We start from the raw sequence: 72,089 nt of genomic DNA, 5'->3' as shown, positions 1-72,089 counted from the left end.
ATCATCTACGTGCTTCATTAGTTCATTCGACAACATTTGTTGAGTTGCTACCTGGTCCCAGTCTTTTTAGTAAGTTCTGGGGAATCAAGGGTGAGTCCGACCACTCACTCAGGCTGCTCACTACCTTATGGGGAAACAGATTTGTCTTGCCAGCAGCGGATTATACAACTTTAAACAGGGGAGGGAGAATGGTTGCCACAGTGGGGGGAAAATCAGCTCTGGTATGAGAGTCAGGATAATTTCCTCAGAAAAGCTGACATATGTACTAGATCTTAAAGGGAGGAGTGCAAACTTCTTAAAGAGAAAGAGGAGAAAGAATCTTCTGGACAAAGGGGCACAGTGTATGTAAATGTGTAGAGGTGTGAAAGATATTCCATACCCAGGGAAAAAGAGAGGGTCTGAACCTATGGTACATAACTAGGAGTGTTTGGAAAGACTTTGAATGTCTTTGAAGGACGTTGTGTGCTAAGGAGTTTAGCACTCACCCTGAAGCCAACTGAGCAGAGTGGAGGTTTTTAAATAGGGGATGGAGTGGGGGCTTGTCCAGGTTTATTTTTAGATAAGCCTTTGTGAAAGCACTACAGAGAGCACACAGGAGAGAGCATTACACAAGTACCATCAACGTGAAGATGGCTGCAATACTGCGGGCCAGATAGTATTTTATAAAGAAAAAAAACACACTTAATCTGCCTGTAGGGAAAAAATAGTTTGTTTTTTAAAAAAAGAAAGTAGTGCTTCTTTTCAAAAGAAATTTGTTGAATGGAAAGAACATCTTGAAAATGGATGTTTTGAAATGTTTCCGTCACTGTGTAATTTTATTGCTGTGAATGTGTGTGTCACCTATAACAACTCTCTTTGGATACAGAATTTTTAAAAACATTTAAGGATCTTCCATTTGAACAGTCTCAATGGTTTTTTTTTTTTTTAAGATTTTATTTATTTATTTGACAGATAGAGATCGCAAGTAGGCAGAGAGGCAGGCAGAGAGAGAGAGGAAAGCAGGTTCCCCGCTGAGCAGAGAGCCCGATATGGGGCTCAATCCCAGGACCCCGGGATCATGACCTGAGCCGAAGGCAGAGGCTTTAACCCACTGAGCCACCCAGGCGCCCCATAAATCTTGTTTTAAAAAAGAATTGTACACATACAAAACACATGTCTCTGTCTCTCATGTTTATATACTTTCAGATCAGTCTGCACAGTAACTGATTCATATCAGAGGGCATAGATGAAGTTAGAAGGCAAGTACTGTACATAAAGTAGTAGGTAAGATAAAAAACCATTTTAAAAAACACCACAGTGATATAAGGCATCAGCAATGCATGACCTTCATTTTGATGAATTTGTATTCATGCAGTAATTTATTCAGCTATGACAGGGATTAAACCACATCATTAAATTCTAAAAAAAAAAAAAAATTGAAGACCTCAGTCCAATTAGGATGTAGCAAATCATATATCTTTGGCTTACGATAACAACAAAAAACTCAGAAAAATCAAATAATATTTCTCTATGGGGTGAACAAATAGCTCTAGGCACAGGTGATTCTGGATGAATGGAATCAAATAGTAAGCCAGAAAAAAAGCCCTTCATAGCAGTTTAAAGAGCTGAAGCAGCATCTTTACCTGAGGATGGCAGACACAGAAATAGGTCTGCCTTAGATAAAAAGATTTGGAGGGGACAAGGAGAAATCATGTAAGTCTTAAATGACAGTGTAGGCTGGAAGGACATTTTGGGATCTGGAAGAGTCCAAATGTAGAAACAAATCACTCAATCTAAAAATTCTCTCCCACCCTAAATTATGTCAAGAATATGGCAGTGGAGCATAGCTTTGAGGATTCTCATGTGGTGGCAATATGAGTTTCACTCAATCATGTGAGAGATCTTGGAAAATTCAAGTGTTAAAGGGAGATCCACAGATACCATAGTAGTAGCACAAGTCTACTCCTGGAATAAAGACCGTGTCAGAATTATAACAAAGTGTTCAAAATAAGCTTTGGAAAGATCAAGCAACTAAGCTTCCTACCAAATTACACTTCAGGATTTTTTAAAGGAAGGCAATCGTACCCATCAAATTAACATTAAAAATGTCCAGCATCCTATCAAAACTCTTATCAAAAATTTCCAGGCATGCCAAGAGGCAGGCAAATGTAATTCAAAACTAGAATAATAATTAAACAATAGAAACAAACCAAGAAACGTCATAAACAATGGAACTAGCTTTCAAATTTATATTATAAATATGTTCAACAATTTAAAGGAAAATAAATCGAATGGGGAAAGAAACGAAAGCTCTAACAAAGAACTAAATAGGTAATTTAGATGTGAAAAATACAATGCATGAAATTAAAAAAATAATCATTGAGTATACTGAACAATAAATTCAATATTGCAGAAGAAAAGATTAGTGAACTAGAAGACTCACAATAGAAATATTCAAATTGCACCTCAGAGGAAAAAGATGAAGTAATAAAAAAACAAAAACAGATCATGATTCCCTGTGGGACAAAGTGAAATAGTGCAACGTACATGTAATTAAGAGTTTAAGAAGGAGGGATAGCAGACAAAACATTTAAGAAAAAAATGCCCAAAATTTCCCCAAATTTCATAGAAATGATGTAACTACAGATCCACTCCAAAAAAAAAATCCCTGGCAGAAAAAATGCAAGTAAAACTATAATAATGCACATCAAAACCAAATTGGTGAAAATCACCGGTAAACAGAAAATCATAAATTGGTAAGGGTAAATGGCACATTACCAACAGGGGAACAAAGCTAAGCACAACTCTGGCATTCTCACAAAACCTAATAAGCCAGAAGGCAGTGGAATGGCTTCATTAAATTACTGAAAGAAAAAACAATGCTGACACAGATTTCTACATACAGCTTAAGTATCCTCCAAATTGAAGAGGAAAAATAGATATTGTACTGTAAAACAAAAGTTGAAAGAGTTGGTCTCCAGTAGACCTGTGCTTCAAAAAACATTAAAGTTCTTTAAGCAGAAAGAAAATGATATCAGGTGGAAATGAGAGTCCACACAAAGAAATGAAGATCACTGCAAATAATAAATATGTAGATAAATATGAGACTTTTTTTGTTTTAAATGTCTTTATTTTGTTTGTTTTATGCTTTTTAAAAATTTTTATTTTTTATTTCTTTTCAGTGTTCCAGAATTCATTGTTTATGCACCATATCCAGTGCTCCATGCAGTAAGTGCCCTCCAAAATACCCACTACCAGGGGCTCACCCAACCCCCCAGCTCCTTCCCCTCCAAAACCCTCAGTTTGTTTCTCAGAGTCTAAAGACTCTCATGGTTCGTCTACCCTTCCAATTTCCCCCAACTCCCTTCCCCTCTCCATCTCCCCATGTCCTCCATGTTATTTCTTATGCTCCACAAATAAGCAAAACCATATGATAATTGACTCTCTCTGCTTGACTTATTTCATGCAACATAATCTCTTCCAGTCCCATCCATGTTGATACAAAAGTTGGGTATTCACCCTTTCTTTTTTTTTTTTTTTTTTTTTTTTTTTTTTACAGCTTTATAAACATATATTTTTATCCCCAGGGGTACAGGTCTGCGAATCGCCAGGTTTACACACTTCACAACACTCACCATAGCACATACCCTCCCCGATATCCATAACACCACCCCCTCCCCCAACCCCCTCCCCCCATCAACCCTCAGTTTGTTTTGTGAGATTAAGAGTCACTTATGGTTTGTCTCCCTCCCAATCCCATCTTGTTTCATTTACTCTTCTCCTACCCCCTCGACCCCCCATGTTGCATCTCCTCTCCCTCATATCAGGGAGATCATATGATAGTTGTCTTTCTCCGATTGACTTATTTCGCTAAGCATGATACCCTCTAGTTCCATCCACGTTGTCACAAATGGCAAGATTTCATTTCTTTTGATGGCTGCATAGTATTCCATTGTGTATATATACCACATCTTCTTTATCCATTCGTCTGTAGATGGACATCTAGGTTCTTTCCATAGTTTGGCTATTGTAGACATTGCTGCTATAAACATTCGGGTGCACGTGCCCCTTCGGATCACTACGTTTGTATCTTTAGGGTAAATACCCAGCAGTGCAATTGCTGGGTCATAGGGTAGTTCTATTTTCAACATTTTGAGGAACCTCCATGCTGTTTTCCAGAGTGGTTGCACCAGCTTGCATTCCCACCAACAGTGTAGGAGGGTTCCCCTTTCTCCGCATCCTCGCCAGCATCTGTCATTTCCTGACTTGTTAATTTTAGCCATTCTGACTGGTGTGAGGTGATATCTCATGGTGGTTTTGATTTGTATTTCCCTGATGCCGAGTGATATGGAGCACTTTTTCATGTGTCTGTTGGCCATCTGGATGTCTTCTTTGCAGAAATGTCTGTTCATGTCCTCTGCCCATTTCTTGATTGGATTATTTGTTCTTTGGGTGTTGAGTTTGCTAAGTTCTTTATAGATTTTGGACACTAGCCCTTTATCTGATATGTCATTTGCAAATATCTTCTCCCATTCTGTCAGTTGTCTTTTGGTTTTGTTCACTGTTTCCTTTGCTGTGCAAAAGCTTTTGATCTTGATAAAATCCCAAAAGTTCATTTTTGCCCTTGCTTCCCTTGCCTTTGGTGATGTTCCTAGGAAGATGTTGCTGAGGCTGACATCGAAGAGGTTGCTGCCTGTGTTTTCCTCGAGGATTTTGATGGATTCCTTTCTCACATTGAGATCCTTCATCCATTTTGAGTCTATTTTCGTGTGTGGTGTAAGGAAATGATCCAATTTCATTTTTCTGCATGTGGCTGTCCAATTTTCCCAACACCATTTATTGAAGAGGCTGTCTTTGTTCCATTGGACATTCTTTCCTGCTTTGTCGAAGATGAGTTGACCATAGAGTTGAGGGTCCATTTCTGGGCTCTCTATTCTGTTCCATTGATCTATGTGTCTGTTTTTGTGCCAGTACCATGCTGTCTTGATGATGACAGCTTTGTAATAGAGCTTGAAGTCCGGAATTGTGATGCCACCAACTTTGGCTTTCTTTTTCAATATTCCTTTGGCTATTCGAGGTCTTTTCTGGTTCCATATAAATTTTAGGATTATTTGTTCCATTTCTTTGAAAAAAATGGATGGTACTTTGATAGGAATTGCATTAAATGTGTAGATTGCTTTAGGTAGCATAGACATTTTCACAATATTTATTCTTCCAATCCAGGAGCATGGAACATTTTTCCATTTCTTTGTGTCTTCCTCAATTTCTTTCATGAGTACTTTATAGTTTTCTGAGTATAGATTCTTAGTCTCTTTGGTTAGGTTTATTCCTAGGTATCTTATAGTTTTGGGTGCAATTGTAAATGGGATGGACTCCTTAATTTCTTTCTTCTGTTTTGTTGTTGGTGTAGAGAAATGCAACTGATTTCTGTGCATTGATTTTATATCCTGACACTTTACTGAATTCCTGTACAAGTTCTAGCAGTTTTGGAGTGGAGTCTTTTGGGTTTTCCACATAGAGTATCATATCATCTGCGAAGAGTGATAGTTTGACTTCTTCTTTGCCGATTTGGATGCCTTTAATTTCCTTTTGTTGTCTGATTGCTGAGGCTAGGACTTCTAGTACTATGTTGAATAGCAGTGGTGATAACGGACATCCCTGCCGTGTTCCTGACCTTAGCGGAAAAGCTTTCAGTTTTTCTCCATTGAGAATGATATTTGCAGTGGGTTTTTCATAGATGGCTTTGATAATATTGAGGTATGTGCCGTCTATCCCTACACTTTGAAGAGTTTTGATCAGGAAGGGATGCTGTACTTTGTCAAATGCTTTTTCAGCATCTATGGAGAGTATCATATGGTTCTTGTTCTTTTATTAATGTGTTGTATCACATTGATTGATTTGCGGATGTTGAACCAGCCTTGCAGCCCTGGAATAAATCCCACTTGGTCGTGGTGAATAATCCTTTTAACGTACTGTTGAATCCTATTGGCTAGTATTTTGGCGAGAATTTTTGCATCTGTGTTCATCAAGGATATTGGTCTGTAGTTCTCTTTTTTGTTGGGATCCTTGTCTGGTTTTGGGATCAAGGTGATGCTGGCCTCATAAAATGAGTTTGGAAGTTTTCCTTCCATTTCTATTTTTTGGAACAGTTTCAGGAGAATAGGAATTAGTTCTTCTTTAAATGTTTGGTAGAATTCCCCCCGGGAAGCCGTCTGGCCCTGGGCTTTTGTTTGTTTGGAGATTTTTTGATGACTGTTTCAATCTCCTTACTGGTTATGGGTCTGTTCAGGCTTTCTATTTCTTCCTGGTTCAGTTGTGGTAGTTTATATGTCTCTAGGAATGCATCCATTTCTTCCAGATTGTCAAATTTGTTGGCGTAGAGTTGCTCATAGTATGTTCTTATAATTGTCTGTATTTCTTTGGTGTTCGTTGTGATCTCTCCTCTTTCATTCATGATTTTATTTATTTGGGTCCTCTCTCTTTTCTTTTTGATAAGTCTGGCCAGGGGTTTATCAATCTTATTAATTCTTTCAAAGAACCAGCTCCTAGTTTCATTGATTTGTTCTATTGTTTTTTTGGTTTCTATTTCATTGATTTCTGCTCGGATCTTTATGATTTCTCTTCTCCTGCTGGGTTTAGGGTTTCTTTCTTGTTCTTTCTCCAGCTCCTTTAGGTGTAGGGTTAGGTTGTGTACCTGAGACCTTTCTTGTTTCTTGAGAAAGGCTTGTACCGCTATATATTTTCCTCTCAGGACTGCCTTTGTTGTGTCCCACAGATTCTGAACTGTTGTGTTTTCATTATCATTTGTTTCCATAATTTTTTTCAATTCTTTGATTTCCTGGTTGACCCATTCATTCTTTAGAAGGATGCTGTTTAGTCTCCATGTATTTGGGTTCTTTCCAAATTTCCTCTTGTGATTGAGTTCTAGCTTTAGAGCATTGTGGTCTGAAAATATGCAGGGAATGATCCCAATCTTTTGATACCGGTTGAGACTTGATTTAGGACCAAGAATGTGATCTATTCTGGAGAATGTTCCATGTGCACTAGAGAAGAATGTGTATTCTGTTGCTTTGGGATGAAATGTTCTGAATATATCTGTGATGTCCATCTGGTTCAGTGTGTCATTTAAGGCCTTGATTTCCTTGTTGATCTTTTGCTTGGATGATCTGTCCATTTCAGTGAGGGGAGTGTTAAAATCCCCTACTATGATTGTATTCTTGTCGATGTGTTTCTTTGATTTTGTTATTAATTGGTTTATATAGTTGGCTGCTCCCACGTTAGGGGCATAGATATTTAAAATTGTTAGATCTTCTTGTTGGACAGTTCCTTTGAGTATGATATAGTGTCCTTCCTCATCTCTTATTATAGTCTTTGGCTTAAAATCTAATTGATCTGATATAAGGATTGCCACTCCTGCTTTCTTCTGATGTCCATTAGCATGGTAAATTCTTTTCCACCCCCTCACTTTAAACCTGGAGGTGTCTTCGGGTGTAAGATGAGTTTCTTGTAGGCAACATATAGATGGGTTTTGTTTTTTTATCCATTCTGATACCCTGTGTCTTTTGATTGGGGCGTTTAGCCCATTAACATTCAGGGTAAGTATTGAGAGATATGAATTTAGTGCCATTGTATTGCCTGTAAGGTAACTGTTATTGTATATTGTCTCTGTTTCTTTCTGATCTACTACTTTGAGGGTCTCTCTTTGCTTAGAGGACCCCTTTCAATATTTCCTGTAGCGCTGGTTTGGTATTTGCAAATTCTTTCAGTTTTTGTTTGTCCTGGAAGCTTTTAATCTCTCCTTCTATTTTCAATGATAGCCTAGCTGGATATAGTATTCTTGGCTGCATGTTTTTCTCATTTAGTACTCTGAATATATCATGCCAGCTCTTTCTGGCCTGCCAGGTCTCTGTGGATAAGTCTGCTGCCAATCTAATATTTTTACCATTGTACGTTACAGACTTCTTTTCCCGGGCTGCTTTCAGGATCTTTTCTTTGTCACTAAGACTTGTCAATTTTACTATTAGGTGACGGGGTGTAGACCTATTCTTATTGATCTTGAGGGGGGTTCTCTGAACCTCCTGGATTTTGATGCTTGTTCCCTTTGCCATATTGGGGAAATTCTCTCCAATAATTCTCTCCAATATACCTTCTGCTCCCCTCTCTGTTTCCTCTTCTTCTGGAATCCCAATTATTCTAATGTTGTTTCGTCTTATGGTGTCACTTATCTCTCGAATTCTCCCCTCGTGGTCCAGTAGCTGTTTGTCCCTCTTTTGCTCAGCTTCTTTATTCTCTGTCATTTGGTCTTCTATATCGCTAATTCTTTCTTCTGCCTCATTTATCCTAGCAGTGAGAGCCTCCATTTTTGATTGCACCTCATTAATAGCTTTTTTGATTTCAACTTGGTTAGATTTTAGTTCTTTTATTTCTCCAGAAAGGGCTTTTATATCTCCCGAGAGGGTTGCTTTAATATCTTCCATGCCTTTTTCAAGCCCGGCTAGAACCTTGAGAATCATCATTCTGAACTCTATATCTGACATATTACCAATGTCTGTATTGATTAGGTCCCTAGCCTTTGGTACTGCCTCTTGTTCTTTTTTTTTGTTGTGAATTTTTCCACCTTGTCATTTTGTCCAGATAAGAGTTTATGAAGGAGCAAGTAAAATACTAAAAGGGTGGCAACAACCCCAGGAAAATATGCTTTAGCCAAATCAGAAGAGATCCTGAATTGTGAGGGGGGAGAAAGGGGATAAAAAGGGGCTCAGAAAGAAAAAAAAAAAAAACTGTTAAAAAAAAGAAAGCCGATAAAGAAATAAATATAAAAAGAGGAAAAAATATAAATATATTAGATAAACTATTTAAAAAACGTTAAAAAAAAGAAAATGGTAAAAGTTAAAAAAAATTTAGCAGAAGAAGAGAAAAAGAAAAAAAAAATTGAAAAAGAAAAAAAAATTAAATTAACTGCAAGGCTAAAAAATCATGGGGAGAAAGCCATGAGTTCCGTGCTTTGCTTTCTTCTCCTCTGGAATTCCGCCGTTCTCCTTGGTAGGTGAACTTGGTCCTGGCTGGGTTTCCCGTAGATCTTCTGGGGGAGGGGCCCGTTGTAGTGATTCTCAAGCGTCTTTGCCCCAGGCGGAGTTGCACCGCCCTTACCCGGGGCCGCGCTGAGTAATCCGCTCGGGTTTGCTTTCGGGAGCTTTTGTTCCCTGAGCGCTTTCCGTAGAGTCCGGAGGACGGGAATGAAGATGGCGGCCTCCTGGTCTCCGGCCCGGAGGAGCCGAGAGCCCGGGGCCCCACTCCTCAGTGCGCCCTCAGAGAACAGTGCCAAATGACTCTCGTCACCCTGGCCTCCCCCCGCGCTCCGAGCTGACCGAGCCTGCGACCGGTTCAAGGCAACCCTGAGCTGAGAGTCACTCCTCGGCTCTGTCTCTGCAGCCGGCTTCCCCGTTCTAATACCGGTAAGCTCTGCGACACTGAGACACCCCCGATCCTTCTGCGACCCTGCGGGACCTGAGGCCGCGCTTACCCCGCCTGGGCTTCACCCCAGTTAAGCCTCTGGAGCGATGTCCCTCAGCAGAACAGACTTTTAAAAGTCCTGATTTTGCTCCGTTGCTCCGCCGGGAGCCGGGAGCCGGCCCCTCCCCCTGCGGTCTATCTTCCCGTCGCTTTGGATTCACTTCTCCGCCAGTCCTACCTTGCAGAAAGTGGTTGATTTTCTGTTTCTGGAATTGCTGTTCTTCTTCTCTTCAATCTCCCGTTGGATTTGTAGGTGTTTGCAATCTTTAGATAAGCTATTTAGCTGATCTCCCGCTACCCGAAGTAGTCTCAGCCTGCTACTTCTCCGCCATCTTGACTCCTCCCCGGGTATTCACCCTTTCTGATGGAGGCATAATACTCCATTCTATATATGGACCATATCTTCTTTATCCATTCATCTGAAGGGCATCTTGGTTCTTTCCACAGTTTGGTGACTGTGGCCATTGCTGCTATGAACATTGGGGTACAGATGGCCCTTCTTTTCACTACATCTGTAACTTTGGGATAAATACCCAGTAGTGCAATTGCAGGGTCATAGGGTAGCTCTATTTTTAATTTCTTAAGGAATCTCCACACTGTTTTCCAAAGTGGTTGCACCAACTTGCATTCCCACCAACAGTGTAAGAGGGTTCCCATTTCTCCACATCCTCCTCGATACATGTTGTTTACTGTCTTGTTGATTTTGGTCATTCTGACTGGTGTAAGGTGGTATCTCAATGTGGTTTTGATTTGAATCTCCCTGATTGCTAGTGATGATGAGCATTTTTTCAAGTGTCTGTTAGCCATTTGTATGTCCTCTTTGGAGAAGTGTCTGTTCATGTCTTCTGCCCATTTTTTGATATGATTATCTGTATTGTGTGTGTTGAGTTTGGGTTCTTTATAGATCTTGGATATCAGCCCTTTGTCTGTACTGTCATTTGCAAATATCTTCTCCCATTACATGGGTTGCCTCTTCGTTTTGTTGACTGTTTCCTTTGCTGTGCAGAAGCTTTTGATCTTGATGAAGTCCCAAAAGTTCATTTTTGTTGTTTTTTTTTTTTTTTTCCTTTGCCTTTGGAGACATGTCTTGAAAGAAGCTGGTGTGGCTGTTGTCGAAGAGGTTACTGCCTATGTTCTCCTCTAGGATTTTGATAAATTCCTGCCTCATGTTGAGGTCTTTTATCCATTTTGAGTTTATCTTTGTGTATGGTGCAAGAGAATGGTAGAGATTCATTCTTCTACACATAGCTGTCCAATTTTCCCAGCACCATTTATTGAAGAGACTTTTTTCCACTGTATATGCTTTTTAAAATTTTTTAAACTTTATTTTATTTTTTCAGTGTTCCAAGATTTATTGTTATGTATCACACCCAGTGCTCCATGCAATATGTGCCCTCCTTAATATTTTATTATGTTAATTACCATACAGTACATCATTAGTTTTTGACATAGTGCTCCACAATTCATTGTTTGCATATAACACCCAGTGCTCCATGCAAAATGTGCCCTCCTTAATATCCATCATGAGGTTAACCCATCCCCATACTCTTGCCCCTCTGAAACCCTCAGTTTGTTTTCCAGAGTCCATAGTCTCTCATGGTTCATCTCCCCCTCTGATTTCCTCCCCTTCGTTTTTCCCTTCCTTCTCCTAATGTCCTCCATGCTATTCCTTATGTTCTACATATAAATAAAACCATAAGATAATTGTCTTTCTCTGCTTGACTTATTTCTCTTAGTTTAATCCCCTTCAATCCCATCCATGTCAATGGTATTCATCCTTTCTGATGGCTTAGTAATATTCCACTGTATATATGGACCACATCTTCTTTAACCATTCATCTGTTGAATGGAATCTTAACTCCTTCCAACTGTGGAAGCTCCTTCCAACTGTGGAAGGAGCCAAGATAACCTTAAATATCTTGGAAAGATAGATGAGTGATTAAGCCCAAATAAAACAATGTATTCTGGAGATTGTAAAATACATAGTAGTAAAATGTATGGCAAAAGGAATAGGAAGAAAGAAAGTGGTACACTGGCTGTGGAGTTCTTTCCTCATAGGTAGGTGGTAAGTTGCAATAGAGATAGACTATGAGAAGTTAAAGATGCATACCATTAATGCTACAGAAACTATGGAAAAAAAAGGGAAGCCACAGATGCAATAAATGAAACTGAAGAATACTCAGTGAATCCAAAAGGAAGCAGAAATCTAGAAAAAGAAAGGAACATAGGATAGGAAAATAGAAAATATAAGCAAGATTTAATGAAAGCATATTGATAATTATATTAAGTATACATGGCTTAACTTGTCAATGAAAAACCAGGAATATCAGACTGGATCCAGAGGCAGGACAGAAAGATATGCTATATAAAATGAAGTGGTTTTTTTTTTTTTTTTTTTTTGAGGGAGGGTTAGGGGAAGAGGAAAGGGAAAGAGAAACTTAAGCAGGGCACGTGTGCTCGGTGGGTTAAAACACCTGCCTTCAGCTCAGGTTGATCCCAGGGACCTGGGATCAAGCCCCACTTTGGGCTCTCTACTCAGCAGGGAGCCTACTTCCCTCCTCTCTCTCTGACTGCCTCTCTGCCTACTTGTGATCTCTGTCTGTCAAATAAATAAATAAAATCTTTAAAAAAAAAAGAGTCAGATGCTTAACCAACTAAGTCACCAAAGTACCCCAAAAGAAAGTAATTTTAAATATAAGTACATAGACACTGTAAACATAAAATGATGAAGAGTAGACTATATAAATTATAATCATAGGAAATATAAAGCAGATCTATAAATATCAGGAAAAGTAAATTTCAGAACAAGAACTATTTCTCAAGATAAAAAGGTTTATTTCATAAAGATAAAGGGTCAATTACTCAAGAGGGCATAAAAATTCTAAATATGTAATGTGCTAAGCTAATAAGAAATCTTCAAAATACTTGAAGCAGAAAAAAAAAAATACATGAAGCAAAAACTGATAGACCTGAAAGGAGAAATTGACAATTTCACAATTAATTGTTGCAGATTTAAACACTCCATTTCTGTTCCTGATGGAATAAGTAGGCTGAAATCAGCAAGGATATAGAAGGTATGAATAATACTACCAGTCATCTTGACCTGATTGCAATTTCATCACTAAAAGTGACAAAAGCAGAATACATATTCTTTTCAAATGTTCATGGAACATACATCAATATAAATAACATAGTGAGTCATATAAATTTTCAACACATTTATAAGGCTTGATATCCTCTACAGTATATTCCAGAATCATAACAGAATTAAGACAGAAGGCAGGACAAAAAACACATCTGGAAATCCTAAATATTTAGAATTTACACAAAATACTTCTTACCAGAACATGGGCCAGAGATGGAATTAGAAAATTTTTTGAACTGAATAAAAATGAAAACATAAGACCATCAAAATTTATGCACTGTCACTAAATCATTGCCTGGGAGGATAAATTTTGGTATGTGTACACAGTGGAATGCTTATTTTGGGGAGACAAACCAGGTCAGAGAGAACCAAAGCATTAGAAGCATAGTTTGTAAACTTTTAAAAAGGGACAGTATCTCTGCTTTTAAACAAAACCTTGTGTAGAAGTCCAATAATTACAACAAATAGAAAATGAAACCAGTACAAGAGGACCAGGTGTTCCCATGTCTTCATCCATACTCATGACTTGACCCTCTGCCTGACCCCACATGTCCTCCACCATTGTTCTTGAGTCATTAATTGGGGTTCTTGAGTTTTCAAACATGGTGAGAAAAGTTCTACATTAAAACCAGTTGTTTCCACTGGTCAAGCGGCTCAAAGCCCAAGCCCCTTTTAGAGCCGTTCAGAATGCCTCATCTGAACATGAAGGGCAGGGAATGACTGATCATTAATTTAGCTGGGAGAAAAGCCACATTTCCAAGAGGTACCTACAGCCTGAAAGCACTTCTTAAAATATATAAAATATGATACATTCAGAGATGACAGAATATTAAAACTATCACTTTTTGATGTCTTCCCATAAAACAAATTCAGATGAAAAACCTAGGCCTTACATCACATCCTAAAACTCACTTCCATATACCTGTGTGGTTTTGTGAGATGTACTCTTTTTATGCGTTATGAAAGAAATGCTCTTGGAGGAGCAAGATGGTGGAGGAGTAGGAGACCTAAATATCATTGGGTCACCGGAATTCCCCTAGATAGTTATCAAACCATCCTGAAGGCCTACAAACTCCACAGGAGATAGAAGAGAAGAAGAGCAGCAATTCTAGGGACATAAAATTGACCACTTTCTGGAAGGTAGGACATGCTGAGAAGTGAATTTGAGGTGATATATGGGAAGAGAGACCACAGGTCAGCTTCTGCAAGTGGTAGAGCAGCGGAGCACAAAATCAAAACTTTTAGAAGTCTGTTCCACTGAGGGATGTTGCTCCACAGGCTAAGCTGGGGGTGGAGCTTTCACGGGAACAGTATGATCTCAGGATCCGTGGGGTCTCAGAAAGACCAGGGGTGTCTGAGTGTGACAGGGCTTCCAGGTACTGGAGTGGGGAAGCTGGCTGCAGAGATGGAGCTGAGGGGCTCTTAGCTTGGGATTACCTTAAACCGTGATCCACGGCACAGTCAGACCATTACTATTTGAGCAGGGACCCCACAAGTGGCAGATCCAGGGGGACTCACCTGCCTCCTCCAGAAGGAGCAGTGTGGGAGCACACAGCAGGAATCTGCTGGGTTTGGAGACTCCAAATGGGGCCGTGTGCCAGAGATAGAAATGCTTGGTCACAGGCCAGGTGAGCTCAGAGTGTGGTGGGAGACCAGGGAGATGGGAGGGATCGATGGATTTTCTCTGAAGGTGCACTGAGTAGTGGGGCCCTGAGCTATTGGCTCCTCCAGCCAGAGATTGGGAGGCTGCCATATTCATTCCCATCCTCCAGAGCTGTACAGAAAGCGCTCAGGGAACAAAAGATCCTGAGAGTGAACCCGAGCAGATTGGTTAGCCTGGCCCCTGGCAAGGGCGGTGCAATTCTGCCTCAGGCAAAGATACTTGAGAATCACGGCAACAGACCCTCCCCCAGAAGATCAGCAAGAACATCCAGACAAGACCAAGTTCACTGATCAATGAGAACTGCAAAAGATCAGAACTACTGGAATACAGTAAATAGAATTCATACCTTTTTTTTCTCCATGATTCGTTAGTCTTTCAAAGTTAAATTTTTTTAATTTTTTTTTTTCTTATCCTATTTTTTGAAATTTTCCTCTTTCCTATTTTAATGTTTTTTTTAAACTATTTTATTTTATCTATACCTTTTAAAAAAATCTTTTTCAATTTTCATGGTATGGTTATATTCTATTCCTTCATTGTATTTAACTTTATTTTTTATACACATATAGGTTTTTCTTTCTTTAAAATTTTGGGATACAGTTTCTTCTAATAGATCAAAATATACCCTAAATCTAGTGCATGGCTTTGTTCTGGTCTCCAGCCTGATCACATTCTTTCCCTTTTTTTCCCCCTTCTTTCAACCAACTTCTTATCTTATCAATTCCTTTTTCATAATCTTTAAAAATTTTTATCTTTACAGCTATATTCCCTTCCTTCATCATCTTTACCCTTATTTTTGTATATATATAAGTTTTTCTTTCTTTAAAATTTTGCGAAGCAGTTTTCTTCTAACAGACCAAAATACACCCAAAATCAAGTGAGTGGCTCTGTCTATTCACCAGTCTAATATATATATTTATATTTTTCTCCTTTTTTGTCCCCCCAGTTTTGGATCTCTTTCTATTTGGTTAGTGGGTTAGTGTATATTTTTGCTATCCTTTTAGTAGTCTTTTCTCTCATTCATCTATTCTTATCTGGATAAAATGACAAGGCAGAAAAACTCACCTTGAAAAAAAGAATAAGAGGCAGTACCGATAGCTAGGGACCTAATCAATACGGACATTAGTAAGATGTCAAACCAGAGTTCAGAATGATTATCAAGGTGCTAGCTGGGCTCAATAAAAAACATGGAAGATACTAGAGAATCCCTTTCTGGAGAAATAAAATCTCTTTCTAGAGAAATAAAAGAACTAAACTCTAACCAAGTTGAAAACAAAACAAAACAAAACTATTAATGAGGTGCAATCAAAAATGGAGGCTCTTCAACAGACACATTAAAAAGTGCTCCACATCACTCGGCATCAGGGAAATACAAATCAAAACCACAATGAGATATCACCTCACACCAGTCAGAATGGCTAAAATTAACAAGTCAGGAAATGACAGATGCTGGCGAGGATGCGGAGAAAGGGGAACCCTCCTACACTGTTGGTGGGAATGCAAGCTGGTGCAACCACTCTGGAAAACAGCATGGAGGTTCCTCAAAATGTTGAAAATAGAACTACCCTATGACCCAGCAATTGCACTGCTGGGTATTTACCCTAAAGATACAAACGTAGTGATCCGAAGGGGCACGTGCACCCGAATGTTTATAGCAGCAATGTCTACAATAGCCAAACTATGGAAAGAACCTAGATGTCCATCAACAGACAAATGGATAAAGAAGAGGTGGTATATATACACAATGGAATACTATGCAGCCATCAAAAGAAATGAAATCTTGCCATTTGCGACAACGTGGATGGAACTAGAGGGTATCATGCTTAGCGAAATAAGTCAATCGGAGAAAGACAACTATCATATGATCTCCCTGATATGAGGGAGAGGAGATGCAACATGGGGGGTCGAGGGGGTAGGAGAAGAGTAAATGAAACAAGATGGGATTGGGAGGGAGACAAACCATAAGTGACTCTTAATCTCACAAAACAAACTGAGGGTTGATGGGGGGCGGGGGGTTGGGAGGTGGGTGGGATTATGGACACTGGGGAGGGTATGTGCTATGGTGAGTGCTGTGAAGTGTGTAAACCTGGTGATTCACAGACCTGTACCCCTGGGGATAAAAATATATTATATGTTTATAAAAAATAAAATTAATAAAAAAAAAGACATACAAAAATGGAGGCTCTTACTGCTAGGATAAATGAGGCATAAGAGAGAATTAGTGATATAGAAGACCAAATGATAGAGAATAAAGAAGCTGAGAAAAAGAGGCACAAATTCACTACTGGACCCCAAGGAGGAATTCAAGAGATAAGTGATACCATAAGATGAAACAATATTAGGCTAATTGGGACTCCAGAAGAAGAAGAAAGAGAGAGAGGGACAGACGGTATATTGGAGCAAATTATAGCAGAGAATTTCCCTAATTTGGCAAAGAGAAGAGGCATCAAAATCCAGGAGGTACAGAGAACCCCCTCACGATCAATAAAAATAGGTTCACACCTCATCATCTAATAGTAAAATTTGCAAGTCTCATTGGCAAAGAAAAAACCCTGAAAGCAGCTCAGGACAAGAGGTCAGTAACATACAATGGTAGAAATATTAGATTGGCAGCAGACCTATTCACAGAGACCTTGAAGGCCAGAAAGAACTGGCATGATATATTCAGAGCACTAAACAAGAAAAATATGCAGCTGCGAATACTATATCCAGCTAGGCTGTCATTGAAAATAGAAGGAGAGATAAAAACCTTCCAGGACAAACAAAAACCAAAAAAATTTGCAAACACCAAACTAGCCTTACAGGAAATATTAGAAGTGGTCCTCTAAGCAAAAAGAGACCCTAAAAGTAGTAGACCAGAAAGGAACTGAGACAATATACAGTAACAGTCACCTTACAGGCAATACAATGGCACTAAATTCATATCTTTCAATAGTTATCCTGAACGTAAATGGGCTAAATGTCCCCAATCAAAAGACACAGGGTATCAGAACGGATAAAAACACAAGACCCACTGATATGCTGTCTGTAAGAAACTCATTTTAGACCCAAAGACACCTCCAGATTTAAAGTGAGGGGGTGGAAAACAATTTGCCATGCTAATGGACATCAAAACAAAGCAGGGATGGCAATTCTTATATCCGATAAATTAGATTTGAAGCCAAAGACTATAATAGGAGATGAGGAAGGACACTATATCATTCTTAAAGAGTCTGTCCAACAAGAAAATCTAACAATTTTAAATATCTCTGCCCCTAACATGGGAGCAGCAAATTATATAAACCAATTAATAACAAAATCAAAGAAACATAGACAATAATACAATAATAGCAGGGGACTTTTAACACCCGCCCCCCCCCCCCCCCCCCGAAATGGACAGATCATCTAAGCAAAAGATCAACAAGGAAATAAAGGCTTTAAATGACACACTGGACCAGATGGACATCACAGATATATTCAGAACATTTCATCCCAAGGCAACAGAATACACATTCTTCTCTAGTGTCCATGGAACATTCTCCAGAATAGATCACATCCTGGGTCACAAATCAGGTCTCAACAGGTACCAAAAGATTGGGATCATTCCCTGCATATTTTCAGACCGCAATGCTTTGAAACTAGAACTCAACCACAAGAGGAAACTTGGAAAGAACTCAAATACATGGAGGCTAAAGAGCATCCTAGTAAAGAATGAATGGGTTGGGGTGCCTGGGTGGCTCAGTTGGTTAAGCAACTGTCTTTGGCTCAGGTCATGATCCTGGAGTCCCGGGATGGAGTCCCACATTGAGCTCCCTGCTCAGCGGGAAGTCTGCTTCTCCCTGTGACCTTCTCCCCTCTTATGCTCTCTCTTTCCCTCTCTCTGTCTCTCAAATAAATAAATAAAATATTTTTAAAAAGGAAGAATGAATGGGTCAATCAGGAAATTAAAGAAGAATTTTAAAAATTCATGGAAACAAATGAAAATTAAAAACAACTGTTCTAAATATCTGGGACACAACAAAGGCAGTCCTGAGAGGAAAGTATATAGCAATACAAGCCTTTCTCAAGAAACAAGAAAGGTCTCAAATACAACAAACTAACCCTACACCTAAAGGAGCTGGAGAAAGAACAGCAAATAAAACCTAAAATCCCAGCAGGAGAAGAGAAATAATAAAGATCAGAGCAGAAATCAATGAAATAAAAACCAAAAGAACAGTAGAAGAGATCAACAAAACTAGGGGCTGGTTCTTTGAAAGAGAACATATTATGAGCAATGATACATCAGCAAATTTGACAATCTGGAAGAAATGAATGCATTCCTGGAGACATATAAACTACCAAAACTGAACCAGGAAGAAATAGAAAACCTGAATAGATCCATAACCAGTAAAGAGATTGAAGCAGTCATCAAAAATCTCCCAATAATCAAGAGCCCAGGGCGAGATGGCTTCCCAGGGAAATTTGACCAAACATTTAAAGAAGAATTAATACCTATTCCGCAGAAATTGTTCCAAAAAATAGAAATGGAAGGAAAACTTCCAAACTCATTTTATGAGACCAGCATTACCTTGATCCCAAAACCAGACAAAGACCCCATCAGAATTACACCCCAATATGCTTGATGAACACAGATGCAAAAATTCTCACCAAAATACTAGCCAATAGGGTTCAACAGTACATTAAAAGGATGATTCACCACAACCAAGTAGGATTTATTCCAGGGCTGCAAGTTTGGTTCAACACCTGCAAATCAATCAATGTGATACAATACATTAATAAAAGAAAGAACAAGAACCATATGATACTCTCAATAGATGCTGAAAAGCATTTGACAATGTACAGCATCCTTTCTTGATCAAAACTCTTCACAGTGTAGGGGTAGAGGATACATGCCTCAATATAATAAAAGCCATCTATGAAAAGCCCACAGAGAATATCATTCTCAAAGGGGAAAAACTGAGAGCTTTTCTCCCAAGGTCAAGAACACAGCAGGTGTGTCCACTATGACCATTGCTATTCAACATAGGACTCTATAGAAGTCCTAGCCTCAGCAATCAAACAACAAAAAGAAATAAAAGACATCTGAATCAGCAAAAAAGAAGACAAACTCTCATTCTCTGCAGATGATATGATACTTTGTGTGGAAAACCCACTTTCTGTGGAAGACTCTGTTAGGGTCTGTGATCAAAGGAACGAGACTGACACAAAGCGAAAGTCAAGCAAAGCTTTATTTCATGCCGAGCATTGAAAATCAAACCGACCAGTTGGGGCCATCTCTTACAAAGAGGCGACGATGACCAGGACACCGACCCCAACTACTTCCCTTACCCGACGATACCCCCTACCCCACAACGACGCTCCTGGTGGTGTTGCTCCCTGGCGAGGCCGCTTCCTGATGACGACGCTCCAGGCAGCACTGCTCCCTGGTGAGGCCGCTCCCCAGCTGGCAAGGCCGCTCCCCGGCGACACTCATGACGCTCCGGCGAGGCCACTCCCCACGCTGCTGCTCCCCATGACCGGGATGCTATCACTACCGACGACCCTGACGCTATCACTACTCCTTCCCTGCCCCACAGACTAACCTTTATAGAGGTGGTTGAGCCCGGCCCATACACAGTGGCCAATGAAATTGCAACACACAGGGAGAACTGCACAGTCATGCTAGGTAGGCAATATGGGTGACCAACCAAATTTCAACTTACAATAGTAAATATATGCACACCCTACTGATTGGATGTCTCCATCCGGCCTGGCCCACCCTTATATCCGGGGTTTGCAGGTAAGTTCCTCTGGGAGGGGCGGGGTCAATCTAAGTTTATAACAAATTGGCTCCCTCTGGCCAATCAGTTCCCTACAGACTCCACTCCAAAACTGCTAGAACTCATACAGGAATTCGGTAAAGTGTCAGGATATAAAATCAATGTACAGAAATCACTAGCATTTCTATACAACAACAACAAGACAGAAAAAAGAGAAATTAAAAGAGTCAATCCCATTTATAATTGCACCCAAAACGATAAGATACCTAGGAATAAACCTAACCAAAGAGGCAAAGAATCTGTACTCAGAAAACTATAAAGTACTCATGAAAGAAATTGAGGAAGACACAAGGAAATGGAAAAATGTTTCATGCTCATGGATTGGAAGAACAAGTATTGTGATAATGTCTATGCTACCTAAAGCAACGTTTAATGCAATCCCTACCAAAATACCATAATTTTTTTCAAAGAAATGGAACAAATAATCCTAAAATTTATATGGAACTAGAAAAGACCCCGAATAGCCAGAGGAATGCTGAGACAGAAAGCCAAAGTTGGCGGCATCACAATTCCGGACTTCAAGCTCTATTACAAAGCTGTCATCATCAAGACAGCATGGTACTGGCACAAAAACAGACACATAGATCAGTGGAACAGAATAGAGAGCCCAGAAATGGACCCTCAACTCTATGGTCAACTCATCTTTGACAAAGCAGGAAAGAATGTCCAGTGGAAAAAAGACAGCCTCTTCAACAAACGGTGTTGGGAAAATTGGACAGCCACATGCAGAAGAAGGAAACTGGACCGTTTCCTTACACCACACACAAAAATAGACTCAGAATGGATGAAAGACTCCAATTGGAGACTGTAGTCTATCAAAATCCTTCAGGAGAACACAGACAGCAACCTCTTTGACCTCAGCCACAGCAACTTCTTTCTATAAAAATTGCCAAAGGCAAGGGAAGCAAGGGCAAAAATAGATTATTGAGACTTCATCAAGATCCAAAGCTTTTGCACAGCAAAGGAAACAGTCAACAAAACCAAAGGACAACCAATAGAATGGGAGAAGATATTTGCAAGCAACATATCAGATAAAGGGCTAGTATCCAAAATCTAGAAAGAACTTATCAAACTCAACACCCAAAGAACAAATAATCCAATCAAGAAATGGGCAGAAGACATGAAGAGACATTTCTGCAAAGAAGACATCCAGATGACCAACAGACACATGAAAAATGCTCAACATCACTCAGCATCAGAGAAATACAGATCAAAACCATAGTGAGATACCACCTCACACCAGTCAGAATGGCTAATAGTCATGAAATGACAGATGTTGGCAAGGATGTGGAGAAAGGGGAACCCTCCTACACTGTTGGTGGGAATGCAATCTGGGTGCAGCCCCTCTGGAAAAGAGTATCGAGGTTCTTCAAAAAGTTGAAAATACTAAATAAAATCTTTAAAAAAAAATTTTTTTTAAAGGGGTGCCTGGGTGGCTCAGTGGGTTAAAGCCTCTGCCTTTGGCTCAGGTCATGATCCCAGGGTCCTGGAATCGAGCCCCACATCGGGCTCTCTGCTCAGCGGGGAGCCTGCTTCCTCCTCTCTCTCTCTGCCTATCTCTCTGACTACTTGTGATCTCTGTCTGTCAAATAAATAACTAAATAAAATCTTTAAAAAAAATTTTAAAAAAAGTTGAAAATAGAATTACTATTTTAAAAAGTTGAAAATAGAATTATGACCCAGCAGTCATACTACTGAGTATTTACTCCAAAGATACAAATGTAGTGATCCAAAGGGGCACATGCGCTTGAATGTTTATAGCAGCAATGTACAAACTATGGAAAGAACCTAGATGTCCATCAACATCCATAAATGGATAAAGAAAATGTGGTATATATAGACAATGGAATACTATGCAGCCATCAAAATAATGAAATCTTACCATTTGCAATGATGTGGATGAAACTAGAGTGTATTATGCTAAGTGAAATAAGTCAGTCAGAAAAAGATAATTATCATATGATCTCTCTGATATGAGGAATTTGAGAGGCAGGGCGGGAATCTTGGGGGTTAGGGAGGGAAGAAATGAAACAAGATGGGTTAGGGGAGGGAAATAAACTGTAAGAGACTCTTAATCTCAGGAAACAAACTGAGGGGTACTGGAGGTGAGGGGGGAGGGATAGGGTGGTTGGGTTATGACACTGGGGATGGTATGTGCTATGGTGAGTGCTATGAATTGTGTAAGACTGATGATTTAGAGACCTGTACCCCTGGGGCAAATAATAGATTATATGTTAATTAAAAAAAGAGAAAGGCTCTTTATCATTATAAAGCACAAGAAACATCAACTACATTTTCTTTAAAAATCCATATTTTGGGCAACGCTAGAAGGTGGTCTAGCGGAGAGTATTAGAATTTGTGCTGCTTGTGACAGGCTGAGATCAGGACAAAGTCAATTATCACTGCCTCTTGTGAGCTACAGCTGCATCTCTCCAGTACTGAACTATGTCCCTTCTTAAAATCACTGACCCACAGAAGAAAACGTGGTGAAAAGTAGTGTCATAGGAGGTCATGTAGGGCTTTTCTTATGCTCGAGACTTAGGTCTCAAGCTACGACAAAGATGCCTCAATTTCCCTGCATTTCCAAGAGAGTTGTCAGCAGCAGGTCTCTGCATGCCGGCATAGGGCTTAATGAGAGACATGCCAATCCATTCTGCTACCCTCACTGAAACTCTTTCCTGTCACACTCCTCTGCCTTCAACATGAGCAGAAACCTCAGGGTGAGGGTGACGGGGGAGGATGGTGGCAGGAGAGAAAAGAGAGGCATCTGGGTCCTGAGTCCACTTGACACAGAAACCATAGAATGCTCACCACAGCCCCTGTGCCAGACCACACGGGGGCTGCTCTGGGACAGACGTCGGCAGGCTAACAGCTCGTGGGCTGAATGCAGCCTGTCATATGTTTTTGTAAATAAAGTTTAATTTGAACACAACCATGCTCCTTGGTTTCCATATTTTCTACAGCTGCTGGCTCCCTACAATTGCAGAATTGAGTAGTTAAAGCAGAAAGTACATGGTTCACAAAGCTGAAAATGTTTCCTATCTGGCTCTTCACAGAAAAAGTGTGCTGACCCCCACCTACTCTGGGAAAATCATTTACAGAGATGATGGGTGCTGGCAAAAGAGGGAGACAGGCCCCCGTTCTGGGGACCTGGACATCTGCTGGTGCCATTGGTATGTGTGCCTACCTAAACATAGGAAAAAAGAAGTCCAAGAAAATAGCAGAGCAGGGAGCCACATATGACCAAACATGTGTCTGACCACTTGCCAGCATGGAAGGGCTGCAAGGATTTCCACAGGCCAGGGGGAATGATGGGAGGTTGTGGAGCTTGGAGCCATCCTGGGAGTAGCCCAAGTTAAGATGTCGGTCATTTGGCAAGGGATAAAAACAGCAGCATGGATGGGGCATCAATGTACTATAGCGGATAATTGGAAGAGGGTGAACTGATATTAAGGTCTTGGATATTGGGAAGGTCCCTTTCATCCAACAGGACCCCTCAAAGAACTCACACATGCATGCCTTGAGAGCAAATTTTTGTGTATCTGTTACTCAGCTGGGCCAGCAGTTTAGCCCGTGAACCATGTAGGTGACATTAGTTTGAGTTTTGTTGAGTAATGTATTATCCACTTATAGTTTATTCTCCTTACTAGCTTTCTTGGTTTTCTTATTGGATTAAAAATAATTTGCTTTTATTTATAAATGAGAAATATTCTCTTAGCATTCCTAACTTAATCGTGAATTTTTAGTACTGAGTACCTGGTACCCAGTAGCATATGATACCAGAAATGAAATGGCTGAGCACAAATTCTTAGCTTCAATTTTAAAAGCTGGGATTTAAAAAAAGAAGAAGAAGGGAGAAAGAAAGAAAAAAAAAAAAAGCTAAGATTAAAGATGGGAATTCCTGCAAGATATTCAAACAGTAATAGTTGGTAACTAGGGTGTCACACCGAGGGCATCATTTGTCACCTAATGCAGTACAGAATACTACGTTATACTTGGCTCCCACCCAGGATTCATAGAATAAGCGTATAATGCATTAGACTTCTTTCTCATTAATAAGAGTCTAGGGGAGGTGGGCAACAGGCTTCAGGGAGTTTTTTATTTTTATTTTCTTTTTACTATTAAAGAAAGTTATTTAAGCCTTTAGAAGGTGGATGGAGTTCAGAGAAATTTACTATCTTCTTAGAAAATATGTTATTTAAAAGCCCTAATACAGAAAATCTCTTTGAGGAAGACCTATTTTGTGTTTAGTATCCTGAAAGGGATTTTTCAAACTATTAAGCAAGATAGAAGGTCACACTGACCCTTCGTTCCAGATCATCCATTCTATTCTGGACATGGCTTTTTAAGATTAAAGGTGGACACTTACAAAACAGAAGGAAGGCCATAGCATTTATAAGCTCGGTGGGTCCTGAACACAGGAGAGCAGCTTGATCCGCAGGGAGAATTAAGGCAGCAACATAAACACGTGTCACCTACAAAGGAAATTACATTTCACTCTTGACATTCCCCCAAAGCTAAGTGGAAAAAAAAAATCAAGTTTTTTCTTCTAACTTGAGATATTTTCCTAGAGTTACTTTCTTGTGTTATAAAAGTAGCCAGCTTCCAAAGCTGGAATTCTGTGATAGCCCCAGCATGTTATTATAATCACCTGCTTCATTATCTGGGTTTTTCAATAGAATGTCAAGCACATAACCAGGGATCGTGTCTGACTTGCTGCTTGTGTATTCCTAAAGCTTTTCCTCATGTCTGATACGTGGTTAAGTACTCTATCTGCTGAACAAGCAAGGGTTGATGAGAAGTATGGAGGGTAGGTACCACGCCTAGAGTTAGCTGGAATATTGTAAAAGTCACGATTTACCCCACACTGCTTAGGAATCAGTACAGACAAAACTATGGTCTAGTCATTTGACTATATATCTCTTCTGGTTGTCCTTTCAATAAGAAAGATCTCATACTTAAAATAGGCTATTTGAATTATCAGCATCTAGCTTTGTTTTCATGCTGAATGACTATCTTGTGGCATGCTCCACCCCCTGAAATAAAAGTACTCAAACCTCAAGATCACAACGCTAGAAATACATTCCGGGAAAAATTTTAAAGGAAATTTCCCAAGCCTAGTGCCAGGAAAATTCAGTCGAGGGAGAAAATTTTCCCCACCGGGCAGCACATTGTTATCAGAAACTGAAAAATAAACGAAGTGCATTTGAATGTAAAAAAAAAAAAAAAAAAATCACTCCTTTCAGTCATTCTAAATTTCAAAGGATGTACAGGAAGAAATTCAGACCTCATGGATTGATTTTTAGTGAGCCTAAGCAAAAACTGATTTGGGAAACCTACACTTCATTTAGCCTAGAATGAAACCTGGTGTGGCAGGAAAGGGGTACAGCTAATAGAAAACATTAAATTGATGCTTTAGTTAACCCAAGAAACAGAGAAATAAATTTGTCATCATCTTCCCTTTACATTGTGAAAAACTCTGAATACTGTCCAAAACATAAATTTGTTTCAAGAGTTAAATGGAAGTTTGTTCTCCTTACTATATATTGATAAAAAGAAAGCATGTGTGGTAGACCTGTGTTAAAAAAAAAACACACACACACACACACAACTCCAGTTATGTTCTCCCTGTGTCCACCACCCTGGGCAGCATGAGTCTGTAGCTCTTTGCATAAGTGGCAACATCTCTTTGCCCTCCCCCTGCTTGTATCTCAGGAGACCTTGTGACTTCCTTTGACCAATGAAATGAAGATGCAGCAACACTGTGGCAGCTCCAAGTCTAGTATCAAGAGGCTTTGCTTGATTCTGTTCCTTCTCTAGGAACCTTTGCCTCTAGGGTGTGAATCAGCTTGGGCTCTCCTGCCGAATGTTGGGAGCTCTGTAGAAGAAAGCCAAGGCACCCCAGCTGAGTAACAGTGCACCCCAGTAGCAATTCTGGAATGAGCTCAGCCAACACATCCAAGTCACGACCACCCCCACCTGACAGCTGGCATAATGAGCAATAGTGAATTGTTGTCCCAGACTCTTAGGTGTTTTTTTTTTGTTTGTTTGTTTGTTTTTTACAGAGCAATGAAAATGTGATAGTTCACCCATCTTAAAAAAAGTTTCCCCCCATAGCTATGAAAGGAGTTCAAGCTGAAACATCAAAGTATGCTCATTTATCACCTAGGAGATGGGTAAAACTAAACAAGAATTTTATACAGAGGATTTTTGCTTACCTGGAAGGCTGAATTGTACAACCTTTTTGAAAGGCAACTTGGAAATATGTATTAACTTTTCAACTATGCCAGCTATTACTCTTTTTGGATTTTATTCTTTTTAGGTAGGGGGCAGAGGGAGAGAATCTTAAGCAGGCACCAGGCCCAGTGCAGAGCCTGACGTGGGGCTTCATATCACCACCCTGAGATCCTGACCTGAGCCGAGATCAAGAGCCAAATGCTTAACTGACTGAACCACTCAGGCTACCCTTTGGATTTTATTCTTAAAAAATTAAGTAAATTTGATGATGTATCAACCTCCTTTATAATAAGTAGATAAAGTTAGGGAATTAAATAGAATTTTCTTTTTTACAAGGGAGGAGCTTTGAAAGATAGGGTGTATCTGCACAATGAATTATATGTATTGACATGGAAAGACTGTCATATCACTTATTGTTATTAAATTTAAAAAGCATACAGAGAATATAAATAGGATGGTTCCTTTTTCCTTAACAAAAAAATCCCTGTATATAGAAATTGTATAAAAAGATGTGTCAAAATATCAGTGATTATCTCTGGGAATGGGATTACATGTGATTTTCCTTTTCCATTGACACATCTGAATCACTTGACGCGAACCAAATTATTTATAACTTCTAAATTCTGAAAAATCAATTCCAGTTTTTAAGTAGTTTTAGACTTCATTATAAGCTACATTTTCAAACTAAATTGACCTATTTGATGACAAACATTGTTGGTGACAAAAAAACAAACACATTTTTAATTTTCCATAAAGAGCATTCTTCTGAATAAAGCAATACGTTCTAATTTTAAATGAGTATGAAACCTAGAGGTTTACTTTTTTTTTCCCCAAAAATATCAGATGGAAAGTTTTTCAGACATCATGAAAACATCATGAACTTAGTGATATATTAATAAATAATTTCTGTGTATTTCAAATAGAGATGATTGTCCAGGAAAAATTAAGGAACATTCATCATGGCAAAGATTTATTTTTCCATTATAATCAAATCGAGAGAAACTTTTTTAGGTTTTTGTAAGAGGTCTGGAAATGAAGACAGAACTGGTTAAAATTAATCAGAAACAATAATGAAGTGCCTACTGTGTACAAGAATTATTTTGGTTGGAATGGACAGAATAACCAATCCAAAAGTCTTTATTTGTATTACATTACATAAGCAAGTAATGTAAATTTAAAGTAAATTCACTTGCTTATGTAATGTAAGAGTCCAAAAATTAACTCTTTTCAGATGTATGACCCAGGAGTCAAACGTGACCAGGACCGAGTTTCCCTGTTTCCATTTCAGAGTGTTGGCCCCATATCCAGGCAGTCTCTCTCTAGTGGTTGCTTCCAAGATGGCTTCCAATATACTTCATCATTTAGACCTAGTGGGAAAACGAGGGAGTTTCTCCCAGAACAGTTTTAAAACATTTCCTGATGTGGAGTCATGTGCCCAACCAATTACTGTTGCCTGGGAGAGGAAATATGCTTGTTGTTTTAAACTAGCAGTGGGGTTAAGCTCATCAAATCACATTGCTCAAGAGCAGAGGTGGAAGGGCTTCCCCAGAGGAAAGTAAATATTGTATCCAAAGAAAAGTGAATGGATTCTGAGTAACAAGATTAATAGATGCTCACTATAGCCCTCTAGGAGATGATTTAGACAACACAAAGAGGCTTAAAACACATCCCTAGCCACAAAATTTATCACGTAAAGTGAGGAATAAACCACAAATACATATAAAAAGAGTTGCAATGGAAGATTAATAATCCTAAAGGGTAAATTAGTTGTACAAATAACAAATGCATTTCAGAGGAGGAAACGCTGGTGCTCTGTGTTTAGATAATTAGACAGACATCATTCCTTCATTTCATGGCTCTAGGAGTAGCATGATGGTTTAAAATATTCCTGCCCAACCCAGGATTCTTTGGACTCTCAAGTTTTTAACCACATTATTAAGTGATTAGGCTTAAGGACTTAGACCAAAGATTTGAAGCTTTGAAATAGTTTTCCTGTGATTGCAACAGAAGTAAGAGTTTGGTTACTATTTGAAATGCTTTTCCACTGGGTTTCATGTCTCTCTTTTTTTTAAGAACATATATAAGGGAAAACATCTTTGTAATTATACCCTGTGTTGAAACTTCAATCTCCATTTTGTAATTGAATTATACTCTGCAGCTAAGTGGCTTTTCTAGATCCTCAGCAGGCTAAGAACATCTAAATATTGATCATTCCTTAGGGCAGGGAGGAGAAGGTATGCATATGATGTCTTTCTCTCTCCTTCTCTCCTTCTCTTTTGAGAAGAAAATTATCTCCTCAGTTTCCAATGACATTTATTGTGAACCTCTTCAGAAAACACTACTTGGTGAATATTCTGACATCTATGCATTGAACAAATATTTATTGAATGCAATCATGTGCCAGAATATAAGGAATTGTATTTAAATCTGAGTATATAATGGTGAACAAAATAGTCATAAGTCTCTGTCATCAAAAAGTTTAGAAGTCAAAAGATAAATAAAATAAATAGAAAATAAAGCAAACCAAAAAGAAGAAAACTGCCAACATACATAATTGTATCTTATTATAAACTCTGAAGTAATCAACAGTGTATAATGATAGGACATAATGAAGTGTGGACAAGGTGGGATAGAGAAATCAATCTTGATAAGATTGTCATGGGGCCTCTCTGAGGAAGTGATATTTAAACCAAAACCTGAAGGATGAGAAGGCACATGTGAAGAGTGGAATAGTAAGTGTTCTATGTAGGGGATCAAGAGTTCCCTCTAAAGGGAAAAGTGTATGCAAGGGTCCTGAGGTATGAATGAGTCCACCATGTTTAAGGAACAACAGGGAGGACAGTGTGACTGGGGCAGTGAAGGGCAAGTTAGAGGGAGGTATGAGATGACCTTGGGGAGGTCAGTAGAGATCCCATTGTACAATGTTTGGGAGGTCTATGATAAAGAATTTGGATTTTATACAAACCCTAAGAGAACACCATTAATGAGTTTTAAGCAGTGAAGAAATATGATTTGAACTTTATTTTTAAAAAGGGCTTTCGTCTGCCCCACAGTGAGTAGACTGAAAGAGAGGCAAGAGAAAAATGGGAAGACCAGCAAAGTAGCCATGGCAAGGAGAGAAACGTGTAATTTCAAGATGTAAGTAGGAAGTAGCAGCAACAGGGTAGGATGAGGAGTTGGGTGTAGAAGATGACCAGAAGGGACTTTTTCTGTCTTGAGCAACCAGAGGTGATGGCAACGTCCTGCGGCTGGGAAGTCATATCAGTCAGAATCTTGGGGAAAAATAAGTGGTCCCCTCAAATACAGTAACTGAGAATCATTTAACAGAGGAACTCTGGTTGAATATGTAACAGAGTTTAGGGAGCTCATCAAGGGGCGGTGAAGGACCCCAGGACTCGTAATGCCAGGAGCCCTTACCATCCTTGGAACTCAGAACGTAGTCATCGCTATAGCTATAGAAGAGTGTCCCATGGAAACCATGACCTTCTTCCTATGCCAACCCTGCCCAAGGCTGGCAGAAAGGGACTCAGGGAACTCTCCAATCTCCTGCCAGCAGCTCTGCTGATAAACCTAAAACAGAAGCTGGACTTCACAGCTTGTCGGTGGCTATGCTCCACAATGGTGGCAGAGTGGGGTGGGGAAAGGTAGAGTCGAGAAGGTATAACCCAGAAAAGTACAACCCAGAAAACTATATGGGGACTGTTTTGTGGAGTGGGAACCAAAGTCACATTGTTGCCAAGTGTGGGTCATACTTGAGACTGGAGCTCAGAAGAGATATTTGTGCTGGAGATTCAAACAGGGGGTCATCACCAGCTGGGTGGGTTTGGAAGCAATTGGAGAGAGACATAATATAGACAGGAAGTTAAGGTGGGATTAAAAGGAAGGGCAGGGTGAGAGCGAGAGGGTCCAGTATGCAGATGCAGAGTAAAAGAAAAGAAAAGATTCGTTCTGAGAATCTAGAAAGGGAGGGGAAAACCAAAAGAATGTCATGTCAAGGAACCAAGAGAGGAGGAAAAGTAAGTGGGCAAACATGTTGTGTGCAACTGAGAAGACAGTAGGATGGACAAAAAAATCAGTCTCATTGGAGTCAGCGAGAGTAAAATATAACCCTCAACGCCTTTGTTACTTTTCAAAATTGTATGACAAGCTGTAGTCAGTTTTACACATTTTGTGGCAGTGGTATGCTATGTTTTTAAAACTTTAGGAAACAACAATCGATTTGGCATTTTTAATCACATCGAACTAGGTCCCCAACACAATCTAAGCAGCAAATACTACCATAAGGGAACAGCAGTCCCAGATAATTTTTCACAAAGGCCTTACCAACCCTTAAAGGTCAGACCACTCCTATCCCATCCAGATCAATCCAGAGAAGAGGAAGGAGAGGTTGTATGATGTATTTTTCAAGACTGCTATAACCTTGATATGAAATATAGACAGACAATACAAGAAAGGGTGATATGTAAGTAAAGTATAAACCAATGAAATACAGTAATATAGATAATAGAATACATCAAGACCAAGAAAGGAAAGCAAGGGTGATTCAACTTTGGAAAATCTCTTTCTTTAATTCACCACTAAATTGGAGAAGAAAAGCATATGATTAGCTCAATAGACACAGAAAAGTGTTCGATAAAATTCAAGACATATTTATGGCCTAAAAAAATCCCATAATAACAATTAAAGTACTAAAGGGAACCTCTTTCCAAAGTGTTTATCTATCAGGCACCTCAATGCTGGAATATTTCTTCTAAGGTTAGGAATAAGAGAAGGATGTCCATAATCACTGCTTCGTGTAACATTGAGGAATCCAGCTCTAGACCAAAATCTTAGGTGTGACTTCTCAGGCTCAACCACTGGAAATTACCAGGGCTTCATGTGGCAGGGTCATGAGGGAAGGTTGCCTCCTCACCACAGACTTGGAGCACAGTCAGCAAGGAGGGGCCTGCTGTCATGTACTCAGCACCAGGCCCATCCCCGTACTTTTTAAAATTTTTATTTATTTTCATTTTTTTATTATGTTATATTAGTCACCACAATGTACTTCATTAGTTTTTGATGTGTTCCATGATTCATTGTTTGCATATAACACCCAGTGCTCCATGCAATACGTGCCCTCCTTAATACCCACCACCAGGCCAACCCATCCCCCCACCCCCTCTCTTTTAAAACCCTCAGTTTGTTACTCGGAGTCCATAGTGTCTCATGGTTCATCTCCTCCTCTAATATCCTCCCCTTCTTTTTTCCCTTCCTTTTCCTAATGTCCTCCATGCTATTCCTTATGCTCCACAAGTAAGTGAAACCATATAATTGACTTTCTTTGCTTGACTTATTTCACTCACATGATCTCCTCCAGGCCCATCCATGTTGATGCAGATGGTGGGTATTCATCCTTTCTGATGGCTGTGTAATATTCTGTTGTATCTATGGAACACATCTTCTTTATTCATTCTTCTGTTGAAGGGCATCTCTGCCCTTCCACAGTTTGACTATTGTGGACGTTGCTGCTATGAACTTTGGGGTATGTATGGCCCTTCTTTTCACTACATCTGTATCTTTGGGGTAAACATACTGTAGAGCAATTGCTGGGTCATAGGGTAGCTCTATCCCAGTACTTTTATGCAGACCTGCATTCCTTCCCTAATGGCCTCCATTCAGAGGCCTCCTTACTGGGGGTTCCTCTGTCCAGGTCTTTCTCAGGTGATCTGCCAAGACCACCTTTGTGTAAGCGTGGTGACTGAAGCTACTTATGTCCACTCTGACTCAGTCTTCAGGACCATCCTAGCCTTGTCTTATCTCCCTCCCCTCACCATCATGGGTCCACAAATGGCAGGAGCCTGGTGTCATTTGGCAGGGAAAAATTAATCACCGGTGGAGCCAGTCTCCTTTCCTGTTTAGATTTTTGCTTCTACTATAAGTGTGACTGGATTGTTACTCTAACTTTGTCCTGTTTTAACTGCCCACTTTGACATCTGTAAATTCAGCTCAGCTCTTGACAAATGTACGGCAAGAAGAGGTCCTTGCCCAAACAAAATACTCCCTATCTTTCCCTGAGCCCCCCAAAAGGTATAAGAGCTTTAAAACCATGTTTTAGATCAGTGTGGTTGTCTGCATAAAAGAACCAAGAAAACGTATAGATAGGCCATTAAAAAGAAGAGGAGGGGGAGGAGGATGAGGAGGAGGAAGAAGAAGAAGAGCTTAGGAAGGTTGCTGGAATGAACACTAATGCACAAAAATCAATACCATTCCAATTACATACAAGCAACCAGCCAATTTGAAAATGTGTGTTTTTTAAAAAAATATATATTTCTTTTTCTTAAAGGATTGATTTACTTATTTGAGGGAGAGAAAGAAAGAGCATGAGGGGGGAAGGGGAAAGAGGGAGAGAGAGAGAATCTCAAGCAGACTCCCCACTGAGCGTGGACCCAGATGTGGGGCTTGATCCCATGACCCTGAGATCATGACCTGAGCTGAAATCAAGAGTCAGATACTTAATCAACCAAGCCACCCAGGTGCCCCCAAAATATGTGTAATTAATTTAATTAATTAAATCACAATGTACAAATCTAAGATAAGACAAAATGTTAAAGCATTATTGAAGGACACTGGAAAGGATTTAAAGCTATAGGATGATCTACAGTGTTTATGGATACCCAATATAATGAATGTATCAATTTTAGCAAATTAATCTCTAAATTCCATGCAACATAAATAACATTTTATGATATTTTGTGGAACCCCGTAAGCTGATCCTAAATTTCAAAAGTAAAAGGACCAAGTATAGTCTAGAAAAAGCATTTTTCACGTGTGAACAATTTGGGTGTTGGGGGTGGTCCATAAGGTCAAAACTATTTTCATAAAAATGCTGAAACATTATTTGCCTTTTTCATTCTCATTCTCTCACTAGTGTGCTGTGGAGTTTTCCAGAAGCTACATAGCAGTTAATTAATATCACAATAGGCTGAATGCAGAAGCAGATATGAGAATCTGTCTTCTATTAAACCAGACATTAAAGAAATTGCAAAAGTATAAAACAGTGCCATTCTTCTAAGCTTTTTGTTTTTGAAACTTATTTATTTTTCATTAAAAAATGTTATTCGTGTTCACATGCAGTAAGGTCTACTAATGTCACTTTTAAATGAATTCATCACTAAACATTTAAAAAACTTCTCACTTCCCATTTCTAGTAGAGTAAATATCGATGGAAATAATCCATGTAAACAAAAGTTCTTTGGAGTACTGAATAATTTCTAAGGGTGTGATGGGTTCTTGGGACAAAAAAAAGTTTGAGAACTGCTGGTTTAGACAATATAAAAGAAGAAGAAGGGGTAGACTTGCTTTTCTAGGTTTCAGTATTCACTGTAAAGCTAGAGTAGCTAAATATAGCAGGAAAAATGAAAACGTCTAGTATTTACCAAGTTTTGCAGTGGAATATGAGGAATTCTCATGCTGCTGGTAGCTCAGTAAGTAGTTCAACGACTCTGGAGAGAGAGTTGGCAGTGTGGAAGATGTGTATTATCGCTGAACTTGGCAATTCCAATTAGGTATAAAATCCTATGGAAATTCAAGCACAGAGGGACAAGAAAAATATTAACTGCAGCATTGTTAGTAATAAGAAAAATCTGGAAACAACCTATATGTCCCCCATCGGGAATGGGGAGGAAACACAATAACCCCAGAGTAATGTTTATCCCCTGGAAGGGAGAACAAAGAAATGGGGGAGGAAACAAGGGAGCTTTCTGTTGTATCTGCATGTTTTGTTCACCAGGGAGGGAGCATGACAGAGAGAGGGAGGGAGGGACTGTCAGAGAGGGAGAGACCATAAGACCAGCACTGGCTTAAATCTGGGCAATGTATACCCAGGACTTAGTTGTATTTTTTCTTCTTCTGAATGTTTAAAATATTACATGATAAAAACAAGTGAATGGGTCTGCCAATTTGAGATCAAACATACTCATTTACACTCCTGTTCTTTAAAATGTCCACAATGAAACTGGTTGCCTATAAAGGGAATGTTAAAAATTTAAATCCAGGTACAAAGTGGTCTAAATACACACCACAGTCTAGCTCTTCCTAACACCCTGAGAGTGTTAAAGGAAGTTTTATTTGTTGTGAGTTTTATAACCAAGCTATTTCAAGAAATGCAGTCGAAGCACAGAGATCAGAATATTTCAATCTTCTGGTGCTTCTTAGGAGATGCCATATGTTGAAGGAGCTGTCGGCCTGGAAAACATCCGCTGCAAAATTGCACGCAAGCTTCTGGGGAGTCAGCTTGCGTAACCGATCTCCAGAACAAACTTGGAGAACGGAGGTGACATCCAGAATGGGCAGAGGTTATCTTCCTGCTCTGTGTTCACCTCTATTCTTAACCCAGGTGGACCTAAAGATTATCAGCCAAAAGAATGAGTTGGAGGAATCTACCAAATAGTTTTGGTCTTGGTTTATTCCTTAGGACAGCAGGACACCAAGTGAGGGAGTTTCCTGGATCACCATTCCCAGTGCCCCAGCCCGCAAATTTCTGGATGGCAGGGTAACACGTAGCTAAGCAGCAAGGCAGACAAAGCATAGACTACCCTACTTTGTCAACTATGAATAGATACTGGCTTTAATTATTGCTTCTATTCAATTGTACAACATCTATCCAAAATGTACAATATCCACTATGGTAGGCTCCTTGCTGGGGATGAGGACGAGAGACAAGACTGAATAAGACAGTCTCAACACTCAACAGGAGAAGATGCCCAACACAAGAAAAGTTAATTTCAGTTATCTGGCACTGCCAACTACCTTTCTGCAATGGGACACAGAAGACTCCTTAGGGAAGTTCTTGGACTCTTGTCAAGAGGGAGATCCCTCTTAGTTTTGTAAATTTAAGTAGAACATACATCCATTTTTTTTTTAATTGGCCTGAAGGATGAGAACCTTCTTGTGACTTGATGGAGATGGAGAAGGTAAATAAATTTGGTGGGCATCAGATAGGCTCTAGGGAAGCCTAGGAAACCATGAGTCCTTCTCTTTAGACGTTTGAAATTATTAGGAATTCTGATGTTTTAGGATAATATATGTCCAAATTCTGTCATAGGAAAGGATCCTAAAGACCCCAAAGGAAATGAGAAAAATAAGGACTTGTCTTTGTGATCCTTGCTCTGTGGAACATCTAGATCATCAGGGAGAAGGGATTCCAGCCACCCTATGAATGTGAGCGTAGGAGTAAAAACCAAAATAACTGTACCTTCATGAACTGAGTTGGAGTCAGGACCAAGGAGAGACAAACTTCAGATGCAACACTGTTTTAGCAACAGGAACCAATGAAGCCAAACACCAAGGCCAACTCGTGGGCAAGTCCCATGGCCTGGCATCTGTAAGCAGGACAGGCCACTTAATTGAGACCAAGTAAGCTTCTCAGACCTGGACATTTGGGGTGGTACAGTTCTCAAAGTTTTATGCTGGACTTCCTGCTAACATGAGTATGTGGAGCGGGCACAATCTATTGAATATAGAAGAAGAATCGTCATATTTGCACCCTAAACTACGGAAGTGGGCCTTCCTGGTTATACATAATTATCCCCCAAATGTCTGCAAAACAAACCATTTTGAGGACATAGTACTGTAAAAGTCTGCGACTGGTTCTAAGGAAGCATTGTGGAAAGAGTTAGTCTTAAAAAAAATCCATAGGAATCATTGTAACTGACAAGAATAAATACAGTCCATAAATGGTTATGTATTGTTCAATAATTTTATGCTATGCACTGAAAATATTATATGCAGAATTATACTGATTCTACCTCCAAAGAGTTGCTGTAATTCTGTACAAAAGTTTCAGAAGCCAAATTTGTCACTAGTGTGAAATATAGGCATTTTAGTTCAGACTGTAAAATTAAAATTTAAAAGATAATGTTCAGATTCTGCAGAGGAAATGTGTAGCCTTTGGCACAGTATTCTCAAGTATGATACACACCAACCATGCCCAAAAAGGTTGTGCCAAATATTATGTACACTTAGATAATACAGAGGAGAGCCTGTAGGTAATTGGATTGCCTTTTACCAGCTTGGAGTAACAGCTAGGGCCAGTGGTAGAATTTGGGGAGGCTCCATGAAAAGTCAAAATGCATGACTCATTGTTCAAAATAGAGGGAAAAGTTCCTAAGTATAGAGCCTTTCCCTTTCTTCCACGGTCTCTCTTGATTTTTCATGGTGATTTTTCTTGACATTTTGTATTAATTTTCTATTGCTGCATAACTAATTGCCATAAACTTTGCAACTTAAAAGAACACCTGTGTATTATCCCATAGTATTTGTGGGTTAGACTCCAGGAATGCTAAGTTGGGTCCTCTGTCCAGGGTTTCATAGGCTTCAATCTCATTGTTGGGTGGGGCTGGGGTCTCATCTTTCAAGCTCACGCTGGTGTTGGCAGAACACATTTCTCTTAAGCTATAGAATTCAGGAATGCAGGTCACAGAGCTTCTCACTTGTAATTCTCTTGAAAGGGTTCACCTGATTAGGCATGGCTCACCTAGGATAATTTCCCTTTTTATTAATTTAAATTGAACTCATATGGGATTTTAATTTCATCTGCCAAACCCTTTCATGTCCACCATATTCTATTAGAAGCAGATTACAAAGGCCTAGGTCTCTGGGGATCATCTTAAAATTTGGCCATGAAGTGTTTTTCTAGGTAAAGAAAAATTAAGAATTTAAACGATTCACATAAATCTTACTGTTCATCCTTATATTATGCAATGTCAGTTTTAAATACTACTAAAACATTTACTTGTGTGTGGAATCATCAAAATGATACAATTGTTATTTTGTAATGTTTATGTGCACGTGGACAGTGGAAACCCTGCCCCAAACCAAACTAACTCAACTGTTTTATTCACTTCTTGATACTTGCACATTCTATCAATACCCTCTGCCATTGGCCTACTGATGAGTAAGGAATAACTGAGAAGATAAGGAACTTGGGGTTGCTAACAGCATGACTCCTAATACTAAAATACTAGAAATAATCCAAATGCTCATTAACTGTAGCATATATAATAAATTGGGATGTACGAGCACAATGAAAAATCAGAAAACAATGCAATATGATAAACTACAACTCTATGCCATGATATGGGTGAATCACAAACATAAGATTGAGCAAAAGAAACCAGGCACAGAAGTGTGCACATGGTATGGCCCTGTGGAACTATCTAGACATTGGAGTACAGGATTAGCATTTCCCTTTGTGATGGTTGGGTGAGGGGAGAGAACACTGGAAGGGAGCATGAGGAGGTTGACAGGGTTGTGTAATGTTTTATTCCTTGACCTGGATGCTGTTACACAAAAACGTTCCTTAAGGAAATTCACAGAACCACACTCATATTTTGCACACTTACATGTATGAATATTATACTTCAGTATCATTTTGCATAAGACACATATATAACACAAAATGTAAAGAGAGAGAGGGAGAGGAAGGAGAGGGAGAAGAAAAGCAGGAGAGGAAAGGAGGAAAAGAGAGAGACTAGAAACAAGCTAAAAAATTAAGAGATATCTGTATCCACAGTAATAAGTAGTTACTGAAAAAATTAAAGTTTATAACAGCTTTCTGGCAGTTAATGTAAACTTTTGGATGATACAAAATGTTCTTTAAGAAGACTTGCCCTGGTATTAAGATTCATTCTAAAGCTGTATATTCAAGAACATGGAAAAGTAAGCAATGGAAATGTATAGTGCTTCAGAGCATGGATGAGACAATTTTGGCTTGAGGAAAAATGTAAAGGTTGGTGTTACCAATAAGCTGACCTGTCTGGAAAAAGTCTGCATGTTACCAGATTTGGGGAAATAATGATGGCCAATATATCTTCATAAGTGTCAGGAGTTATGCTAATCATTGATATTTCCTCATTTAATCCTTATAATCTTATAAGTATTATTGATTTCTCCATTGTACAGATGTGAAAACTGAGTCCTTGAGGGACCTGCCTAAGGTTATAGCAGGTGAGTGGACTCTAACAGGTTGGCCTGCCCCTGGTCCTAAACATAATGCCTTTCCTGTGACGCAGAGGATGAAATTCCCACATCTCTGAATGAGTTAATTCTTTGGTTAGTGTTTTCAGTGTAAATGTTATAGATTCCAGACATACAATTTGGGTTTACTGTGTTTCCCATTTGACACATGAAGTAGCATTTTCGAATGGAAACAATCTTGTAGTGGGTAAGGGACCGGCAAACTCCATTTCTTGGGGCCATGTTCCTTTTCTGTAATATGAAGGAGCTGAATTAAATGATTTGTAAAATCTTTTCTAGTTCCAAATTTCTGTGAATTCGAGTTTTCTTTTCTGGCAATAACTGGCTAACACTCTCAGCTGCTTTTTAATACCACACCTGGATTCCTTTAGAGTATAATCATAGTCTCGGCATACGGATGAGTTCCTCCTTGTGGATGCAGAAAAGCATATATCTGCTTTAGTAAAAACAACTGAATTAGAAGATAAAAACAGAAGACACCAAAATAATAGGGAGGGCTGAAATACAGCACAGTTTTATAAAGTTCAAAATTAAACTTTATCTATTTATAGGTTCTTGCTATCCACTCTGACTCTGGAAATGATATAAATGAAGGAATATTAACTTCCTAATATTTATACGAAGAGCCTTTCAGTTTTTCTATGGCAATGAGAAAGGCTATGGATATGGAAAACAACCTCAGCTTCCTTGTCTATATTAATGCTTACTCATAGGATTCTTCTGAAGATGATGTCAGATACTGGAAGCCCTTCATCAGCTGTAAAGTGCTTATCAGAGTCAGGAAGTATTAGTGTTAATGACAATGGAGACCACATAACCAACATATTTTAAAAAAATTATTTCCAGTAAAAAGCTAGAACATGATTTTAGTAAAATCCTACCTCTAGCACTGGTTCTTAGAGATTGACAGGATAAGATGCTGTGATCAGTGATACAGCAAGAGAGCACCATGAAATCATATATTCCAGAAAAGGAGCATTGGAACCAAAGGAAGTTCCATCTGAAAATAGGTCTGTCCTCTTAAAATACTTGGCTTCTGGCTATTACAGAGAATATCCAGGATAGGGAGTACTTTGCTAATGAGAAGCCAATGTTCATATTTCAGACCTTCTTTTTGGAAGATTAGAAATATCTTTTCCCTCATGTTAACAAATGCAGTCCCAAAGTACTTGGAAATATTCTTAAGAATTTTGGATATGTAAGCAATCATTTTTAGGTCAAATCTTCTGACAATAGTTTTCTTCATAGCTAAAGCAATCCATTCATTGTTTTTTATATCATTCTGAGTCCAGAATTCAGTCCCAATTCAGTCTACAGGATTGACACTGAAATCACAAGCATGAAATACAGTACTCCACACAGTTGTTGGGTGTAAGCCCTGAAACTGAAGAGTTACCCTTAATAAATCAAAAAGAAAAACTCTTCAAGGTTTCCAGGAGAGAAGAGATAACTAAAGGAGAAATTTTTGGATAGAAAGGAGCAGCTGTCGAAGGGCCCCCATATCTTCTTTGTCTTTCAGTATGTAGACCCTGGGAGTATATGGCTCGTCTGTTAGGGTTTCAGCTCAGTTATGAGCACAACCCAATCCATTTCCTATTACTCTTGAGCTCAACTAAAAGATCCTTTAAAAAGAACTATATTAAAACCAAGAAGGAAACAAAAAAGGAAGAAAACATAATATTCTTAGTTGTCAAGTTTACAAGTATGGGTTTCTGATCCTACAATAACTTAGCTACTGACTCAGACCTGTTCCATTCCACATTCTTTCTTTACGATATATGACCCCAGCTGTTAACTTGTCTTAAACTTGGCTGATCTCCTATCCTGGTCTGTTCCTGAACAAACACAAATATTCTTTATTAAAACCTGAATCTTTTTGGGGCGCCTGGGTGGCTCAGTGGGCTAAAGCCTCTGCCTTCGGCTCAGGTCATGATCCCAGGGTCCTGGGATCGAGTCCCACATTGGGCTCTCTGCTCAACGGGGAGCCTGCTTCTCCTTCTTTCTCTGCCTGCCTCTCTGCCTGTTTGTGATCTCTCTCTGTCAAATAAATAAATAAAATCTTTAAAAAAAAAATAAAAACTGAATCTTTTGTTTCCTGTTGCCGTGGATTCCCCTATTCGGTTACAATATCTGTTCTGAAAGCTCTCTCATCTCTTCCCAACTCATTCTCAAAGTTTCTGGTTCTTTTATTATGACTGATTTTTCACAGCTCCTTCCCCACTCGCTGCATCACTTCCAAGGCGTATAAAGGGGCAAATATTTTTCTGCATCTACCATAGAAAGACTTGAAATATCCAGAAAGAAAAATTTAAAACAAATTTTAAAGACGTTTTTAAAGCAACCTCCTATAGTCCAAGCCACGTAAGTTTATTATTTTCAAAAAAATTTGTCCTTACTTATGCCCTGGCTCAGAGTTCCCTTTCTTAATGAATGGGAAGGAAATTTTGCACCCCCTTCTCCCTCCAAACCCTTCTCTCACCACTGCCTAATACTCTGCACAAAGCTAGAAGCCCCGCTGTTTAATATTCTGAGAAGGGCTCCTTCTTCTGTGTGGTTTTGTGGCTCTGCCCTCCGTCCTAAACAGTCTTCTTCCCTGGCCAGAAGTTCTGTCTTGCTTTATCTCCATGCTTTATCTGTTTGCCTTGTTATGCCATGGAAAATTTGTTCAAATCTTTTGGAGGGAAGAGTTGATTTCCTGAGATTTTAATTAAAAACATAGGGCCCCCTAGGGCAGAAATAGATACCATGGTATAGTCTCTGTAATTCTAAATTTACTCCTCAACACTCACATGCATATTCACTGTCTATTTGCTAGATAAATTTGGTTCAATCTTCAAACCAATCCTATAATGAAGAAATAATCTCCAAGAATTCATGTAACATGACCGAGGATGAAAATTACCATTCGTCCATCTCCAAAGGCCAGGATTACATCATTCTAATTTGCCACTAACAAATGTTAGTGGTCTCCCCAGTAAGACTGAAAAAGATGTCTTTTTTTTTTTTTAAGATTTTTTTTATTTATTTATTTGACAGAGAGAAATCACAAGTAAGCAGAGAGGCAGGCAGAGAGAGAGGAGGAAGCAGGCTCCCTGCTGAGCAGAAAGCCCGATGTGGGGCTCGAACCCAGGACCTGGGATCATGACCTGAGCCGAAGGCAGCGGCCCAACCCACTGAGCCACCCAGGCGCCCCTGAAAAAGATGTCTTAAAAACATTTTGGTGTCGGGGTGCCTGGGTGGCTCAGTGGGTTAAGCGTCTGCCTTTGGCTCAGGTCATGATCTCAGGGTGCTGGGATCGAGCCCCTCATCGGGTTCTCTGCTCAGCAGGGAGCCTGCTTCCCCCCCTCTCTCTGCCTGCCTCTCTGCCTACTTGTGATCTCTGTCAAATAAATAAATAAAATCTTTAAAAAAAATAAAAACAAAAATAAAAACATTTTGGTGTCAAAAGCAAAAATACTAGTTTTTCTCTTTGATCCCAACAACTTTTCTAGTAGATAAACCTTTAGCTGGGCTCCAGTTTCTCACATCCTCAGTTCTGTTCTGCCCCCAAGTTGCCCATAACCTGCTTCTATTCCCAAGTCGACTTTATTTGAAGTATATTTGAGGCTATTTAGAAAACAAACACTATCTTCTCATTTCTCCAGCAGCTCCCACACTGGATGATGCTGACGGGTAGATTTCTAACACATTTTTCATCAACCTAATTCCACCAGCTCTTTATCTTCCAGAAGTTCCTCAAACGGTCCTGTCTACCAGCAGCATCTGCCTTGTTCTCCAGGGCTACTAAGGGTTCATTCTTATTTTTACATCAGTGATTTCATTGGGGTTTTGGAAGGAAAGACCAAAACCTTCCCTTAATACACAATTTTGTAGCAAAGACTTCTACCTGAATTTTCTATTTTTTTTCTAGAGTTAATACACATTATTAGCATAACAGAGAAGTATTTGAAAAATAAGAAAGTAATTATATTCCTATGGCTAGGCACTCCAACCTAATGATGCTCTTCCTGAAATCTCTTATTTCCTAGCATGACAGATAAATTTCTGGAGAAAAATAGCAAAAATGCCTTGGTCCTTGACTAAACATGTTTTCCTTGCATTGTTTTAGGTTAAAAATGAGAAGGATCCAGCAAGTATTGGCACATAAATTATCATTCTGCACAATTCCAGATATCTTAATCTCAACAAAAGTATAAGTAGCCTAAGAGATGGCTATATCTCTAGGCCCAAGGACAGTTTATGATTAGACAAATGTAAATATTATTTATCTTGTTTATATGTTGCTTTGCTATGAAATTCCTTTGCCTTTCTAACCACGGTGTGGTAATTAAAAGTTTGTTTAATTTATGATCTTTAACTCTATGTTTACAGAAAATAAAAGCTTGGTTCCCAAATATAATTCCGTAACAAATGCACTGCTTTTATAGGCAGAACATAAAAATTAATTGAGATGGGAAGGGGTGGCTCTCTACAGAAAGCCAGAAGCCCAAGGCAGAAAGTTCAGTATCATTGTTCCTTGTATCTGAAGCTATGGGCAGCGTACATACGACCAAGGGAAAAACCAACATATTGTATGCATCCGCAGAGCCCTCTCGGAATCTGTGTACACGTCATAGCTCAAAGGACTTGTCACCGTTGACAGCTGCCTCCTAAGGCCCTAACATTCTGTGGTTCACAGCTTCTTAGATCCTCTCCCATCCAGTTTCGCCCACAACAGCTTAGCTACCGGTGCTATTCAGAAAAGCTGAATTGCAATAGCTTAGTTTTACAAACAACTAAATAACAGGTCTCCCTTATTTAAGAGCCTGAAATACTATTTCATGTTTCAATGATTTTAAGCAATTCAGGGGATAGAGAACATTTCAGGAATAGTATATTATGATATTCTTAAAAAACTAAGCTTCTAGGTTGTAGAATTAAAACAGGAAGTAGAATTTGAAGATAGGTTGCAAATAGGAAGTACTAAATGCATGAAAAGAAGTATTTTTCACTAGAATTAAGCTATTAATACTAACACCACAATTCTAGAAATAAATACCGATGGAGTGACTTGAAGAGAATCTTATTTAGCTACTTAGTTTTGTAATCTAAAGTACATTAATGCTTTAGTCTTTGTTGTACCCCAGACATACTGAATTAATAATTTTTCTCATCTATTCTCATCACAGGCGATGACTTACTCCTAATCAAATAAAAGTTTATTTTTAAGGAATTATTTCTCTAATGTTTCTGACATTATTGCTTATATTTTTCTCTTCCATAGTAGTGAAAAATTGCTAACAATTTACACACCAAGCTGATAGGTAGCTATAGCACCTAGCAGTAAACTACTTTGATTTTCCGAGATGATACGCTAGATGCTTTATATTAACTGAAAAATTAAGATCATAGCCATTAGCCATTAAGAAGCACTTCATATTTCAAAACGTTTACTGGTATAATTTCTGTGCCTTCAAGAAATTATTTCAATAATTTATAATATTCAAAATGCCATGACCACGTATTGGTGCTTAACTGTAAATTAAAATACTCTTTTGTTTCGATTGCTTAGGTCTTTATTATTATACTTGGGATTTGAAGCTCCCTACAATCGGGGACTTTTCTTACTCAACAAATATCCTTTCTACCACTCTACCATTCTAATCAAGATATTTTCTCAGTCCCATGAGTACATTATGCTCATTCCCATATTTCTTTTACACATATTGTTTCTCAAAATATAATATCCTCATCTCTTACCACCTTTCTAAATTTTACTATCATTCAAAAGATAATACCTGCATTGTTATTTGATTACTTACAAAGGAAGGAAAATTAGGGCTTCACTCCATACATCCAAAAAGATCAGATATATTAAAATTGTAAAAATTGAAATATAACACATAAAAAATTACATGTAAACAGTTGAACACAATAAGGTCTGAGTACAAAACCAATGGAAGAAATTATAAAGAAATGATCACTAGATAAAAACCAACTTTTCATACCTTAAAAATAACTATGGAACAACCTGAAATGACAACAATAAATTGAATTTCTATATAAGAAACTGGAAGACACCTTTCTTAGCTTCCCTCCCCAAATACTTCGTTGAACACCTGCAGGCTGTTTATAGACACCAAAACAAAAATATTGTAGTCAAATAACCATGTTTCCAATAAGGATTTTCTGCTGCTTCTTCTTAGGATTTCTGCTTGTTTGACTGCTGAATTCTATTGCCTCCCATCAGGTTATTTTAAATGCGTGGCCTTCATTAATTTGTTCAACACATGCTTTTATCACACCCCAACCAAGGCCAGACTGTGCTAGATACCAGGAACATACACTGGTGGGCAAAACAGAATATGGTCCCTTCCATTGCAAAACTTAAGAAGATAAACATTAATCAAGTAATCACACAAACTGCATAAAAAAAAAGTAGAGCACAATGATGACATATAAAAAGGACTTTATCTATTGGGGATATGGGATGTGTATGTATCAAAGATTTCCCTAAAGAATTCATATATATATAAAACAGTAAGCTCTACCTACAGGGGCTGTATGTTAAACATTTTTGTACCTTTCTGCATCTCACACAGTAAGTTCTTCGATATTTGTCAAATGATTTATTCCCATTAAAATCTGAGATTATCTTTATTAACTAGCCTTCTTTTTTAATGGTGTGCCTGAAGTCTGCTTTAGGATGACTGATTTTTTCAGAGAGTTTAGAAAGATACTTTTATTCTTCTAAGATTAAACAACTCAATCTTACCTAGATTATAAGGTGATTTCATGATTAATATTGTTCAACTTAATAAATACTATCTAGACATCAAAATAACATATTTCTTTAAAAATTACCCACATAATTTATGTACTAAAATAATGTAAAGAATTATTAAAAATTGTTTCACTAACGGTACACATAGGTTATACAAAAATAAATGTTTTTTTTTAAAAGCACGTATTTTCACACTGTATATCCTGGAAGTTTATTTATGACTAATTCGCAAATATCTTTGCATTGCTTGGAAATACTTAGTGAGGCAACTTCATCGTCTTCGTCAAAGTGATCTGGTGCACTGCTGTCCAGGACATGAAGTTCCAGGTCCGACAAATTAGATGGCAGATAAGAACTCACTTGAGATGTCCGAGGTGACTGGCTTTTTTCTGAAGACTTGCAACCAGTTCCTGTTTTAAGTTTAGTAGGGGTGTCCTGACCCCTCTTTAGAACTTTAGTATTATGCATACTGCTTCGATCTATCTGGTTTTCTTTCTCCTCAGTCCAATGTGATGAAGATAAATCACTGGTAGAGATACTAGACACTTCCTCCAAACTTTTATCTTTAATCTTTGAAATATGAGATCTTTTATATGAGTATACTGGCGACCCAGCTGAAAAAGGCGGGCTAAGAACAGAACTCTTTTCACTGCTGTTTTTTCTTGTGGACAGTATTGCTTCACTAGATTTACTTGTATATTGATTATGTTTTGGATTTTCCGACCCGGGACTGCTATCATGAGTTTGTAAAATTCTGCTAGTGTCGTCGGAGGTAGAGAAATCTTCAGAAGAGCAAGGGCTGGTGAAGTCATCGGAATACTTCAGTTCTGAGATGCTTTCAGAGCAACTATTTTTACATGGTTTATCTTCACCGATATCTTCAATAAGAATGTCATCATCTGTGGTTTTGACCTGTTTATCTTCCATTTCTTTATCTACTACAATTCTGTTAACAACTGCAACTTGTTGGAAAACACATGGACTTTGGACTTTCATTTCCACTTTTCCTTCCAAAATACTTGCGTGCATAAACCCTTGTGGGACGGTGGAATCTGCAGGTGTCACAATTTCTTCCAATAAACCATTATCTCTTCTATGTTCATCACAATCTACAGCTTTTTCAGTTGCACATTTCAGTTTAGTTTCTTTAGTTGTGCTAGGGTCATCAAAAACTCCACTGATTTGCTTTGAGGTATCACTGTTTTCAGCAAAAGACGCATCTAATCCCAAACACTCGTCATTTGGCAGTTGGTGTGGCTTCTGATGTTGTTCCGCAAAGCTTAATACTTTAACTTTGGATGATGGAATTCTGAGTTTTGCACCCAACATTTGTGCTTGCATTTTTCTATACTGCTCTCTTCTTTCATGTACTACCAACATATCAGGATTTGTCTGCTTTAAACGTAGTTTAAGTGTATTTGTTAAACCGTAAAGCAGCTTCCCCCTTGGGACTCTTCTGGGGGGGTGACCACTGTTCTTTTCAAAATGTTTACCTTTTTTGAGATTTTCGACTTGGTTCTTTTTATACTGAAGATTCATGAACTTTTCATTTCCCCCCACAGGAAGCTTATCCTTAGATTCAGATTTACATGTGCATTTGGCAGAAGATTCTGGTGACTTCTTATCCTCAGTTCTATATAACCAGGCTAAGTGAGGATGTATGTGAGTAGGGCTTGCCACAGGCTGGTTATATAACACGGACAACTCAACCAACAAGGCATTTAACAAAGGCAGCTGCCTTATTGTATTAATTCTATTTTGTTCAGTTTGAGCATGATCTGTAGTTTGGTCACGTGCTCCTGCATCCTGAACATGCGGAGGATTTATGGGCACTGGAGGATTTTCATGTGTCCCAGAATTAGTACGTTTCAGAGAATCAGTATGTTTTGGGGCAGTTGCACGGTTTTCCTCCAGACAAATACCATCTGGTTCCTCAGGTACATTTACCTGAGGCTTAATGGTGATTGTACCCTGTACAGGGGGCATCTTTTCTTGGGTCAAATGAGTGTAATACAGAGGAGGGGGGCAAAATGTGTTGGTTTCGATGTCTAACTCTGTGACTTCCTGATCTGGGGGGCTAAGGCTCCTCACACCACTAGAATTTGAACAAACAGAGCTGGTTTTGCCAGGCTTCACAGAAACAGTGTCACCAGAGTTGGTCTTACTATGGAAAGCTCCTTCCTCCAAACCTTTCTGTGCTTTTGGGATTTTTAAACCCACGAGAAAACTATCAGCATGTCTTGTTCTTGGCTCTGACCGTGGTTGCTGTTTTTCCTGCGGGGTCTGGTAACCGATCTCTCCGCGCTCCACCCCACCTCCCGTGGAAGCGACTGGCCTCTCAAGATGCCCCAACAAGCTGCTTCCCAAATCGGTTAAGCGGTAGCCCAGGGCAATGTCCCCAATCCGCTCCCCAACTTGGTTATGCAGAGGGAAACTCCCTCGATGGCCGTGGGAGCAGCCGGGGGCGGCCTGCCCCAGGACCTTGTGGGCGGTGGTAGCCAGAGAGATGCTGCAGGCACCGAGGAGCTGCGGGGTGGGCGTGGGACGCCCGGGGGGCAGCTGCAGCAGCAAGGTGTAAAGCGGGGTCCGAAGGAGCTGGCGGCACAGGGTGGCGGGGTGCAGGCGGAAGAGACAGGACTTGCCGCGACCGAAGCTGACCAGGCCAGGTCGGGGCTCCGGGGCCGGGGCGCCGGGGCCTTCCGGAGGGTAAACCAGCAGCGTGGGGAAGTCCAGCAGGCGGAAGGCCACGGCGGGGCATAAGTCGCGCGATGGCCGTGGCGGGGATGCCTCCTCCTCCTCCTCTTCGGCCTCCTCTTGCTCCTCCTCCACCGCGACCACGGGCGGCGGCGGCAGCAGCCCGACTTCTAGACGCACGCAGTCGACGAGCAGCTCCAGCGAGAAGAGCCGCTCGGACAAGGGCGCCGCCATTGCTGTTGCCCGGGAGACGCGGCCACACGCTCGGGGAGGGCGGAGCCGAAGTTTGGTTCTCGCGAGAGACGGGGAACCCACAACGCTCGTGCCTGCGTTCTCGCGAGACTTAATCCCTGTACCCTGCCCCCGCCCCGCGCCGGTTTAAACTGTGGACGCTCTGGGACTTTTCGCTGCTGGACGGACTTTTGCTTTCCAGGTTTCAGTGTTAACACAATTACGTGTAATACCGAGGCATGGTAATGTGGTGGCAAGAAATCGGACTTTTTTTTTCCTTTGTTTTGGACACGTTTTTACCCGTGCCGATCCCCTGCAGTTTGGAGGTCAGGTCCAGTCCGAGGACAACGGAAGGTCAATGCGGACTCCCCTTGAGGACCCGAGGGCGGCAGCGAGCAGTTAACTCTCGGGGGCTTCCTGGCTGCCGCCCACCCAAAAGACCGGGACGCTGCTTGGAAGCGGCGCGCAGCCTCTGTCCGGGTAAATTATGGGACACGGCGGCTGTGGTCCCACTTCCATTGAGCAGCCCCCGGTGTGGGATTAACGTTAACGACCCCGTGTAACGAAACGGGTACATATGCAAGTGCACACACAGCTGAGGGAGGGGGATCTGGGGGCGCTCTTGCAGGTGTTCCAGCACACACACACCGCTCTCCGAAAGTGGCCCGCGATTGGAACGAAGGCTGAGGACACGTGAGCTTTGAGCGACGTGTAAGGACTGTGTTCTGCATAAGCTGCTCCGACGGAGGACGTGTGCGCGTATCAGTGTTCAGACACGTAGTTACACAAATACAAAGGACGGATTCTTCTAAGAAGACACTGAATTCAGGGCACCCTCCTGGGAAGCGGTCCCAGGGGGGCAGATGAGAGAGGACGGTGGCTTGAACTTGGTCAGGGTCAGAGGAGAGGAGAAAGAGGTGACAGAAGAGGCATTTGTGAGAGGAGAATTTAGAATTTGGTGACTAGGAGTGGGAAGTTATGGGTAAAAAAATTTTTCTGCTCCTGAAGGAGAAAAAAAAAAATGAGGCATAGATTTGATTTTTTTTTAAGTTGCTTTGGATTTTTGGGATTGTAGAGTTTGAGGTTCCTGCCAGACATGATGTGAATATGTTTAATTTTAGACAGCTTTATAATTTATAGTTAAATTACATTACATCAAAGCTCAGAAGAACATTGTGAAGCTCGAGGGAAATTCAGAATTGGAGGGCTTTGATGCTTTAGTATGAAGACTGAGGGAGGTTTCATTGCAGCATATAAATAGAATATACTACTCTTGGCCTTAAGAATCGTACTAGCTGCTTGCAGAGGAAACGTTTATCAAGTGCCATGCTTCATGGATGGATGACACAGAGCAGTAGAAAGCAATATATTCACAAGTGGAAAGCAATGAGGTTGAGTCCATATGTGCATCCAGTAAATCATTTAGGTAGGGTTAATAATGTGGAATATTAGCACTTGTGTGTCTCCTGCTTATACATACAGGGAAACCTTCTTCTATAAGGACATTGCTTCTGGAATTTGTTAAGTGTCTACAGAGGGAATATATTCCTTGCCCAGATACTCTATATGATTTGTATTCCAGTATATGAATAATATAACTTTAAATAGTGCTAAAATTAACAAGTAAAAGTTTTGCTATGAAAATTAAAGTTTCAGTGTCCATAGGCCATACATGGAGAAATAGCAGATTGCCGTGGCCAAGGGCTCAAATTCTGTAGGCAAACGACCTGTCTCAAATCCTGGCTCTTTGACCATATACTAGTTTCTCAACAAATTGTGAATCATTTTCCTCATCCAAAAAAATGAGGTATTTATAGTATCTTACCTTATAAAAATAATATTAATATCATATAATATTAGTATTATAGTAATATACATAGTATACTATATTTATACTATGTAATGTAGTATACTATATATAGCCTGGCAACTTGCTAAAATAAATACCATTTTACTTATTACTTACCATATAGCAGACTTTAGTTTTTTTTTTTTTTTATTAAAGATTTTATTTATTTATTTGACAGAGAGATCACAAGCAGCAGAGAGGCAGGCAGAGAGAGAGGAGGAAGCAGGCTCCCTGCTGAGCAGAGAGCCCGATGCGGGGCTCGATCCCAGGACTCTGAGATCATGACCTGAGCTGAAGGCAGCGGCTTAACCCACTGAGCCACCCAGGCGCCCCCAGACTTTAGTTTTAAAGCACTAAGCTATGAGCTAGAGTAAATAGCTTATCTGACATGGGCCTATTGTTCTCAATCTGTAAAAGTTTATATGCACTGTACTTTACCTTTCATGTGTTAGCCAACTTTTTTTGTTACAGGAGAAGGCAGGATGAAGAAAGAAACTATGGATTAATGCACGTTAACACTTTAAGATAAAAATCTGCTATGCAATGTTAAGGAGTTTGAAGTTTACTGTGGGGGTGGCATGAATTAAGATGTTGGCAATGGCGTGAAGAGAAAACACAAGAAATAGGAGAGAGATTTAATGGGACTGGCTGATTGGGTGTGAGGTGTGCGGGAACAGAAGGTGAAACACAGGTTTCTACTTTAGGCAATTAGATTGATGGGTCAGACACAGAGAAGCAGGATTTTTTTGTAATTGCTGTTAAACAAGGAACTGGGAGAAGCCAGAAGAGAAAACTATGAATCTCATTGTCTGATATGTTGAGTGTGATGTACTTATTGTCCATCCAGGTGGGAGGTAGAAGTTAAATATATGGATCTGAAACCTTGAGAGATCTAGGCTGGAAATACAGGTGTACAAGACACCAAGATGGAGATGGTAACCTAATTTCTTCATAGAAGGCATAAATAATAAATAAATATGGCACTGAGACTTTTTTTCTTTTTTATGTGAGTTATCTCGGGACTCTGCAGACTGTAGGAATTTTGACTTGATTTCTAAGGAATTTGGATGAGATACGATGCTGACATCCTTTTCTGGGGCAATAACTTTAGGGTGAAAAGAGACAAAGTTGGAATCATTAACTAAGGGAAGGCATGATGAGACTAATAATTTTGAGAGGAGACAGTCCCTGGATTAATGAAACCGATTGAACTGTGAGTCTGGCTCTCCAAAGTACATTGTATCATAAGGGCTGTAGACCCAAGGGACGGATACCGCAGATGAGATGGTTTAGCAGGAATTGTAACAAAATAGCAGTAGTAGAATTAAGTAAGAGCAGCATCAAATTTGGGGTGGCTGGTCTACTTTGGCACAGAAATGGGAACATGTGGGAAAACGTCAGCTCCTGCAGGAGCATGGTGCGGCTGCAGAAAACCACTTCGATGTCATGGCTCCAACCTAGTTTACTCAGCTTTAGAAAATGGAAGTTAGCTAAGGTGCTAATGAAGGAAGTAAAACGGACATTGAATTTTATGGGCCAAACAAATCCCACTTAGGAGGAATCTGTAACTCAGGGACCATGAAAATGCCCAAGACTTACTCTAGAAATACCAAATACTAATTCCAAGCCCCATTAGTAAAGGCATTCTGCGGCCTGCAGACTTCTGGCTTAGTCCAGATTAGCTCAAAAATCAGATTTAACCACCTGTAATGGATGTGGGCTGAGAGGGATGAAGATGATTGCCAGAAGGAAGGTCTAAGGCTGAGTAATGAGAGAGCCTACATGGAGCTAACTAGGGGGAAATGAAATCCAATAGTCTTTGTTTAAGAATGACTTTACACAGTGCTTCTTTTCCCCCATTTAAAAGAATGCAATCTACAAAAGGCTTAGAACTAACCCTAGGCTTATGGTGAAAAAATTGAAGCTTTCCCACTAAGATCAGGAACAAAGCGAGGGTGTCCCCTTCTACCACTGCTTTTCAACATTGAACTGGAATTCCTAGCAATAAGACAATAAGAAAAGAAAGGGAAAGGAATATAAGGTATATCGATTGGCAAGGAAGAAATAAAATTGTCTTTGCTTGCAGATGACATGGTCATCTATGTAGAAAATCCAGAAGAACTGCCAAAGTCTTGGAGCTAATAAGTGATGATAGTAACATTGCAGGTTATCAAGTTAATATACTCAAGTCAATAACTTCTCCGTATACCAGCAATGGATTTGAAATTTGGAATTTGAAATAAAAAACGTAATACCATTTATTTTGGTACCTCCCCCGAATGAAATATTTAGGTACAAATTTAACAAATTATGTGTAAGATCTAAAATCTTGAGTGTCCCACAGGGCTAATAAGGTCCAAACTAGCAGAAAATTTAAAGCTTGTTTTTCCGAGGACTGTTTGTCCCTAATCAGCTATTGTATAGCCTCCAACCCCACTGACAAATCCACTAGCTATCTCTGCAGAAGCCTGGACTCAGTGTCAACTGATAAGGCCCCAGCTTATGAACAGGTAAGACCATTCATTCCTTACCTGAGCTAACAAGCCCAAGACTCCATCCAGCTTACACCAGTTCTCAGAGCATGACCCATCTTGTCCTAAGATAACTTCCTGACATCAGGGGCTGAATTTTGCCTTCTTCTGGTGTGAAGTCTCCACTCCAAAGTGAACTGGGGTGCATGTTCCATATATGTTCCATGCTCCATCTTTCTTCATGAAGAGTTATGTTTTCCCGCCCATTTCATCAATATGTATATAGTCTCAACCTTGTTCTCTCCGCCTACAGAGTGGTGAGTTTGAGACTCGTTTGGCTGCCTCTCTTTCCTTGCTGCCCACCCAATGTCTCAGTGATTGTATTTGCTGTTCTGTTATAGATCTATACTGAGGAAAACTGGAAAACTCTGACAAGATCGGAGAAAAACTAAATAAATGGAGAAATAGTCATGTCTATGTCATGAGAAAAAAGTCATGTCTATGGACAGGAAGACTCAATATTGTCAAGATGTCTGTTATTCCCGACTTGACTATAGAGTCAACGCAGAGCCAATCCAAATCCCAGCAAGTGACTTTTGTGGTTATCAACAAACTGGTTCAGAACTCTAGATTGAGAGGCGAAAGGCCCAAAATAGCCAACAGAGTACAGAGCAGAGTTGGAAAACTGACATTACCATCTTCAAGTCTTCCTATAAAGTAAATAAGACTTTATTTATCCTATGGTAAATAAGACAGTGTGGCATTTGTGAAAGCATGGACAAATCAATGGGACAGAAGAAAGCCCAGCAATAGACCCATGTAACTATCATCAGCTGATTTTTGACAAAGGAGCAAAGGTAATAGAAAAAAAGCAAAGGCAGTCTATTCAACAAATGCTGCTCGAGCAGCTGGACACCCACACTGAAAAAAAAATCACAACTTTCACAAAAATTAATTCAAAATGGATCACAGTCTTAAATGCAAGACATAAAACTCCTCGAAGATAACATAGGAGAAAATCTAGATGACCTTGGGTTTAATAATCACTTTTTAGATACAACTCCAAGTACATGATCTGTGAAAGAAACAATAAGCTAGATTTTGTTAAAATTAAAAATGTTTTGCTCTGTGAAAGACACTGCTAAGAGAATGAAAAGAAAAGCCAAACCCTGGGAGAAAATATTTTCAGAAGACATATTTGATGAAGACCTGTTCCTCAAAATACGTGAAGAATACTTAAAGTGCAACAATAAGAAAACAAGTGACCCAAATTTTGGCCCCCTAAAATGGGCCAAAGACCTGAAAAGACACCTCACCAAAGATGATATGTGAATGGAGAATAAGCATGTAAAAGGACGCTCCAGGGGCGCCTGGGTGGCTCAGTGGGTTAAAGCCTCTGCCTTTGGCTCAGGTCATGATCTCAGGGTCCTGGGATCGAGCCCTGCATCAGGCTCTCTGCTCAGCAGGGAGCCTGCTTCCTCCTCTCTCTCTCTCTGCCTGCCTCTCTGCCTACTTGTGATCTCTCTCTCTGTCAAATAAATAAAATCTTAAAATAATAAAAATTAAGAAAAAACTTTAAAAAGGATGTTCCAAAACCTATTATCATCAAGAAGATGCAAATGAAAGCAACAGAGTGATACCACACACGTCTATCAGAATGACCCAGATCCACAAAACTGACCAAATGCTGATGAGGGTGTGAGTAGTAGGACTCTCATTCATTTCAGTGGGGATGCAAAATGGTACCATCACTTGGGAAGACAGTTTATCAATATCTTAAAAAATGTAAACTTACTATACGATCCAGCAATCACTGTCCTTGGTATTTATTTACCCAAAAGAATTGAAAACGTAACAGCTACACAGAAGCCTGCTCATAGATGCTTATAGCAGATATTTCATCATTGCCCAGTGACAGTCAAGCAACCAAGATGTCTTTTGGTAGGTGAGCAGAAAATTAACTGTGGTACTTCCAAACAATAGTACGTTATTCAGTGCTAAAAATAAAAAAATAAAATAAAAGGTGGGCTATGAAATCGTGAAAAGACATGGAGGAAAATTACCTTGATATATTCTGTTAGTGGTCAAGATGACTTGGTTTTAATCCTCAGAATGTGTGCAAGGTTTGAATATGGATCTCTTTTTCTTTCTTTCTGGTCTTTTAATTCCCTCCCCCTCCTAAGTTTCTGGATAGGGGAATCGTAGCTTTTTCTATTATGCTGTCATTAAATCCAGGACAGGGTTAGGATCAGAACCATTGAATTCCACTTTGCATGTCGCAGACATGAAATAGCTGTTTGTAAATAGTGCAGATAATCTAAAGAAACTGAATTTGTCCCAAGGCTCTGCACTGCATCTTCAATTTTTATTTTAAACTTACAAGAACTTGATACTGGAAATCCCTTCACTTAAGCTGGCCAAAGAGAAAGACTGAGGGGTGGGTGGGAGGAAAGGCAGTGCATGGGGGTTGGAGTGTAAGTAAGCAAAGGTACTACTAGTGATTAAAGGGGAAGAGGGACCTAAAAGACCAATTGGATAAATCTCTTCCAGAAAGAAATTAAAGGAAATCACGCAGCATCTTAAGGCTTTGAAGACATGAGTTCATTAATAAGCTCAGTGTTGCAGAAGATTGATAGAGTGGTTTAGTGAGAGCTCTGTGACGGTCCTTGGCAGTTAGAAACTTGGCCTAGAGGAATCAACATAGGCTTTGAAGTCTAGGGGTCCTGATTCCGATAGCAGCTTCTTCATTTCATAGCTGTATAACTGTGGGACAAGTTCACCAACTCTGGGAAGTTTGCACCCAGAATTTCTCGTAGATTCTCAAACTGTGGCATGCATGTTCAAATGCAGATTCGGGCCCAGACAATTCTGATGCACGTGTGTCTGCGGAAGCATCTGAGCAATACAGTTCAATTCCTGTATCGTTCTTTCTTTCTACTGCACATAAACACGGCTAGTTCTTTTGGCCTCGACCACATTGTCAGGATGAAGGTAAGTAGCTGTTTCATTTAATGGAATTAATTTTATTTTTTTTAAAGATTTTATTTATTTATTTGACAGAGAGAGACAGTGAGAGAAGGAACACAAGTAGGGGGAGTGGGAGAGGGAGAAGCAGGCTCCCCGCTGAGCAGGGAGCCCGATGTGGGGCTCGATCCCAGGACCCCGGAATCATGACCTGAGCCGAAGGCAGACGCTTCATGACTGAGCCACCCAGACGCCCCTGGAATTAGGTTTTAAATTGAATTTTTTTTTTAAACGACAACACATATAATTTAGATTCTTACAAAAAAAAGCGCCAGCTGTTGTTTTTATAATTAGTAAGATGCCTATCTATTGAAATCTGGGAAATAAACCAAATCTTGGTAACTTCATCAAGCAAACCAGTCCCTCAGGAGGCTCTGACCATAGTTGGAGCTAGGTGCGCACCCAAGTAACCCCTTGGGTAATTCCAGTTCTGTAGTGCCTTATCTTTGCTTGCCACTGGTCCTTTATAAATTCTCTTTCTGTGGGGGCACCTGGGTGGTTCAGTGGGTTAAAACCTCTGCCTTCAGGGACGCCTGGGTGGCTCAGTTGGTTAAGCAGCTGCCTTCGGCTCAGGTCATGATCCCAGCGTCCTGGGATCGAGTCCCACATCGGGCTCCTTGCTCATCAGGGAGCCTGCTTCTCCCTCTGCCTCTGCCTGCCATTCTGTCTGCCTGTGCTTGCTCTCTCTCCCTCTCTCTCTGACAAATAAATAAAATCTTAAAACAAAACAAAACAAAACAAAAAAAACCTCTGCCTTCAGCTCAGGTTTGATCTCAGGGTCCTGGGATCGAGCCCCACATCGGGCTCTCTGCTCAGCGAGGAGCCTGCTTCCTCCTCTCTCTCTCTCTGCCTGCCTCTCTGCCTACTTGTGATCTCTGTCTGTCAAATAAAAAAAAAATTCTCTTTCTGTGGTCCTCAGAGCAACCCCATGAAATTATCAATATGCTTATAATGAAACCAACTTGGAGAAGTTGAAAAAAGGCAGACACATAGGAATTTACACAGCCACTAAGTGACAAAGCTGGCATTAAAATTAAAATTCAGTTCTGTCTGGTTAAAAAAAAATACCCAACTTATGTTTATCCCAATAAATTCCCTTAGCTTTCTTGTCTATGCCAAGGAGAGTATTAATATGTAGGAAATGGACACTATCCAACTTAAAAATGTATTTTGGGGTAGAGAGGAACAGAAATAAGAGGCAAATGTAGAATGTCGTATGTTTCATGAGAAAACTGGCCCTGTTTGAATAAGTCAAGGACGCGGAGAAAGGGGCGGGGGATATGGGGCTGCTCCAATTAAGAGTCTTAAGAGACTTAACCACCAAATGTCAAGTGTGGGCCTTCTTTGGCTTCTTAAATAAACCATCTAAAACCAAGGCCTGTTGGAGACTAGATATAATGTGATTATAAACTGGCACTAGGTGATACAAAAGAATTATTGTTAATGTTAAGTGTGTTAATTTCATTAAGATTATTTAAGAAAATGTTTGCACTTGTAAGAGATTCCAAATGAGGGTCTAGTATTGCTGGGTGAACAGAGGAGACCCCTGGGCTCCGAGGTGGCCACACAGCCTATCCATGGGATGTCACTGGTGGCTCCTGGTCTCAAGGACGGACCAGACACTGGGTTAAGCAGAGCAAGTAGGAAAGTTTATTAAAGTGAGAGTACACTCTCCAGATGTGAGAGCAGGTGAGCTCCAGGAGAGCTGCATGCCCCATGGTTTGGGTCTCTATCTCTTATTGATAGCGATTAACTGGGGGTGGGGGGTGATATTTCTTACTTGGGGAAGTGATTTCTTTGGGAGCAGGGTTTCATGTCTTTTCTCCATTACTTGGTCAGGATCTCTGGCCTTATTTGTCTTGGCCCCGTCTGGTTTGATCCGGCATCTTGGGGCTTTGTCTTTGGACTGCTACCAGGACAGGTGTCTAGCTTTCCAGGTAGCTAGCTGTGATGCCCCCTTTGCTGGCCTCCAGCCATCCTGTTAAAGCCTCACTAGCTGCCCATTCTAACAGTAGGGATGGAATGGCATTGCTTAGTATGCTTATAAACGCCGCCTCCCAATTAACAAATTTTTGGAGTAGGTAAAGCAAATGTGGTGAAATCTTGATAATTATTGAATCTGTGTGATAGGTACAGGCAAATTCACTATGTTTTCTTCTATTCTTTTGTATGTTTGGACCTTTTTGCAATAAAAAAGATTAGAGGGTTTTGCTTCACAAGTTTCTTACCGGATCAGCTGCCAAAGACAATGAACTTCTAACAGTCTATTCCCAGGAATATCAGTACTGTGGAAACTAACCATGATGTATAATGTTTTCTGGGGAAAATTTCCTTTCTTTGCTTGAGTTGTGAGTCTCTGGACTACCCAGAATTAAGTTTCGATGGCTGTCCCAGCTAGCCACTTAAAATAAAGGGTATTTTAAGTAGGTTATGTATAAATAGCATTGCCTTCTATTTATAAAGCTTAAAGGCCAAGCATATTTGGAATTCCTTCTGACCTTGCCTGTTTCTCAATGCCAGCTGCTTAAAGAGGTGGAGAGGTGGGCCTCAGCTACAAGAACCTCGCTTTGCCCCTCTCCTTTTGTGTGTATGTATATATATATATATATATATATATATATATATATATATATATAAATATATATATATATATTGTTTCACTTTATTTCCCTAAGTTCCCACTTAGGGAACAGGCTAATTCTAGGGTATTATTATATTGTTACTCTAGGGTAACAGGCACAATATACATCTAAACGTTTATTTTTCCCTCAGTATGCATGTGATTATCGTGTCTCAAACTGGAATTTCAAAAGGGAAATTTGGCTCCTATAGGCACCATCTATATCCTATCATGTCAAGTACACAATGACATTTACAAATTTTAGGTAACAATGAATAACATGAAATAATTCACTCCTTAGCAGCACAGGAACCTTTGAGACCAGATCCCAAGCACCTTTTTCACCTTTCTTTTCTGGCATCAAACTGTTTTCTTCTATACATAGTTCCCTATTCTCAGTGCCAGATCTACGGGGTGCTTAGTTCTCTGCCTAGAATAATCTTCCTCCACTTCTCCACTGGCCTCAGACTTGATCTCTAAAGCCTAACTTAAACACTGCACCCTTTTTTGAAATTCTTTCTGGAAATCCTGCCCAGAAGTGGTCTTTCTTTGCCCACAGCACTAAATCTCTCTTGCACACAGTTTTTCTGTCTTGTATTATCATTCTTACACAAATGCATCGTTGTCCCTAGTTCTCATAAGCTCCTTGACAGTGCTATTTCTTCAGGTAATGCCGTACCTTGTTTCTAAATACAGGATTTGTATGTATTTGACATATTAATAAATGAAGAATGTAATCCTTTATGTGATGATTGCGTAGAACACAAAGCTTGCAAAACAGCCTGAGCTAAAAATTTGCAAAGCAAATCGTTAAAGGAAAGCTCTGACCCCTCCCAATTTCTAGTGTTTTTCTCTGTGTGGAATGGTGTTTTATAGAAACCAAGGAGAACCTCATAATGTGCTGGCCTTTTCAAAGAGACCCTCCTGGGTTCAATTTGCCTTGGGTTTTGAAGTTATGGTTGACTAAATCCAAGGCCTTAGGTAGTTAGATTAAAGAAAACAGGATTAAGTGCTCTTTTCTGCACACCAATTTGATGATATTCCGGCTTCTCTGCAGTCCGCCTTTCTGTGGAGGCACTGGGCGTGAACATTCTCTGAATACTGCTCAGGGTCCAGCAGTAGGCGGGAGGGCCAGGAACCCTGCTGAAGCCACAGCTGAGCCTGTAAATGATACCATGTAATTGTGAGCTGTGCCTTCTTTTAAACGATTATTCTTAATGTATGCAACCTCCGAAGGCAACTGTAATCCAGCCCAGCTAAAAATAGACTGTTCGTTTAGCATGGATTCTCTTAAATCATTCCCTCTGCCCGTTGAAATGTCGCTCTGCTCTTTTGTTTCTCAAGTTCCCACCTGCCAAGCCTGGCACGCCGCGGCAAGACGACTTGCCATAAATAGAATCCAGCATATAGGGTGGCTACTCAACTCACATTTCCCTGGGCCCCACATTCAGGGGGCATGGTCACTCTTAACACACATTAGGATGGCTGCTGTCAAGGAAAGAAAAATAACCCATGTTGACCAGGATATGGAGAAATTGGAATCTTGTACCCAGTGGGTGGGAATATAAAATGGGACCGTTGCTATGGCAAAGTGTATGGCGGTGTTAGGGACTGAACTGTGTCCCCCCTCAACTTCCCCCAAAGTGATTGCTTGGAGATGGGGCTTCAAGGAGGTAATTCAGGGGTGTTAAGTGAGGTTATTAGAGTAGTGCCCAAATCCAATCAGACCGGTGCCCTTATAAGAAGAAAATTAGACACCAGGAGTGCGCGTGCACAGAGAAAAGGCCATATGAGGACACTGTGAGAAGGCAGCTATCTGTGAGCCAGAGAACTCTCACAGAAACCAGACCTGCCTTCCTGGACTTCCAGCCTCCCAAACTGTGAGAAAATAAATTTCTGTTGTTCAAGCTGCCCAGACCATGGTATATTGTCATGGCAACGTGAGTTGACTAATACAGGTGATGCCTCCAAAAAATGAAAAATAGAGCTACCTTCATGATTTTGCTATCCCACTCCTGGGCATATATCCAAAAGAATTGAAAGCTGGGTCTGGAAAAGATATTTGCACACCCGTGTTCATAGGAGCACTAATTACAGGAGCCAAGAGGTAGAAGCAGCCCAAGTGTCCAGCAACACATGAGTGGATAAACAGAATGTGGCATAGCTAATGGAGTATTACTCAGCCTTAAAAAGGAATGGAATTCTGGCTTGTCTGCAACATGGATGGACCTTGAAGACCTTAGGCTAACTGAAATAAGCCAGTCACAAAAGAACAAATACTGTAGGAGTCAACCGATATGAGATATCTAAAGTAGTCAAGTTCATGGGGGAAAAAAACCCCAGTGTGGTGGCTGCCCAGTGCAAGGGGAGGGGAAACAGAGAATTGTTGTTTAAAGCATGTAGAGTTTCCATTTTGAAAGATAAAAACATTCTGGAGATTTGTTTCATGACAATGTGAAAATACTTAACACCACTGAACCGCACACTACAAAAATGGCTGATGGTCAAGGAATGTATTTTTTCCAATAAAATAAGGTAATTTTAAAAAATTACACTAAAAACATCTTAAAGAGGTGGGGTATGGTCAGAGGAAGGGAAGATGAATAGTGGAAGAGTCTAGCAGTGTGGGCTGTGGTGAAGCTTCTACGTCCCAGAACAAATCTGATTAGTCATGTAAGAGGCTTTCAAACACATCCAGTGTCTCTCACCAGCATCCCAGCTGGAAACAGAGTTGTAACTGGTTGGCTGGTGATTCCTTGGTACTTATTCCGTGAAACATGTCACAACGCAAGTCACACGAGCCCTCCTCTCCCATCCCCTGTGTCCTCATATAGCATGCAGAGGCCTATTATGAGCCGTATCTGCCGGGACAACACTCCACCTGCACCCACCTTCCTGCTGCCTCCATTTCCCCCCTTCACTTGGCCCACCAAGCCCCATAGATTTTTTCAAGTTAACTAACAATTGTTGGGCCTTTACGAATGATGACTTGCCATCTCTCACATGACAAGCAAAATATACTACTTTAAAAATGGCTTCCATCTTGGTTTTGGCTCAGGTCAGGATCTCAGGGTCTCGAGATCAAGAACAATAGTTCTTTTCTTCTTTCTTCTTTGTACACAGGCAGGTTGGACCCTGAGTAACAGAACACTTGGATCGAAGGGTACTTGTGTGTTAAGTTCTGACGCATCCTCTAAAATTCTTATCCAGAAGGATCCTAACAGTTTTTGCAAGTGTTGTAAATAAAAAAATCATATCTCATTTGTTTTACATTTGTGTTTTTCTGATTACTAGTGAAACTCACGTCTTGTGGTATAAAATTATTGTCTTTTGGTATCTTTGACTATCTTTCTATAAATTGTTTTCTTTTCTCTATTAATTTATGGGAGTTTTTATAAATATATATTTTTATGTGTATATATATGTATAAACATGTTTGTCATATGTCTAGTTTGGATTCTACTTTAACTTACTTTGTAGTAAACATTTATGGACAGCTGTTCTTAATAATAATATAGTCACATTAATCATTTTTATATATAATTAGTGATTTTTGTGTCTTGTATGATAAATCTCTCCTCTAAGGTCATAGACATCTTGTTTTATATTTTATTTTAAAATGTTTTAAGTTTTGCCTTTTACATATTTCTCATATGTCTAAAAGTGGTTTTTTTTGTTTTATGTTAGATATGGATCCAATTTTATTATTTCCTCATAAACAGTTGTTCTAGTGCTTTTTTTTTTAAGACTTTATTTATTTATTTGACAGAGAGAGAGAGATCACAAGTAGGCAGAGAGAGAGGCAGAGAGAGAGGAAGGGAAGCAGGCTCCCCGCCTAGCAGAGAGCCCGATGTGGGGCTCGATCCCAGGACCCTGGGATCATGACCTGAGCTGAAGGCAGAGGCTTTAACCCACTGAGCCACCCAGGTGCCCTCTCTAGTGCTTTTTATTTAAAAGTCCATCCTTCCCCCAGTAAGCTGCACTGCTGTCTCCATCATAGATCATCTTAATGTACACAAAGTTCTGTTTATGAATTTTTACTGTTTCGTTTTTTGTCTCTCCTTGGTCTTAATTATTATAACTTCCTAAAAAACTTGTTTGCATGAGTAAAAATTCCTGTTTCATTCTCCTTGTTAACAATGGCTTCTCTAATCTTGGGCTTTTCCTCTTGAATACATAGTGTTGAATTGGTTTAAATTTCTGAAAAAACATTATTGAGATTTTTATTGGAATCTCTCCATCAATTTGGAAAGAAATAATGACATCTCAATATATCATCTGTCCATTTATTTAGGCTTTCTTTAGTGTCTCAATAATTCTCTAAAAACATCTTACACAGATTTTTAGATTTATATCTAAGTACCCTATTTATTTGCTTTGTTGTAAATGATACCTTTTAATAAGCTTTTGTAGAGAAGTACAATTGATTTTATATCCAACCACCTTGCTAAACTCTCTTAATTCTTTTTTCTCTCACTCTTATGAATTCTAATATTTATTTTTACTTGTTATGTATAAAATAATAGCATCTATGAAAACTGATACTTTTTTCTTCCTTTCCAAACCCTACACTTTTTACTTTTTCTTATCTTACTACACTCATTAGGACCTCCAATGAAATGTTGGATAAGTGGGTAATTATAGGTATATAATAACACTTCTTAAGAGATCATAGTCTTTTTAAGAAGCTGAAGATAATTCCATCCTGTTTCTTCACTGTAAGAAGAATAGTATTACAATTCCACAAATGCACGTGGGATTCCTCCTTCTATCACCTCTCAGTTCTCTTAACCTAGAATATTATTTTTCCAAAGGCTGTAAGTTACAGAATCCTTTAGGGGACAAGTAGACTTGTCCTGCCTGGGGCTTGAGGTACATGCAACAGATTTCCTGAAATCATAGGAGAGCCAAACAGATATTACGTTTTCTTAACTTCCCTATAGAATTTTTTTTTTTTTTGAGAAGTAAAAATAAAGATAAGTGTTTTACCATAGAAAGCTAGGACAAATAATCCTCCAGGCATGGAAAATTGTTTGGCAGAGTAATGTTTAAGAGTCGAAGGTTGTAATTTCTACTTGAGGGTCTGTCCCAGGTTTGCCTGGAGGCCATCCTGACTCTTGAATCCTCAGCTTTTTGGAATATACACTGGACATAATTTACAAGATCATTTTGCTTCTCAAAGACAGTATGAAAACCAATGACCTAAAATTCAGAAAGGATTTAAATTCCCTGAGAAGGTGACTATGGGAATAACATTAGTGGTTACTAGTGATTATTATGATGACAGTTATAATGTTATATAATTCTGTGAATGCAATGCCATAGTCTCATGGGTACTTACTAAATATTAACTGAATGAATTAATGAACAAATAAAAGATTCATAGTTAAAAATAATCTTAAAAATCACCTTATTGTTTTTGAGATACAGAATGGTTACATTTTTACTATTTTTAAAGTGGATATTCCTTCACACAATCTATTTAGCAAAATTTCTAAAATACTGTGCAAAATTGTGTTGTACATCTTTGGGCCCTACCATCAGCTGTGCTAATAATGACCATTCTCCCATTTTTAGAAGTCTAATTTATGGTACCTAAGTAATAGGCAATACCCCAAGAAAACAATACTGGGTTTTGTAATCAGAGTTCCTTGGCCACCCATTGGCAACAGAGAGAGGTCCAGCACCAGGAAAGGGAGAAATGCGTGACATTGGAGAAGCCATGGCAAGATTAGCTAGCTAGTATTCCCCAAGCATATTATATTTGGAAACTGTTATTTATCATGTGAGAAAATGTAATGCATCCCCATGTGATAGCAGTTGTTTTCTTTTTTTGCTTGAGAGGCCCTATCATGTAACACAGTGAATAGCAAAATGTGGTCCCCAGAACAGCGGCACTAACATCACCTGCAAATGCACTGGAAATGCAAATATGGCCCCACCTCAGATCTACTGCATCAGAAATCCTTGGCGTGGAGGCCGGAATTTGTTTTAATAAGTCCTCCACATGACTCTGGTACACGCCGAAGATGGAGAACCCCTTGGTGCTGTGGTTTGTATCATGGGCTCTGAAGTAAGATTGCCTAAATTCAAGCTCTGGGTCTACAGTTCACCACTGGGTGACTTTCTATGCCTCGCTGTCCTCACCCAAACAATTGGAGTAACAATAGTATCAACAACAGAGCTGCGATGAATTAATTCAGATGAAGTGCCTAACACAGCGCCCGCCACATAGCCAGCATTCAGTAAACGTAAGGAAGTATATGGATTTTCCAGGATGAAAATAATGCTTGTAAGTCTACCAATTCGCTTTTGGCGATCTCTGTTTCCCTAGGATCGGCAGTTGAGAATCCCCAGACTGAGTATAACTGAGTACAACTAGTTACAAAGGAAGGAGCAGGACTGCCCCAAAAGTGGGACCTGGTCAGCACCCAGTGGGGCAGCTGGTAAAGCCTAGTCAGCCAGGAGCAGTTGGGCTCGCATTTAGGGTCTCCCAGAGCAGATGCGAGTGGAGTTAGGGGTACAAGATGCTTATTCTAGATCAAACCTGGGGGAGGAAAGGGGAATGTATTCATCTGTTCCAGTTGCTATAACAAAGTAGCATAGACTGGGTGGCTTATAAACAGCAGACATTTATTGGATTCTGAAAGCTGGGAGCTCCAAACCAAGGCAGAGTCCTTATCTGAGAAGAGCCCTTTTCCTGGTGCATGGACGGCTCTCTTCTCTCTGTGTGCTCACATGATAGGAGAGGTGAGGGAGCTCTCTGGAGTGTCTTCTAAGAACACTAATCCCATTTGTGAGGGCTTCACTTTCATAACCTAGTCACCTCCCAAAGACCCACCTATAGATACCATCACCCTGGGATCTGGTTTCAACATACAACTTTTGAGGGGATTCATACACTCTGCCCATAACAAGGAGGAAGCAGGTCTGGACAGAGGAAGACAATGAACTTTGATATAGACCCAGTGAGTTTTTGGCTGACTTGGCAGGGATCTGAGACACAGAGTGCCCACCAGTGTGGGTGGCCAAATGGCCATGGGGTACAGGTTGTTCCAGGAAGACCATGAGCCTTGGGCCAGATAGGCTCTCTGACAGGTCAGGCCCTACAGAAACTGACAGTTGGGCAGCAAACCCATCCTTGGAAGAAGATCTGGGTCACTCCTCATCTACACAGTCAGTATCAGGAAATTCAAAGTAAAGGGGGGGATGTAATTGAGAACCAGATATGCTATTAACCAAGGTGCTTCTGCCTGCGTGTTAGCAACTAGACCATACAGAGACCAGTGTACTTAGTTCTGGGGGTTGTACTTTAGGAGGTTGGCATTTAAAAGTCATGACTTCTGCCCTGCTTTCCAACAAGGTGCCCTTGAGGCACATCAGATATTCCATTGCTGAAGTGTATTATGATGGTAGTGGTTAGTGGTCCTCAACAGTGGAGAACACACCATCATGAAGGCCATTTCAGAATGGTGGGGACACCTGTGTGTTTGACATAGCCCCTCCAATGACTCCCTTATGCCTCCCAAAGATGACCACTCTCCATTCGGGAATTCCTAACCCTAAAGGAACCCAAAACTTATCTCAGAGAAAGCAAGATGGAAGGAATTCTGAGGTTTGGTCTGAAAAAGAAAAGAGAGTGGTTCTCAGACAAAATGGATATGTTAGCAAGTCTTCTTAGAATTGAGTCATGTATGGCTGTCTCATAAAGGAAGATATTCCTAGTAGCGCTTGAAATTATTTTTATTCCAGTAAGAAAAAATCACATTAATTTAATGTGGTGGCTGCTAGAGTTTTAATCGGGACTACGTCACCTCTAGCTCTATGAATAGAGTACTGATGCTATGAAGCCATTGTTTATCGAAGTTGGCCTTGGTAGCATGTGCCGTGAGATCACCATTTTGCCACCACTTCTTTCTATTCAAACTACTGCAAAACCTTTAATTATATATCATGCTGCAATGCCATCTGGCATTCACTTAACTCAAAAGCATCACTTCTGAATTAAGCCTGCTCTGTTCTCTTCTCCTTTATCTATGTATAGAACATCCATTGATTTTTTTTTTTTTACTTCCTAATACCCACCCACCCCCCCTTTTTAGATAACTGTCCTTCCCCAGCTCATGCATGGTGATGAGCAGCAAAGAATAGTAACTCACCCCCTAAAGGAGTGCCCATGTAGTCTAGACTTGGTAATCACGATACCTATTCTCTCTGGCCCCATGGATGGGCCAGTGATCCAGGCAGAGTACATCTGAGCCCTGCCCCATTATTATATGTATGGAAGCTGAAAGAACAAAGCTCTTTCTTCCGAGCTTGCTGTGGTAAGCCTACTGCTCTTGTGCGGGCCACACCCCGCCCTCGACCTGCCCCCACCTCTGATGGAGAAAGCCTGTTCGAGGTGTGGCTCCCACACAGCAAAGCAACAGAACTGAAGGGCAGACAGTCTCTGTGACATGGATTAGGTCACTGAAGTGAGCTCCACCCCTGGCCTCCCAAGTTAATGGAGACAATAAATTACATTTAGCCCGAGCGAGTGAGAACAGACAAATCCAAGTAGACATGAAGGTTCTTTTCTTACGACTTTTTGGTAACATCAGAGAGCTGGCTTTGGAGGTCTGAGGAGGCTGAATGGAAGAACAGGCAGACACACAGGCTTCTGGGCTCTAATAATGCCAACTTATCAAGCAGGAAGCTTCCCTTGTTACATAGCCACATAGATGGGCCCTATCTCTCCCAGCGATGCAGAGCATTACAGGAATGGGGTTCCTCCCTAGTGGGACTCATGCTTCCAGAAGTCTGGCACTGACTGACCCAGATACATCTTTTGGTGGGGTGATGGCTTTGGGAATTCTATGTATTCTGTGACCTCTGGCCTGAAAGGTTTTCCACAGTTAACCATACAGACCTAGGACTTGTGGTATAGGGGTCCATGGTGTTCATGTCTCTTTTGCAAGGCAGCTAGTTTGGAACAGTTTTTATCATGGGCAATGGAGTCATGACTAATTCAGCCCACAATAATCAAAGCAGCCCTACTTAGCAGTGCTGCAATCATAAGCCCGAATGCAAATCCAAGAACTGAAATTGCATGACTTCAGTTTAAGATGACCGTTGAGATCATCCAGAATAGCTCACAAATATAGCTCAGATTGTCATCCTATGAAAACGTGTGCATACACCCACGTACATGCATACACACACACACACACACACACACACACACACACACCACACAAACTCCTTAATGAGAGCTCAGAGCCCAAAGACTGTAACTCTAAGCCTGGTTTGAGAAGCCTTGGTGTGGATGAAACAGAACATTCTGTGCCTGGGGTTCTAATGAAGATACGAGTCACACTGATCCAAATGTCAAGATAATAATTGTCCATGAACCTTGTAGCTTTTTTGTTTTTCTTAGATCTTTCTAAAGTACAGAAGCTCCAGTTTTAGAACATTTAGTTTAGGAGAATCCTGATCACATTGAGCTAGATGTATTTCAGAAGTTGAAGTTATGGGATTGTAAAGTTACCTGCACCAGGGGGAGATTTGGATTAGGAAAACACAACCTCTTTTATTTCTCCCCTCCCCCAAAACAAGAAGACAAAGTCGTGTTTCTATAAAAAGTCTTTGTGTTATGATGTTTGGAGCTTTAAAGTTGTTTCAGTGCCTTCTCCTTGGGGCAAGGGATGCTTTCTAAGAATATACCACAGATTTAGAGGGTCATGCAAGACTGGCAGGAAGTTAATAATTTGGAACTTTCCCTCTGATGTGACCTTAAAGTCAATTTGGGGGATTCTAAGTTAGCAAAAGTGTGCCTTTAATACCAGCCTTCCACCTAAAGTTCAGTTATTTGCGGTAATGAGATATTTCAAAGTATAGAGTTTAGAGGAGTAGAAACCATTAACTCATTCGACCTTGGCCCCATTCTCACTTGAGGATATTTCTGGAAGGAAACTGGTCAATGTAGTAGCAGTAAATGCAACTAGGAATTAAAAGACCACAATTCTAGGTCTGTTCTATTACTCACATGACCATGGACCAGTCAGTTAAACACTGTAAGTTGGTTACTTTTAAGTGGGGGTGCATATGTCCTTGGGATGACCCACGGGGTGAGGCAAGGCAATATCAAAATCTCTACTTGTATCGGTTTTCATCGTATCATTTAAAAACTATAATATGTGTATTGTGTTTTACAAAGTATATTAAACTTTAATAAATAGCACATGAATATGATTAGGATTTATATGTATAAGCATTTTTATTAAGATGATGAAATAAAAAATATTCAGACTATAGTCCTAGCCTCAGTTTCTTTCTCTGTAAATTGATGGTGTTGTTTTGGGGTTTAGAAGAAATAAATACACACAAACACAAACACATATATCCATATATATATTTATAAAACACATTGATATAGTCTACTCTTTTAAGTTAACAAGAGAATTATTGTACCTTCCCAAGGATCCTGAGATCATAAGAAAATAACTCCACATAGCTGAGATTACTTTATGGTTCACCCCCAACATGGTTCTGTCTAGTGAAAGCTGATTTTAGTTCATGATTTTATAGCAGACAAGAAATGTGGTGACTTTTAGATGAAGCTGTTGATATTAAAATTAAAACACAAAAGGAACATCATTGCATTTGATAAATGTTTTCTCACTTGAGATGCTAGCCTGCAGTACTTCTTTCTTTATTGGTCTAACCTTCCCAGGTTTCATGTATTTTGGGAAAATGGTATCCCAATAATAAGAAAAAAAATATTTACCCTGTGGTTTTAGCTAAGCCCCGGCTTGAGGAAACAGTTTTTTTCTGGTTTTTGATAAATTCTGGCCATTGATGTAATTCGATGACCTCCTGCACTTGCAAAATTTTAAAACTTGATTTGAAAACACTAGTGGCTCGGATTTGCATACCTACACCTGTCTACCTGGCCAAAGGTCCTTGTACAACAGCCTACTAAAAAAATAAATTTGGCTTATGCCAAACACCCCATAAACTCTAGAGAGATCAAAGACTTAAATGAGGCCATAACAGTACTAGTATTTGACGATGTGAGAATTTCGCACATTCTTCAGAAATGTTCTGACAAGTCTAATACAAAAATGGGCAAAGTACAAAACAAAGCATTTTTCAAAGAAGCAATAATGAGCAGCATTTTATGAAATATGAAAATTTTCAATCTCATTAGTATTGTAGGAATAAAATTAAAACAAGGTGCCATATTTGCCTATAGAAGTGGTCAATTAAAAAAACCCAAAAAACTGGGCTCCTGGGTGGCTCAGTTGGTTAAGCAACTGCCTTCAGCTCAGGTCATGATCTCGGAGTCCTGGGATTGAGTCCCGCATCAGGCTCCCAGCTCCACAGGGAGTCTGCTTCTCCCTCGACCTTCTCTCCTCTCATGCTTTCTCTCACTGTCTCTCTCTCAAATAAATAAATAAAATCTTTAAAAAACAAAAACAACAACAAAAAAACCCAACAACCCAAAAAACTACATTATCCAAAGCTGGTAAAGAATGGGAGTGAAAACCATCTCATATACCTTAGGCAAAAGGGTCTTTGCACTTTGTTAGTATCCTCTGGTGAAAGCTTAGTGAAATGTATCAAAAATTTTATGAATATACCTTTGATTCGGACATTTCACCTCTACGATTTCACCTTAACCAAAACATCGTAAGTGCACACAAAAATTTATCTACGAATAAGTACGTGCCAACATTTCAAATAAAATTAGCTACCACTCATCCAGTGCTTACCATGTGCCAAGTGTTAAACGCTAAAACTTTTGTATAGGTCATCTTACTTCAGTCTGTAAAAACTTCACGAGGCACCCTCATTTCCATTTAACAAGGGAGAACTTTAGGCTTAGGGGTTGGGTGAGTGAGCCAAGAATGCACAAGTAGTAAGTGTGCAAACCTGAGTCCTTAGTCTCCAGGGCCTCCTATAACAACATAAAGGAAGGAAAAATAACAACCAAAAGGTGGGTAAATAAATTGTGGCATGTCACATAATGGATGACTATGAAGGCGTTTCCAAATGGTAATGCAAACAAGTAATTGAGAACTTTGGGAAAATGTCCACAATGTAATATGAAGTGAAAAAAAAGGTGATACAAAAGAATATATACTTTGTAATCTTAGTGTTGATAAAATATACAATAAAGTGCTAATAGGGTCTGCCTCCAGATGTGGATTTATACAAGATTTTTGCTTCTTTTCTGTCCACTCCTTTACATTTCACATTTTCTACAATTATGTGTCTGGCTTTTATAATTAGATGCAGTGTTACTAAAAATAAAAGGAATGAATTAGTAATTAAAAGGAAAGAAGCATTTATGTCCCTAGACATGCTCCCGGGATCCATTCTAGAGTGGCACAAAGTAACGTAAAATGTGGAATCTTGAATTTTAGCGTCTTTATAGCCAGTCTTTTCTCCTTATTACATCTGTGCCTCTTTGACTAAAATTCAGATCTTTCTTCATGTCCTGTAAATGTAATAAAATCTTTGTTCATTATTTAGGAAGAAACAAATACACATGCTAATATAAAAAATTAGACAGAACGGTGCAAAGTAAGAGTTCATACTGTCTCTTTGAGCTCACACCAGCACCTCCTGCCCTCAGAGGCAATCACTCCTGATCCATCCCATTCTCAGTCCTCCTGGAGGTGACCAGCGCAACCCAAATAATTTGCTCACGTCTCTTTCAAACAATGTACCACTTTCAGAGAGGTGGTGATTCTTTCAATCCTCCAGTGTGACAGATGAAGGAAATGGCTGATCTAAAATAAAATATGCTTGCAGTGCCTGGGTAGGCTCGGCTGGTTAGGTGCGGGCTCTTGATTTCGGCTCAGGTCATGACCTCAGGGTCGTGGGATCGAGCCCCGCATGGGGCTCCAAGCTCAGCAGGGAGTCTGTTTGGGTTTCTCTCTCTCCCTCCCTCTGTCCTTCTTCTCTCTCTCAAATAAGCAAATGAATCTTTAAATTAATTAACTAATTAATTAAGATAACATGTTTGTAATCCTAGTTTTTATAAAATAGTTGAACTTTAATAAGGGCACTCTCTGGACGTGGAATTACAGGGAAGTTTTACTTTTTCTTGATATACTTCTCTGTATTTCTATTTTTTTTCCTCCACTCGTTGGGCCCAAACAGTTTTATAGGTGGATTTCCAAACTCAAAAATACAGTTAGTAATGAAGACACTATTGAAAATGACATGAGCTGAATTATAAAAACAAAAGTCAACAGAAATTTTTCTCTATATCTGGAATCAAAACTGCTATAAATTAAAATAGAAGTAGAAACACAATTACTATGAAAGAATTCCTTGTATCAATGGCATCAAGTAGATTTTTTAAAAAATAAGACATTGAATGCTCTAACGTATTAATAGGATGTTAATTCCATACATGTGGGGTAAGAGCCAAAGTACTGAGTGACTGATGGATACTGGCTGATGAGGACAGAAACCGATCTAATCAGAAGGACGCCAGCCAGGACATCTGCACCCACTGGACCTATCAGAGTTCTGCTTTGAGTTTGGTCTTTGGTCTAGTTCAGAACAGAACAGAAAACGTGATGAGAAATATTGATCCTTTCCTCACAACACACATGATACACACTCACACACACACACATCAAATAAATATAAACATAAATATAAAAGTATATTTAAGTATAAATATAAATTGTGTGTGTGTGTGTGTGTGTGTGTGTGTGTGTGCGTGTATGTATGGCACAGTCTTCTAGCCAGTTCTGTTGGATTTTTGGAGACTAGCAGGTATGAACTTGGAAAGAACCCCTACCAAAAACCACTATAAATTCCAGGTGGATTGAAATTTTAAACCTAAAAATTAAACATAGAAAGAGTCTTTGTGTAAATATAGATCAGGTACCTAAATCTCCAGCCTTGGTTCCTTTATCTGGAAAACATGAGGGTAATAATATCCACAGCAAAGTGTTTTATGAAGATTAAATGAAAAAATACACAAACTATCTACCACAGCATCTGGCACATAGAACTTGGTCAAAATTAATCAGCTTTCGGACTCCCTGTCTCTCTCTTTATAATACATATTTACATATCTACACACA

The 72,089-nt window shown here is 39.7% G+C and overlaps 1 protein-coding gene and 1 long non-coding RNA gene across 2 annotated transcripts; both read right to left on the bottom strand.

Moving 5' to 3' along the window:
• Window positions 1-30,660: 30,660 nt before the first annotated feature.
• On the bottom strand, window positions 30,661-38,773 carry LOC125084974 (uncharacterized). Its single transcript, XR_007122752.1, has 4 exons — window positions 38,705-38,773; window positions 35,565-35,819; window positions 33,748-33,886; window positions 30,661-30,751 (listed from the first exon to the last, which is right to left on the bottom strand). It is a non-coding gene; the product is annotated as an uncharacterized LOC125084974 (long non-coding RNA).
• A 3,000-nt stretch (window positions 38,774-41,773) lies between these two features.
• MAP10 (microtubule associated protein 10) lies at window positions 41,774-49,000 on the bottom strand. Its single transcript, XM_047702994.1, has one exon. The coding sequence runs from the start codon at window positions 48,036-48,038 to the stop codon at window positions 45,300-45,302; it is 2,739 nt and encodes a 912-aa protein (XP_047558950.1). The 5' UTR covers window positions 48,039-49,000; the 3' UTR covers window positions 41,774-45,299.
• Between the last annotated feature and the right edge of the window lie 23,089 nt (window positions 49,001-72,089).

This window comes from Lutra lutra, chromosome 14 (assembly GCF_902655055.1).
Source record: "Lutra lutra chromosome 14, mLutLut1.2, whole genome shotgun sequence".
NCBI lineage: Eukaryota > Metazoa > Chordata > Mammalia > Carnivora > Mustelidae > Lutra > Lutra lutra.
The sequence above is the reverse complement of the archived record's forward strand: the minus strand, read 5'-3'. Positions and strand labels throughout refer to the sequence as shown.

What these genes read in the sequence shown, in the direction of transcription:
- MAP10 (XM_047702994.1), bottom strand. Translation starts at nt 48,038, where the DNA reads ATGGCGGCGCCCTTGTCCGAGCGGCTCTTCTCGCTGGAGCTGCTCGTC.